The sequence below is a fragment of the Amblyraja radiata genome, chromosome 12 (assembly GCF_010909765.2).
Source record: "Amblyraja radiata isolate CabotCenter1 chromosome 12, sAmbRad1.1.pri, whole genome shotgun sequence".
In the NCBI taxonomy this organism is placed as follows: Eukaryota; Metazoa; Chordata; class Chondrichthyes; order Rajiformes; family Rajidae; genus Amblyraja; species Amblyraja radiata.
The window spans coordinates 61,697,374-61,769,462 of record NC_045967.1 but is presented as its reverse complement, the minus strand read 5'-3'; the positions used below and the strand labels follow the sequence as shown (position 1 = coordinate 61,769,462).

Below are 72,089 nucleotides of genomic sequence, written 5' to 3'. Positions count from 1 at the left end.
CTCCAGCTTCTTCCCCACCTTGGCTATCCGCTCCAGCCAATTCTTGTTACTCGTCTCAGCCCCCCCGAACCAGATCCCCAGCACCTTCAAGAAGTCAGGCTTGATGGTGAATGGGACGGAAGATTGGTCGGGCCAGTTGCCAAAGAGCATGGCCTCGCTCTTCCTGCGGTTCACCCTGGCTCCCGTGGCCAACTCAAACTGGTCGCAGATGCTGATCAATCTGCGGATCGACCCTGGAACCGAGCAGAAGACGGCAACATTGTCCATGTACAGGGAGGTTTTGACTTGAATGCCCCCACTGCCTGGCAATGTCACTCCTCTTATGCTCGCATCCTTCCTGATGGACTCGGCAAAAGGTTCAATACAGCAGACAAACAAGACAGGGGAGAGAGGGCAACCCTGCCTGGCGGTGAGGGGAGCCCTCCCCGGTCAGAAAATTCCTGCACCGTCGGAACCTCACTACCAGCGCACGCTGCCCCCGGGACGGCTGCTATGTAGAGGAGACAGCTGCCCACCTCTTTGCAGAGTGTGGATTTGCAAAAAGAGTCTGGAGAAGTATGCAAGGGTCCCTGGAACGATTTATCCCGAACAGCTCCGTCACAGAGGACTCTGTGATTTACGGACTGTTCCCAGGGACACATTCAGAGGCTGACATTGAGTGCTGCTGGAGAGTCATCAACTCGGTGAAAGACGCTCTTTGCACTGCCCGAGCGTTGCTCACCACCCAGCAGAGCGAGATTTCCATCAGGGAATGTTGCCCACTGGCCCGCTGCAGACTGCAGGAGTACTTGCTGAGGGACGCACTGAAGCTCGGTGCAGCCAACGCCAAGGCACTGTGGGGGAGGACCACAGTCTAGGGTCCTTCTGCTGCTGGACATGGGGGGCACGGTATGATCTATTTTCAAAAAAAAAATTCAAAGCAAGTTACTGTCACAGGATTTTATCCCAACACAACTAGAGAGCAGTCCTGAACTACTATCTACCTCTCCCGGGGCCCTCTGACTATCTTTGATCAGTCTTTACTGGCTTTACCTTGCACTAGACGTTATTCTCTTATCGTGTATCTGTACATTGTAAATGGTTCAATTACAATAATGGATTGTCTTCCCGCTGACTGGATAGCCACACAACAAAAGCTTTTCACTGTACCTCGCTACACGTGATGATAAACTAAACTGAACTGAACTGAATTAAGCTGGAAAGAGCGCAGAGAAGATTTACGGGAATGTTTCCAGGACTAGAAGACGAGCTCTAGGGAGAGGTTGGGCAGACTAAGACTTTATTCCTTGGAGCGCAGGAGGATGAGGGGTGATCTAAAAATGTGTATAATTGAAGGGTGAATCCACAGTCTCTTACCCGTGGTAGAGACTAATGCCCCTGTCCCACTTAGGAAACCTGAACGGAAACCTCTGGAGACTTTGCGCCCCACACAAGGTTTCCGTGCGGTTCCCGGAGTTTTTGTCAGTCTCCCTACCTGCTTCCACTACCTGCAACCTCTGGCAACCATCTGCAACCTCCCGGAACCACATGGAGACCTTGGGTGGGGTGCAAAGTCTCCAGAGGATTCCGTTCAGGTTTCCTAAGTGGGACAGGGGCATTAGGGTTAAAGTGCGAGAGGAGGGATTCCATTGGAACATGAGGGGCAACTTTTTTACTCAGAGGGTGGCGGGCATTTGTCAGAGGAAATAACGGAAGCTGATACTTTAGACAATAGACAATAGGTGCAGGAGTAGAGGCCATTTGGCCCTTCGAGCCAGCACCGCCATTCAATGTGATCATGGATGACCATCCCCAATTAATACCCTGTTGCTGCCTTCTCCATATATCCTCTGACTCCGCTATTTTTAAGAGCCCTATCTTGCTCTCTCTCGAAAGCATCCAGAGAATCGGCCTCCACCGCCTTCTGATGCAGAGATTTCCGCAGACTCACCACTCTCTGTGAGAATAAGTGTTTCCTCGTCCCCGTTCTAAATGGCTTACACCTTAATCTTAAACTGTGGCTCCTGGTTCTGGACTCACCCAACATCGGGAACATGTTTTCTGCCTCTAGTGTGTCCAAGCCCTTAACAATCTTTTATCTTTAAATAAAATACACTCTCATCCTTCTAAACTCCAAAGTGTACAAGCCCAGCTGCTTCATTCTCTCAGCATATGACAGTCCCGCCATCCCGGGAATTAACCTGTAAACCTACACTGCACTCCCTCAATAGCAAGAAAGTCTTTCCTCAAATTAGGGGACCAAAACTGCATACAATACTCCAGGTGCGGTCTCACTAGGGCTCTGTACAACTGGAGAAGGACCACTTTGCTCCTATACACAACTCCTCTTGTTATGAAGGCCAACATGCCATTCGTTTTCTTCACTGCCTGCTGTACCTGCATGCTTACTTTCATAGACTGATGTACAAGGACCCCCAGATCCCGTTGTACTTCCCCTTTTTCCAACTTGAAACCATTTAGATAATAATCTGCCTTCCTGTATTTGCTACCAAAGTGGATAACCTCACATTTATCCGCATTAAACTTCATCTGCCATGCATTTGCCCACAATCCCAACTGTAACAGCATCTAAAAGACATTTGGACAGTGGCATGGTGTGGGTGTGTGTGTGTGTGTGTGTGTGTGTGTGTGTGTGTGTGTGTGTGTGTGTGTGTGTGTGTGTTTGTTTGTGTGTGTGTGTGTGTGTGTGTGCGTGCGTGCGTGTGTGTGTGTGTGTGCGTGTGTGTGTGTGTGTGTGTGTGCGTGTGCGTGTGCGCGCGTGTGGGTGTGTGTGTGTACGTGTGGGTGTGTGTGTGTGTGTGGGTGTTTGGGTGTGTGTGTTGGTGTGTGTGTGTGGGTGTGTGCGTGTGCATGCGTACGTGCGTGTGCGTGTGTGCGCGTGTGTGCGTGTGTGTGTGCGTGCGTGTGTGTATGTGTGTGAGTGTGTGTGTGTGCGTGTGGGTGTGTGTGTGTGTGTGTGTGTGTGTGTGTGTGTGAGTGTGTGTGTGCGAGTGCGTGTGTGTGAGTGTGTGTGTGTGTGCGTGTGTGTGTGTGCGTGCGTGCGCGTGTGCGTGTGTGTGCGTGTGTGTGTGCGTGTGTGTGTGTGTGAGTGTGTGCGTGCATACGTGTGTGTGTGTGTGTGTGTGTGTGTGTGTGTGTGTGTGTGTGTGTGTGTGTGTGTGTGTGTGTGTGTGTGTGTGTGTGTGCACGTGTGCGCGTGTGTGTCTGTCCCTGGTTGTACTGGCTAGAATTTAGGAGATTGAGGGGGGATCTTATTTAACTTACAACATTTCTAAGCGGTTGGCCAGGCTAGATGCAGGAAGATTGTTCCCGATGTTGGGGAAGTCCAGAACAAGGGGTCACAGTTTAAGGATAAGGGGGAAATCTTTTAGGACCAAGATGAGAAAAATATTTTTCACACAGAAAGTGTTGAATCTATGGAACTCTCTGCCACAGAAGGTAGTTGAGGCCAGTTCATTGGCTATATTTAAGAGGGAGTTAGATGTGGCCCTTGTGGCTAAAGGGATTAGGGGGTATGGAGAGAAGGCAGGTGCAGGATACTGAGTTCGATGATCAGCCGTGATCATATTGAATGGCGGTGCAGGCTCGAAGGGCCGAATGGCCTACTCCTGAACCTATTTTCTATGTTTCTATGTGTCTGTGTCCGTGACCATGAGTGTGTGTGTGTGTGTTGTTATCTTGCAAACCTTGCTTGTTTATACAGGAAACACCCTCTCTCTGAAATATTTGTTTTCTCGGTTGCAGTTTCGTTTTCACTTCGAAGTCACAGTTTATATGAAACCAAAGATTTTTTAATTGTATTTTAATATTGCTTTTTTTTACCTGCACTTTTTAAAACTATTCGTACTGTTTTTTATCAGGAACTGGATTGTTTTTATTTATGTGTGAAATGTTTAAATTTTTAAGTGTGATGCCCCGGTATTCCCTGGGAAACGTCTCCTGATTTTGCACTGTACAATTTGTTGCTTTGCATGATGACAAGAAAGGATGATGATGAATATCGCGTAGACGCGTGTCCAAATTGTCGCCCCCCCCCGATGTATTCAGTCCATTGCTGGTGACCCCAAACACACACACACACACACACTCACATATAACCACAAACACAACACACACCAGACAACACACACACACTTCACAAAAACACCCACACACACACATCACACGCGCACGCACACACTTCACATTCGCACACCTCACACAAACAAACACACACACACACACACACACACACACACACACGCACACACACACGCACGCACGCACGCACGCACGCACGCACGCACGCACGCGCACGCGCACACACACACACACACACACACTTCACACACACACATACCGTTTCTTGATCACACCATCTCCATCACAGGAGATAGACCATCAACGGAGTTCAAGTTCAAGTGAGTTTATTGTCATGTGTCCCTGTATAGGACAATGAAATTCTTGCTTTGCTTAAGCACACAGAAAATAGTAGGTATTTACTACAAATCAGATAAATGTGTCCATATACCATGATATAAATATATACGCACATGAATAAATAAACTGGTAAAGTGCAAATAACAGAAAGTGGTTATTAATAATCAGAGTTTTGTCCGAGCCAGGTTTAATAGCCTGATGGCTGTGGGGAAGTAGCTATTCCTGAACCTGGTTGTTGCAGTCTTCAGGCTCCTGTACCTTCTACCTGAAGGTAGCAGGGAGATGAGTGTGTGGCCAGGATGGTGTGGGTCCTTGATGATACTGCCAGCCTTTTTGAGGCAGCGACTGCGATAAATCCCCTCGATCGAAGGAAGGTCAGAGCCGATGATGGACTGGGAAGTGTTTACTACTTTTTGTAGTCTTTTCCTCTCCAAGGCGCTCAAATTGCCAAACCAAGCCACGATGCAACTGGTCAGCATGCTCTCGACTGTGCAACTGTAGAAGTTAGAGAGAGTCCTCCTTGACAAACCGACTCTCCGTAATCTTCTCAGGAAGTAGAGGCGCTGATGAGCTTTTTTGATAATTGCGTTAGTGTTCTCGGACCAGGAAAGATCTTCAGAGATGTGCACGCCCAGGAATTTGAAGTTCTTGACCCTTTCAACCATTGATATAAATGTGACAGTTGGTCCCCCTCCTACTCCTTCCAAAGTCCACAATCACAGTTCCTTGGTTTTGCTGGTGTTGAGGGCCATTTATTATAATCCCACTGACCCCCACAACTATCTAGACTACACTTCACCCCTCACTGCTTCCTGTAAGGATTCTATCCCCTATTCCCAATTCCTTGGTCTACGCCACATCTTCGACCTTTCACCCCATCAGCCGTCGCATACAACACATAATCCTCCAACATTTTCACCATCTCCAACAGGATCCCACCACTGGCCACATCTTCCCATCTCCACCCCTTTCTGCTTTACGCAGAGACCGTTCCCTCCGCAATACCTTGCTCACCTCACCCTTTCCCATCCAAACCACCCCCTCCCCAGGTACTTTCCCCTGCAACCGCAGGAGATGCAACACCTGTCCCCTATACCTCCCTCCTCAACTCCGTCCAAGGTCCGTGACGGTCTTTTTAGGTGAGGCAGAGGTTCACTCTCACCTCCTCCAACCAAATCTACTGTATCTGCTGTTCCAGGTGCGGACACCTGTATATCGGTGAGACCAAGCGCAGGCTCGGCGATCGTTTTATTGAACACCTCCGCTGAGTCTGTCTAAACCTACCTGATCTCCAGGTGGCGAAACACTTCAACTTCCCCTCCCATTCCCACTTTGACCTTTCTCTCCTGGGCCTCCTCCATTGTCAGAGTGAGGCCCAGTGCAAATTGGAGGAACAGCAGCTCATATTTCGCTTGGGCAGCTTACACCCCAGCGGTATGAACATTGACTTCTCTAACTTCAAGTAACCCTTGCTTTATTTTACGGAGAATTGGTTTGTCAAGGAAGACTCTCTCTAACTTCTACAGGTGCACAGTAGAGAGCATGCTGACCGGTTGCATTGTGGCTTGGTTCGGCAATATGAGCAGCCTGGAGAGGAAAAGACTACAAAAAGTAGTAAACACTGCCCAGTCCATCATCGGCTCTGACCTTCCTTCCATCGAGGGGATTTATCGCAGTCGCTGCCTCAAAAAGGCTGGCAGTATCATCAAAGACCCACACCATCCTGGCCACACACTCATCTCCCTGCTACCTTCAGGTAGAAGGTACAGGAGCCTGAAGACTGCAACAACCAGGTTCAGGAATAGCTACTTCCCCACAGCCATCAGGCTATTAATACTGGCTCGGACAAAACTCTGATTACTAATAACCACTTTGTTATTTGCACTTTACCAGTTTATTTATTCATGTGTGTATATATTTATATCATGGTATATGGACATATTTATCTTTGTAGTAAATGCCTACTATTTTCTGTGTGCTTAAGCAAAGCAAGAATTTCATTGTCCTATACAGGGACACATGACAATAAACTCACTTGAACTTGAACTTTCCCCGTCTCTCCATCCTTTCCCTTCCCAGTTCTCCAACAAGTCTCTATCTCCGACTACATTTTATCTCTGTTTGCTTTGTTGTTCCCTTCTCCCAGCTAACAATGATCTATTCTACATTTTGCTTCATCTCCATCCCCTTGTCCCATTTTCACACCTTACACTTCCTTATCTATGTATCTCCCTCTCCCCTGACCTCAGTCTGAAGAAGGGTCTCAACCCGAATCCCCACCCATTCCTTCTCTCCAGAGATACTCCCTGTCCCGCTGAGTTACTCCAGCATTTTGTGTCTATCTTGTTTTCCCCCGTGATGTATTCAGTCCATTGCCGGTGACCCCAGACAGGGCGGCACGGTGGCGCAGGCAGCGGTAGAGTTACTGCCTTACATAGAAACATAGAAACATAGAAAATAGGTGCAGGAGTGGGCCATTCGGTCCTTCGAGCCTGCACCGTAATTCAATATGATCATGGCTGATCATCCAACTCAGTATCCTGTTCCTGCCTTCTCTCCATACCGCCTGATCCCTTTGGCCTCAAGGGCCACATCTAACTCCCTCTTAAATATAGCCAATGAACTGGCCTCAACTACCTTCTGCGGCAGAGAATTCCAGAGATTCACCACTCTCTATGTGAAAAAAAGTTTTCCTCATATCGGTCCTAAAAGATTTCCCCCTTATCCTTAAACTGTGACCCCTTGTTCTGGACTTCCCCAACATCGGGAACAATCTTCCCGCATCAAGCCTGTCCAACCCCTTAAGAATTTTGTAAGTTTCTATAAGATCCCCCCTCAATCTTCTAAATTCTAATGAGTACAAACCGAGTCTATCCAGTCTTTCTTCATATGAAAGTCCTGACATCCCAGGAATCAGTCTGGTGAACCTTCTCTGTACTCCCTCTATGGCAAGAATGTCTTTCCTCAGATTAGGAGATCAAAACTGGACGCAATACTCCAGGTGTGGACTCACCAAGACCCTGTACAACTGCAGTAGAACCTCCCTGCTCCTATACTCAAATCCTTTTGCTATGAATGCTAACATGCCATTCGCCTTCTTCACTGCCTGCTGCACCTGCATGCCTACTTTTAATGACTGGTGTACCATGACACCCAGGTCTCGTTGCATCTCCCCCTTTCCTAATCGGCCACCATTCAGATAATGAACTACTTTCCTGTTTTTGCCACCAAAGTGGATAACCTCACATTTTCCACAATATACTGCATCTGCCATGCATTTGCCCACTCACCCAGGCTATCCAAGTCAACTTGCAGCCTCCTAGCATCCTCCTCACAGCTAACACTGCCCCCCAGCTTTGTGTCATCCGCAAACTTGGAGATGTTGCATTCAATTCCCTCGTCCAAAACATTAATATATATCGTAAATAGCTGGGGTCCCAGAACTGAGCCTTGCGGTATCCACTAGTCACTGCCTGCCATTGTGAAAAGGACCCGTTTACTCCTACTCTTTGCTTCCTGTCTGCCAACCAGTTCTCTATCCACATCAATACTGAACCCCCAATACCGTGTGCTTTAAGTATGTATACTAATCTCTTATATGGGACCTTGTCGAAAGCCTTCTGAAAGTCCAGATATAACACATCCACTGGTTCACCCTTATCCACTCTACTAGTTACATCCTCGAAAAATGATATAAGATTCGTCAGACATGATTTACCCTTCATAAATCCATGCTGACTTTGTCCAATGATTTCACCTCTTTCCAAATGTGCTTCTATCCCATCTTTAATAACTGTTTCTAGCAGTTTCCCCACTACCGACGTTAGACTACCTGGTCTGTAATTCCCCTTTTTCTCTCTCCCTCCCTTTTTAAAAAGTGGTGTTACATTGGCTACCCTCCAATCCTCAGGAACTACTCCAGAATCTAAAGAGTTTTGAAAAATGATCACTAATGCATCCACTATTTCTGGGGCTACTTCCTTAAGTACTGTGTGATGCACCCTGGGGATTTATCGGCCTTTAATCCATTCAATTTACCTAACACCACTTCCCGGTTAACCTGGATTTCACTCAGTTCCTCCATCTCATTTGACCCCCGGTCCCCTGCTATTTCCGGCAGATTTTTTATGTCTTCCTTAGTGAAGACAGAACCAAAGTAGTTATTCAATTGGTCTGCCATGTCCTTGTTCCCCATGATCAATTCACCCGTTTCTGACTGCAAGGGGCCTACATTTGTTTTAACTAATCTTTTTCTCTTCACATATCTATAAAAGCTTTTGCAATCAGTTTTTATGTTCCCTGCCAGTTTTCTTTCATAATCTATTTTCCCTTTCCTAATTAAGCCCTTTGTCCTCCTCTGCTGGTCTCTGAATTTCTCCCAGTCCTCCGGTAGGCTGCTTTTTCTGGCTAATTTGTACGCTTCATCTTTTGTTTTGATATTATCCCTGATTTCCCATGTTATCCACAGATGCACTACCTTCCCTGATTTATTTTTTGCCAAACTGGGATGAACAATTGTTGTAATTCATCCATGCAGTCTTTAAATGCCTTCCATTGCATATCCACCGTAAACCCATTAAGAATCAATCGCCAGGCTATCTTGACCAATTCACGTCTCATCCCCTCAAAGGGGCCACGCACAACAAGACTGCTAACTAACCCTTCCTCGTTACTCAATACCCAGTCTAAAATAGCCTGCTCTCTCGTTGGTTCCTCTACATGTTGGTTTAGAAAACTATCCCGCATACATTCCAAGAAATCCTCTTCTTCAGCACCCTTGCCAATTTGATTCACCCAATCTATATGTAGATTGAAGTCACCCATTATAACTGTTTTACCTTTGTTGCACACATTTCTAATTTCCTGTTTGATGCCATCCCCAACTCCACTACTACTGTTAGGTGGCCTGTACACAACTCCCACTAGCGTTTTCTGCCCCTTAGTGTTTCGCAGCTCTACCCATATTGATTCCACATCCTCAAAGCTAATGTCCTTCCTTTCTATTGTGTTAATCTGCTCTCTAACCAGCAACGCTACCCCACCTCTTTTCCCTTTCTGTCTATCCCTCCTGAATATTGAATATCCCTGGATGTTCAGTTCCCAGCCTTGGTCACCCTGGAGCCATGTCTCCGTTATCCCAACTATATCATAGTCATTAATAGCTATCTGTACATTCAACTCGTCCACCTTATTATGAATGCTCCTTGCATTGAGACACAAAGGCTTGTTTTTACAACACTCTTACCCCTTATACTATTATGCTGAAAAGTGGCCCGTTTTGATTTTTGCCCCGTATTTGCTGGCCTGCCAATTTTACTTTTCACCTTACTACCTATTGCTTCTACCCTCATTTTACACCCTCTGTCTCTACGCTCACACATTTAAGAAACCCTTTCCCAGTAACTCCATCCTCCACTATCCCATTCGACACCCCACCCCCCTTATTAAGTTTAAAACCACCCGTGTAGCAGTGGCAAGCCTGCCTGCCAGAATGCTGGTCCCACACCTGTAAAGATGCATCCGTCCCTTTTGCAGAGTTCACTCTTACCCCAAAACAGATCCCAGTGATCTAAGAATCTAAACCCCTGCCCCGTGCACCAGTTCCTCAGCCACACGTTCACGTCCCGGTTCTCCCTGTTCCTGTTCTCGCCTGCACGAGGAACTGGAAGCAAACCGGAGATAACAACCCTGGAGGTCCTGCTTTTCGGCATTTTTCCGAGCTCTCTAAAGTCACGCTGCAGAATATTTATCCCCTTCTTTCCGACATCGTTTGTGCCGACATGCCCTACCACTTCCGGATGTTCACCTTCGCCCTTGAGGATTTTCTGCACTCTTAACACTTAACAAGTCGAATGTTTCAAAAAAAAAAAAATGTATTGAGAATCGCGAATTCGTATTTCCGTACCAAATACGGAAAATTAGCGCGGGGCCCCCCATTGGCGTGGGGCCCAATTGGGAGCAATCGGTCCAATCAGCTTAGGACCAGCCCTGGGGGGGGGGGGGTACAGTGAGACCGGGGCGTCCTTGTACACTGTCCGGTCACTGAATGTTGACGTGCAGGTACAGCAGGCAGTGAAGAAAGATAATGGAATTCGATTCAATTCAATTCAACTCAACTTTATTGTCATTGCACAAATACAAGTATAGGTACAATGAAATGCAGTTTAGCGTCTGGTCATAGTCATAGTGCAAGATAGTAGAAGTAAAAATAAAAATACAAAGTTGGCATACAATAAAAGTTTAAAAAAATACTGGTTAACAATGTGTGGATTGTGGATGAATTAAAACTGATACATAGGCAGATGACTGTAAACAAGTGGGAGAGTCTAAGGATGGCCTTCATAACAAGAGGATTTCAGTATAGGAGTAAAGAGGTTCTTCTGCAGTTGTATCGGGCTCTGGTGAGACCACATCTGGAGTATTGTGTACAGTTTTGGTCTCCTAATTTGAGGAAGGACATCCTTGTGATTGAGGTAGTGCAGCGTAGGTTCACGAGATTGATCCCTGGGATGACGGGACTGTCTTATGAGGAAAAATTGAAAAGACTAGGCTTGTATTCACTGGAGTTTAGAAGGATAAGGGGGGATCTTATAGAAACATATAAAATTATAAAAGGACTGGACAAGCTAGATGCAGGAAAAATGTTCCCAATCTTGGGCGACTCCAGACCAGGGGCCACAGTCTTAGAATAAAGGGGAGGTCATTTAAGACTGAGGTGAGAAAAAACGTTTTCACCCAGAGAGTTGTGAATTTATGGAATTCCCTGCCACAGAGGACAGTGGAGGTCAAATCACTGGATGGATTTAAGAGAGAGTTAGATAGAGCACTAGGGGCAAGTGGAGTCAAGGGATATGGGGAGAAGGCAGGCACGGGTTATTGATAGGGGACAATCAGCCATAATTACAATGAATTGCGGTGTTGGCTCGAAGGGCCGAATGTCCTCCTCCTGCAACTATTTTCTATGTTTCTATGTCTATCTTTCTATCTTCTGTCCCCGCCCCCCCACCCCCACTCCAAAGACATACAGGTGTGTATGTTAACTAGCTTGGTGTAAGTGTAAATTATGGGACAATGCTCATGTGTGGGGATCGCTGGTCGGTGCAGACTCGGTGGGCCGAAGGGCCTGTTTCCGCGCTGTATCTCTAAACTAAACGGGACACTCCGTTGAATGCAAAATAAACGTTACCCCTAAATACATGCAGCAGTGAACTGTTGAGAATGCGTCGCCCCTCTTACAGGGTAGTCACGCCCAGCTGATGTCAATGGCTGAAGCCACTGCCTAAAACGAACGCCGACAACCTGCACAGCTCAGATAGACATAAAATGCTGGAGTAACTCAGTAGGACAGGCAGCATCTCTGGGGTGACGTTTCAGGTCGGGACCCTTCTTCCTTCCGCAACTTCTGAGATTTCCGCATTCTTGGGGGACTGGGGTTCTCCTCTCCCATCATAGATGAGGCCCTCATTCGTATCTCCTCGGTACCCCGCAGCTCCGCCCTCGTCTTTACCTTGCACACATAATCCTCCGAAATTTCCACCACCCCCAATGGGATCCCAGCACTAGCCACATCTTCCCATCTCCACCCCTTTCCATCTTCCGCAGAGACCGTTCCCTCCACAACTCCCTGGTTACTTCATCAAAGGTTTGAGCTCTTGACCATGGTAGACTGGTACAGTCCCCCAAGTCCTCAACCTTCATCCCATCAGCTGTCGCATACAGCACATAATCTACTGACACTTTTGCCACCTCCAACGGGATCCCACTACTAGCCACATCTTCCCATCTGCACCCCTATCCGCTTTCCGCAGAGACTGTTCCCTCCACACTCCCTGGTCACCTCGTCCATTCCCACCCAAACCACCCGCTCCCCAGGTACTGTCCCCTTGCAACCGCAGGAGATGCAACACCTGACCCTATACCTCCCCCCTCGACTCCGTCCAAAGGCCCCGATTCTTCAGGTGAGGCAGACGATCACTTGCGCCTCCTCCAACCTCATTTACTGTATCTGCTGTTCCAGGTGTGGACTCCTGTATATCGGTGAGGGCAAGCACACGCTCTGTGATCATTTTGTTGAACATCTCTGCTCAGTCCGTCTAAATCTACCTGATCTCCGGTTGCTAAACACTTTAACTCCCCCTCCCATTCCTACACTGCCCTTCCTGTCCTGGGCCTCGATTATTGGAGTGAGGCCGAGCGAGGAAGAACAGCACTTCATATTTTGCTTGGGCAGCTTACATCCCAGTGGTATGAACAGTGGTATGAAGAAGGGTCTTGATCCAAATCTTCACCCATTCCTTCTCTCCAGAGATGCTGCCTGACCCGCTGTTGAACTCCAGTATTTCGGTATAAACATTGACTTCTCTAACTGTAAGTAACCCTTGCCTTCCTTCTCTCTGCATCCCTTCCCCTTCCCTGTTCACCTACCTGTCTGTATCACCGACTACATTGTATCTGTCTGCTTTGTTGTTCCCTTCCCCCAGCGAACAATGATCTATTCTACATTTTCCTTCATCTGCATCCCCTTTGTCCCGTTTTCACACCTTACACTTCCTTATCGTGAGAGACAGCCTCGCTTCTTCTTTATCGCCACTTTCTTCTTTATTGTTTCTACTCCATTTTATTTGTATGTTTTAGTTGATCTTTAGATTTTGTATTAGAGGGAGGGGAGGGGAGGGGAGGGGAGGGAAGGGAATGGGAGGGGAGGGGAGGGGAGGGGAGGGGAGGGGAGGGGAGGGGAGGGGAGGGGAGGGGAGGGGAGGGGGGTGGGGTGATTGACACTATTTAATCTCTTCCCCCAATGGAGATGCAACTTTTCCCGATCGTATCTCCGTCCACACTGCGGCCTACCACCGTGGAGCTGGCGGTCCCTTTGTTAGGGTCGACATCGGGAACTCGAGCTGCAGGTGAAGGGGCTTCGATCGCCCCGACTGCAGACATTTCGATCGCCCCGACCGCGGGAGAAAGGGCGAGGGAAGATCAAAGTTATCCGCGTTCCATCACAGTGGGGAGTGCGAGGTCAGTAAAATCAAGATGGCTGCTACCTACGCTGGTGGGGACTCGGGGGGATTGCCATGAGTGCGGTGGTCTCGGTGTTGTGGGGACATCGCGCCCACGGGAGCATCCTGGAGTCTGGTGCGGGTATGGACATCTCTGACTGTTCGAGCGGGCAGAGGCTGCAGAGAGAGCGACACGCGGTCAGTACAACTATGTTCACATCACAGTGAAGAGTGTGTGTGTGGCCCGGACATTGGACTGATGGCTGTGGGTCTCCACTTTTGCCTGTGCCCAGGGATTCTCACACGCTGCTGTGGGGTCTGTTTAGGTTGAATTTTGTGATTTGTGAATCTCTGGAACTCTCTGCTACAGAAAGTAGTTGAGACTAGTTCATTGGCTATATTTAAGAGGGAGTTAGATGTGGCCCTTGTGGCTAAAGGGATCAGGGGGTATGGAGAGAAGGCAGGTACAGGATACAGAGTTGGATGATCAGCCATGATCATATTAAATGGCGGTGCAGGCTCAAAGGGCCGAATGGCCTACTCCTGCACCTATTTTCTATGTTTCTATGTCCCGTTGAGTTACTCCAGCATTGTGTGTCTATTGTGGCGGCCCGAGCCACTTTGGTCTTGAACCGTCGTTGGTCGAGCGCAAGCACTCGCGTGGACCTGGCGTGATCTGGGCCGAACATTCAACGCCGACTTGACTGACCAGCGGGGGGGGGGGGGGGGGGGCGGTGGGGGGGTGCAGCGGACGACGGAGCTCAACACGTTAACACACACACCTTGTCCTTCTGTACTATTGGTCGAGATGTATCGTTTAAATATTAAACTGGGTGTTTACACAACACGTGAACCTGTTTATCCCCAGTGATGTGTTTAGTCCATTGCCGGTCACCCCAGTCTGGGCAGCAGGGTGGCGCAGCGGTTTACTGCCTTACAGCGTTTGTAGCGCAAGAGACCCGGGGTTGGTCCCGACTACGGGTGCTGTCTGTACGGAGTTCTCCCTGTGACCTGCGTGGGTTTTCTCATTGTAGGTATAACTGTCCCCCAGCGGTCTCTGATCCCGCACGATCTTTGCCTCACAGCTCCAGGGTCTGAGTGGCTGAGTCACGCGGGGACCTTTTCAGAATGGCAGCCAGTATGTCGTGAGGTGCCGCAAGGCTCGGTGTTGGGACGCCAGATATGTACAATATATATTTATGATTTAGACGAGGGAATTAAATGTGACATCTCCATGTTTGTGGATGAACTGGGTGGCATTGTGAGCTGCGATGAGGATGCTATGAGGCTGCAGGGTGACTTGGATAAGTTGGGTGAGTGGGCAGATACATGGCAGATGCAGTATAATAGTAAGATTAAACGAGAACTTACCAGTTTGAAGTTTGATCTGTATTTTATGAGGAGTTACGATGAGGGATTACGTGAAGAAGAACCCGCTCAGTGCGCAGGTGCGGCATACTTCCAAGCAGCGGTGTGGAATCACAGATAGACACAGTTATTTGAAGTATACATAGTAAAGATAAGGAGACATCAATTTATTAGTTTGATCCATATAATGAGGGTGGGAGCGGAGGGCACGTAATCCCTCATCGTAACATCCTCATAAAATACAGATCAAACTTCAAACTGGTAAATTCTCGTTTAATCTTACTATTTTACTTCGGAGTCACGTGAGTGACTACGTGAAGACTTCAAAGCTCTGTGATTTCAAACCGTGTAACAGTTCATACTTCACTCGCTGCCGAAGTCATTCGAGGGAGGAAGTATGTTATCGTAATCAACCATGAATCTGTTTGTAAAAACAATAATGGTGTTATTAACAACAACAAGACCAATTGCTCCCCCGGGCTTAAATTATATATTTTTTGCAGATTCTTTTTCTGCAAACGATACAGGTTCTGTCAGTGGTTTGTTATAAAAGTTTGGAACGTATACTCCCTAGACCACCCTGCAGTAGCCAGGATGTGGTCCATAGGCTCGTCCATCCTCTTAGTTACTGACGTGGAAGCTGTTCTGGTGGAATAAGATTTTATACACGTTAGTATTTACTCCAGAAACTCCCAGTACCTGCTTGAGCCACTAGAGATAGTTTAGCTCGTCACCCGACCATGAGGTTTCCTGTGGCTGACCCATAAGGCTTTTTCCTCTCCCTCGGTATTCCTTATTGTGTCGATCTCTAAGTGGGTCATGACACATAAAACGTGGTTCAGGTGGGTATGCCCGGAATTTCATGACTGGACCTGATGTTCCTGGTCTGTTCTGTTTGGCCAACCCTTGAATGGGCATGTGACACTATCTGGTGTTATAACCATGTTGTCCCATCGCAGTAGATGGGAGAGCTGGCTCTTTGTGTTGATGTAAGGCCACCAGCATGTCCATCTTCAGGGTAGGCTGTTCCAGGGTGAGTGACCTGGCTGGTGATCATCCCCTAAGGTATGTCAGGATTTCACTGACATCCCAATTTGGGTGTACCTATTTCTGGGGAATGGATTGATATACCTCTCCTGTATCTGATCACCAGTGAGCGGTACCCAAGTTGAGTAGGCTAACAGAACATGTCCTTCATTGTGGTGAAGACCTGCCAGGAGCTCCAGTACAGTTTTTTGTTATAGTTGAATGTGTAATTCCTGTTTTGGAAACAGTGTACCATTTCTTGATGCTCCTCAGGTATGTTCCCTAGGATATGCGACGGAATGCTGTCATCAGGTTGATAGTGCTCCTGATCCAAGCACAGCAATGGTCTTCCCAATTCTGCAATTCTTTTAATGACCATGTCGAGGATCACTGGGAACCATGCTTGTGGACTTGGTCCACTGTAATTTGCGTAGTACCCGACTGATGAAGCCGTAGTACCTATTGAAGAGGTAGAAGGAAAGGAAAACATAGAGATTAGGTTCCCCCCACCCCTCAATACGCGGGAATGTCTCCATTGCCGCTGCCTTGAGATTGGTTTCATGTGACGTAAGTTAGTACGTGGTGATTTAATTGGATATAAGGAATCGATATCTGGTGTCCATATTGCTTAGTGATTTCAGCAAATATTTTTGGTTTAAATGTATGTTTACAGTATTTAGCTCACCTGATAGGTGAGTTACTGATGGTCAAACATGTTTGACGACATACGGTTTCCAATTGTTAATAAATTGTCCCCTAATATCGATGTTCTCCGCCCAAGTGGTTTGGTATATGCCACCACTGATGTTGTTATCTTATAAACGAACATGCAAATTTGGTGGATTACTGAGCAAATGCGTCACTAGAATTAAGTAAGTTAATATATAACATGTTTAAGTCAATTCATATTGGCATTAAGTATTACAAGCTCAGTAACACATCAGGACACATAAGATGTTACTCAAAACAGGTGGAAGTGTACAACCATAATCCTTCCTGCCGATAAATTCCATGATAACACTACAGATTAATCCATTTGCCCCCATATTACAGGTATGGAGATAGTTTTGAACACTAGTATCTCAGCTCATAGGAAAGGTACAAAGTTCAATAGCTGGTAATGCTGCTATATCCCAATTACTTTGCCACGTAGTTGATTGGTGGTTAATGCACCATGACTGATAGTCTTAATAAATACCAGATAACAACGTTGTGGATGGTCAACGTAAATATCTGGATATATATTTTGTGCACCGTTCCCAGAGGCACTGCAATACTGGGTCGATGCGTGGAGTGGACGGAGCAAGCCCCTATTCCATCTCCCTGTTCCAAAATTCAATTGAATATATGGTCCCTAGATAAGGGACGTATCAGATTATTAAACTGATAAGAACAGATACTACACTTGATCTTAGCCAAAAGGCCGAGAAGCGATGCAGCTAAAGCTGTATCCAAGGATAGTTTGTCGTTAATATATAGACATGCCATGACGGAATGTTTCTAAGTGTCAGGGCTAGTTGATTCTGGATAACTTTGACTTAAATGCCGCAACGCTCATCATGGTTACTCCATCCAGGTAATTGCGGTATATCCGAAACTTATATGAGAAGGTACTGAATAGTGTGCATCTTCAAGGTCGATGTCTACCATAAAGTATCCTTGGATCCATGGTAGTAGTTACAAATCCCATGAATGGGTATACCTGGTGAAATACTCAAGTGGTTTATCATCGATGGTGCGACATTCACCATCGTGGGAGGGTAGACCACTTGGGGTGCTTGCTGAATTGGTGGCAAGATATTAATTCTATTCCCTTGTATTTATTTTTTGGTATATAACTACCAAGAGTGATAGCTTCCTAACCAGGCGTGATTCATCCACCCCTTGTTAGTACAACCCTTAACCTTTATGTGATGGTAGGACCCATACTTATCTGTCTTCATTGTTGTTTTCTTCGGTTTCTGGTTCTTTGTTCTTGTAGGGACGATGTTTGTTGGGGGGTGGCACATTTTCCCCTGGGGCCTGCTCTGGGCCGTGGCCTAAAATGCTACAGGTTTGGCATGCAGGCCCCGAGCTTTCACCAGTACCATGAGGTAGACGCCCCTGGTGGACACGTAGAGGTACTGCTGTCTGGTTTAGTGTGGTGCTCATTCCAGACTCTGCCCTCTTGTGCCGAATAGTTTGAACACTTCGTCCAGTTTTTTAGGACTGGTTTGGTAAGTGCCAGGTAGCAGGATATGTGCTTATGAGGTCGGCGTTCTCATAGTCCTGTTAATTTCATAGATTGAGGGCAGGTTTGTGAGTTCATTTCAGAAGTTATGAAGTATACCGTTGAACAGTAGGGTCAGGTGTTTTGCCATACTACCCTGCCCTTCTGGAATGAGCAGGTGGACATGATAGCCGACGTCAGGGTACCAAATGCATTTTTTAAATAGTTAGGTTAAACGCGCTGCTCAATGTATCCCCCAATAATGGCGGGCACTTTGAGTAAATGCAATTTAGGGGAGGCGTGATAAAACCAACGCCTCATGGCTACCTGTCTTGGAGAGGTTTTTTGGAAAAGACAGGTAGTAAGCTGGCCATCAGTTGAGACTGAAAAGCCATCTCGCTAGTGGTGGAGCCACATAGCGGCCACACCCAGCAGCTCTTCCTGATCCTGTACCTCAAGCATACTCCCGATATTGTTCAGCCAGTGACCCCTCTTCATGACCAGCCCAGCCACTGGTCACCCCAAAGCTAACCACACTAAGGAGGAAGCGATGGGCAGTGCCTAGGCACTGTGGAGGGTATGCCTGAACCCTCCAGCGAGACTGCCCCTCACGTAGCGTGTCTCGCAGGAGCTCCTGCTCCAGGAGCCGCTCCAGCGGCTCAGGCGGCTGTCTCTCTCCCTGCGGGTGGAGAGACGTCCCCTCCGACAAGTCGGAAGCCACCGGCTGGATGCCTCTTCGGATGGCTAGACATCCAGCCCGCAGCTCAGGCACTAGCGGGACTGGCTTCGGCGCGGTGTGGGGATAGCGGAACGCCCGGGTAAATGTTCCTACCGCCTTCTTCTGGAGCTTTTGTGCCTTGTAGTAGCGAGAGCGCCCCTCAAGCAGCGCGTCTCGCAGGCACCTGCTCCGAGAGCCGCTCCAGCGGCTCAGGCGGCTCTCTCTCCCCCCGTGCGGGTGGAGAGACGTCCCGTCCCAAATCGGGAACACCTGCCGGATGCCTCTTCGGGTGGCTATACATCCAGCCCGCTAGCGGGCTGGGCTCGGCACGGTGTCGGGGAACAGAGGAACACCGGGTTGCTCCTACCGCCTGTTGCTGCCCCCCTTCCACCGACGGGAAACGTTCCTCCTCGAACGGGGGACAGTTTTGTTCCAGAGCCTTTTTCTCTGCCTGTAAAACACAAGCAGAAAAAAAGGGGCTCCTCTGTAAAAGAAACCCGACCTCAGGATACTCACCTGACGGTCCGTTTCATCTGTTGCGGGAGTGCCTAGCTCCCGCTGCCGCTGTTGCACTGCTGGCGTAATGCCGCGCCTGCGCACTGAGCGGGTTCTTCTTCACGTAGTCACTCACGTGACTCCGAAGTAAAATGTGGATACATGTGAAGTTATCGAACAGGAAGGCAAATTATTTCCTGAATGGTGTCAGATTAGGCAAAGGGGTGGTGCAACAAGACCTGGATGTGCTTGAACATCAGTCACTGAAAATAAGCATGCAGGTACAGCAGTCGGTGAAGAAAGCAAATGGCATGTTGGCCTTCATTGCGAGAGGATTTGAGTTTAAGAGAAAGGAAGTCCTACTGCAGTTTTACAGCCGCCTGGTGAGGCGGCACCTGGAGTATTGTGTGCAATTTTGTTCTCCTAATTTGAGGAAGGACATTATTGCTATTGAGGGAGTGCAGCGTAGGTTCGCCGGGTTAATTCCTGGGATGGCTGGTCTGACATATGATGAAAGAATAGGTTGAATGGACTTTAGTCACTGGAATTTAGAAGGATGAGTGGAGATCTTATAGGAACATATTAAATTCTTAAAGGATTGGACAGATTAGATGCAGGAAAAAATATTCCCGATGTTGGGGGAGTCAGGAACCAGGGGTCACAGTTTAAGAATAAGAGGTAGCCATTTAGGACTGAGATTATGATTTTTTTTTCCACCCAGAGAGTTGTGAATCTGTGGAATTCTCTGCCACAGAAGGCAGTGGAAGTCAATTCACTGGATGTTTTCAAGAGAGAGTTCGATCTAGCTCTTGATTGAAGGAATCAAGGCATATGGGGGGAAATCAGGAACCGGGGACTGGTTTTAGATGATCAGCCACGATCATATTAAATTGCCACTGACTAATTTAGTCAGTAGTTAAGAGTAAAGTCACCCGGCAACAAGTGAACTCACACACATCTTGAACCTTATTGGACAACGTGCAGCAACCCATCCAAGTACTTGATGGGTTGACACGGGGAGAGGGAAAGTCCAGACACACAGCGGACTGGAGTAGCGATCACAGCGGACGTTCACTGACGGAGTCTCCTCCTGAACCGAAGTAGGTAAGGAGCAGAATCGGAGCAGCGACACTGGAAACTGTTCAAAACACTTAGTGAGACAGGCAGCAGCCGCGGAGAGAATCAGTTATCAGTTTCCGAGTTATCTCTCTCCAGAGATGCTGCCTGTCCCGCTGAGTTACTCCAGCTTTTTGTGTCTATCTCTAATTTATCAAATGTGAGTGAAGTGTTTCAGCTCGAGGATCCATTGGCTGCCTGGGCTGCTGAACGTTTCCAGCGTTTGATGTGATTTTCATTTCAGATCTCCAGTGCACTTGGTTTTCATTAACGGGATAAATTGAAGTGAGAGTTGGAAAAAGTGTTCACTGGGTTTGATCGACCAGGGCAGCAGTTGTGTGTGTGTGTGTGTGTATGGTCAACGACAGAGGATGGGGGGAGCGAAGGTGAGAGGAATGTTCGTAGGTTAATTTTAAAGTCTAATTCCTTTATTCTGCAGATGCAACTTGTTCCTGAGAATCACTGGGAGATTCAAAGCAAGTTATTGTCACGGGGTTTTATCCCAACACAACTAGAGAGCAGTCCTGAACTACTATCTACATCTCCCGGGGCCCTCTGACTATCTTTGATCAGACTTTACTGGCTTTATCTTGCACTAGACGTTATTCCCTTATCGTGTATCTGTAAAGGTAAATGGTTCAATTACAATAACGGATTGTCGTCCCGCTGACTGGATAGCCACACAACAAAAGCGTTCCACTGTACCGCGGTACACGTGATAATAAACTAAACTAAACTGAACTGAAATAAGCTGGAAAGAGCGCAGAGACGATTTACGGGCTCTAGGGAGAGGTTGGGCAGACTAAGACTTTATTCCTTGGAGCGCAGGAAGGTGAGGGGTGATCTGAAAGATGCGTATAACATCTTGAGGAAAAATGAGGGTGAATCCACAGTCTCTTACCCGTGGTAGAGGCTTAGGGTTAAAGTGAGGGAGGAAAGATTCCATTGGAACATGAGGGGCCGCTTTTTTACTCAGAGGGTGGCGGGTCTGTGCAACGAGCTACCAGAGGAACTAATTGAAGCAGGTACTATATCAACATCTAAAATACATGTGGACAGTGGCATGGATGGAAAAGGTTTATAAAGGTATGGGCCAATTGTGAGCAAGTGGGACTAGCATAGATGGGGCATTGTGTTGGCACGGACCAGTTGGGCCAAATGACGTATATTGATTAAGAGGGATATACTTTGCAGTCTTACCTACACCTCTGCTACAGAAAGAACCACCAGCAACCTCTCTGCTTTCCTCTAGGAGAACACACACAACTGAAGACAAGGAGGAGCCCCGGTGCCCAGATCTCTCCCCCACCCCCCGGCAGTACTGGATCATCACACAGGCGAGACAAGGACAGACAGAGAAGGAGAATGGAAAATGCCAGCTCCAGGTATGTCCGGATACATCACACAATGTTACTTCTCCACCTCTCCTCCCTCACCTCAAGCACAGCGCTGGAGTAACTCAGCGGGTCAGGCAGCATCTCTGGGGGACAGGGGGCGTTTCGGTTCGGGACCCTTCTTCACTTTGATTGTGATTGGAGGGAGGTGACTGGATGAGGATTGGGGGCAGGACTAAGTCAGGCAAGTGATAGGTTGATAGATGTTGGGGGGTGGGGGAGGGGGGTGATGATTGAAGGAAGGCCAGCGATGAAAAGATTGAGATAAGGAGAACTCGTGGGGTAGATGGGCCGAATGGCCTAATTCCGTTCCTAGGCCAAGAGAAGAGGTGTGAGATGGGAAGCTGGAGTAATGGATATAGGTGAAGGTGATGGGGGAAGGGGGAAAGGGCGGGATTGTGGGATAAATGGTGTGTCTCCAGGTGGAGCAATGGGAACAGAAGAGGGAAAGGGAGAGAAGGTGCTTGTCCTTTATTTCAGTTGGTTTCATTTCAACTGGAATCTTTCACCAAACATGTTTCCTTTCAGCCAACAGGCGGCTCTGTCTGAGACCCCCACACTCTTCACACAGGAAGAGCTCAGCAAACTGAATTCTGAGTTCGAAACGGGAGGTGTGGAAAAGGTTCAACCTCTGCTGGAGAAGAAGGTGAAAGAACTGGACAACACGGAGCTGAACATCGCCGTGACGGGAGACACGGGTGCAGGAAAATCCACCTTCATCAACGCCATGAGAGGGCTTCGTAAACAAAATGTGGGAGCGGCTGCGGTTGGGACCACGGAAACTACAATGGAGCCAAACGGATACCCACATCCCAATCTGCCCAATGTCCGCTACTGGGACCTGCCGGGGATCGGAACTACACGATTCACCGCGGGTTCTTACCTGAAGGAAATGCAATTTGAAAAATATGATTTCTTCATCATAGTGTCAGCTGGTCGATTCAGAGAGAATGATGCAAAACTTGCCAAGGAGATTAAGCGGCTGGGGAAGGAGTTCTATTTTGTCCTGTGAAGCTGGAAGGGGCGGGGGGGGGGGGGGGGGGGGGGGGGGGATGAAGCTGGAAGGGGGGGAATCTGTTGAAGAAGAAGAAATGGGAAAGAACCGGAGCGACTGCGTCAGTAAATTGGGAAAGGCCGGGATCCCTGATCCCACAGTGTTCCTGATATCCAGTTTCAAGAAGAATATGTATGATTTCCCTCGGTTTATGGAAGCACTTGCAGATGGTTTACCAAATATAAAGGAATCTATCTTTGTCCTGGCCCTTCCCAACATCAGTGTGCAGATTATTTGGAAGAAACGTGAGGTGTTGGAGAAACGTATCTGGATGTTGGCGATCATGTCGGCCGGAGTGGGAGCGATCCCAGTCACGGGTCTCTCTGCCGCCTGTGACATGGATGATGTCAATGCCCGTAAATGCCTGTGTCTGGATGATGCTGCTCTCCGCAGAGTGGCCGAGAGAACAGGCAAGTCCGTGGAAGATCTGAAAGCCGCAGCACAATCACCCCTACTGGGAGAAATAACTACACCCGTTATAGTCAGGATGGGTTTAGGTGCAGTCGTCGTCGCTGTTTCAGTCGTGGAAACCGCTCTTTACTTAGTCCCAGGAATTGGTTCAGTTATTGGAGGCGGGACATCATTTCTGATGACCTACTCGACCCTGAGTAAGGCGCTGCAGCTTCTGGTCGAGTGCGCAGAGAAGGTGCTCGCTGTTGCCAAAGGCGCTGAGTAACCGCTCTGCACCAATATCCATCCCGTCATTTCACGTTGAGCTGGGCTTCATACTTTGAAGAAAGCTAACGCCAAAGCGTGCGCTAATTCTTACTGATTGCTGTTTGCTTGGAGCTCTCTGTTAGACTGTCTAGGCCCACGTGAACTCCCGTTTGCTAAACACTTTAACTCCCCTCCCTTTCCCACACTGACCTTTCTGTCCACTGTCAGAGTGAGGCTTCATGAAAATTAGAGGAACAGCATCTCATATTTCGCTCGGGCAGCTCACAACCCAGCGATATGAATATTAATTAGTCCAATGTCAAGGACCCCTTGCTTTCCCTCTCCCTCCCCCATTCTAGTTTTCGGATTGGTTTTACTGTCCTCCCGAATGAATGTTACTGGTTGAATGCCTCCTTGGCACCTTCCCCTCAGCTAACAATGATCCATTCTACATTTTCCTTCAGCAGCGTCCCTTTTGATCTCTCGTTTTCACACCTCACCCTCCCATATCTCTATGTCTCCCTCTCGATTGACTATCACTGAGAAAGGTCACGACACGAAACGTCACCCATTCCTTCTTTCTGAAATGTTGCCTGTCCCTCTGAATTACTCCAGCATTTTGTGCCTATCTTCATGTTCTCCTGAGATGCTGCCAGGTCAACTGAGTTCCTCTAGCACTTTGTGACTTTTTTTTGTAAACCAGCATCTGCAGTTCCCTGTTCCTGCTGTTTGCTTTAATCATTTTTGGAAATATTCCTCGTCCATTTTGAAATTTCTGACACAGTCGTACATTACTGAGGGAGGGGCACTCAGTTGAACAGGCGGCCATAAAGGATCTGCGCCCTATGTTAAACAAGTACAGAGATATTATTCCCAGCATCCTGGTCAATGTTCACCTGTGAAGCATCAACACTGTGCTGGGTGATCTGGTCATGTTCAGCTTGCTGTCCATCGGGTCATGCCGTTTCCATGTTTCACACACCACAACTACAAACACTTCAGAAGCCCCCTAAAGATGTAAAGCGCTGACCCTGAAGTAGTCACAAACGGGGCATATTATAGTGGGAACCTTTGCCCCAGTGGGACATGTCCTGTGTTGATATGGCCAGCAACTCACTTGGGCAGTTTACAACCCAGTGGAATGAATATTGATTTCTCTAACTTCAAGTAACACTTGCATCCCCTCTCTCTCCGTCCCCCCACCACCCTCGTCATCATACTAGTCTCACTATCGTCCTGTTGATTACCACAGTCTGTTGAACTCTTTACCGCCTTCCCCATAGCCAACAATGCACTATTGTGGGCTCTATCTGTCCTTCATCATCGCGCCTTGTTTTGATTTGTCCTTTTACATATATTTCATCCATTTGTTCTCTGTACCATTCCATATCTCGCGTTTCCATCTCCCCTGACTCTCAATCCGAAGAAGGGTGTCGACATGAAATGCCACCTATTCCTTTTCTCCAGAGATGCTGCCTGTCCCGCTGAGTTACTGCAGCGTTGTGTGTCTGTCTATGATTCTACCAGCCCGTTTGTGTCCCTCAGAACCACCCGACAAGCAGCAATAAACCAGTTCTCATTCAGCAGCAACACATTCCAATGCATCTACTTTGGTATCAATGTGAACTGGAAAGTCAGCGCCTCCATTAGAGTGAGCCTGGCAGCGAGTGTCTGGGAAGGACGTTTCTCTCCAGGACGGGAAACTTCCAGTGTGGGGGAAAGTGGGAACGTGTCTGAGAACCTGTCACTTGTCTTATTCCCAGTAATCTTCACCAAGGTGAAGGAGCGGAGATACATCTGCAAGAAGACCAACTCTCTATGAGGGAACTGGGACCATGTCTATCATCTACAGCTCCAGACAAAGATATATGGAGAATGTTTAGAACTGATGAGAATGACCCGCCTGAAATACATCCCACTGAAATGTGGGCGGCACAGTGGCGCAGCGGTAGAGCTGCTGCCTCACAGCGCCAGTGACACGGGTTCAATCCTGACTACGGGTGCTGTCTGTTTGTGCATGGGTTTCCACCGGGTGCGACGGTTTCCTCCCACACTCCAAAGACATACAGGTGTGTATGTTGATTGGCTTCTGTCAACATTGTAAATTGACCCTAGTGTGTAGGACAGTGCTAGTGTACGGGATGATCAATGGGCCACATGCAATCAGTGGGCCGAAGGGCCTGTTTCCGCGCTGTATCTCTAAACTAAACTAAACTGTAACCACGACTGTTTTGGTATTATTTTGCATTCTGTTATTATATGAAAACGTTGTTTCTAATGTAACCGACAATTACGATTGCAGCTTTGATCATACAGCTCGTTGATTGAGCAGGAAATGCTGATGTAAAATAAGCCACATTGGGGGGTTTAATATGTACGTGTGTAGTAATGTGGACCCTGTTCCCTTCAACTGACTTGTTGATGGGGAATGTGTGTAATCAGATTAGTCTCGCACTGCAACAGGTGACTCTTTGAAATGATATGTAACACTGTTGCTGTTGATGGGTCAACACATGTGAACTGTTTAGACAAGTAGAGTTGTATCTATTGTTAATTAACAAGCTTGCTTCAGTACAAATATACACAATAAAAGTTCTATATAAAGCCGAACTCTTAGTATTCGTCCGTTAATTAAAATGACTGCAGCTGACCCGTGTTAGTGAAACTTGTGAGATCCGGTTGTGTTTCAACATGCTGAATATAGAGACAGATATTTCCCCTGGAGGAACGGGTTACATATCACTGCCAGGTCGTGCGGCACTGTGGTCAACCCAGTTCTATAACCCGGGCATTGATGTTGAGAATGGGGCAGCACAGTGGCGCAGCGGGTAGAGCTGCTGATTCACGGCGCGGGTGATCCAAGTTCCATCCTGACATCGGTTCTTGTCCGTGTGGAGTTAGCACAGTCTTCCCGTGACCGTGTGGGTTCCCTCTGGGTGTTCCGGTCTCCTCCCACATCCCAAAGACGTGCGGGTTTGTAGGTTGATTGGTCTCTGTAAATTACCCCTAGTACGTAGGGAGTGGGCGAGAAAGTGGGATAACTTAGAACTAGTGTGAAGGTGAGATCGATGGTCGCCCTCGACTAGTTGGGCCGAATGGCCCGTTTCGATGCTGTATCTCTAAATAACTATTCTGTGTCACGTCAAGGGGGTTAATATCTGCTGCCGTCGCCATGAAGTGGAAGACCACACACGGGCCTTGTCTTTGGTTTGTACTGAAGCAGTAAGGTGGGAAATGGGGTTCCCAGATGTTTGGGGAATCTGGCCGCGATGACATTTATTGAGGATTTGATCATTAAAGTGTTGTGTTTACAAAACCCAATCTGATGTGGGGGATGTTAGATATAGCTCATGGGGCTAATGGAATCAAGGGATATGGGGAGAAAGCAGGAACTGGGTACTGATTCTGAATGATCAGCTATGGTCATATTGAATGGTGGAGCTGGCTGGGGTGATCTGCCTCCAGCCCCAAACACCTTGCTAGAGTTAACATACTGTTAATGCAAGAAAACAAGCTGTGAGAAATCAAGCACAGGGAAAGGAAGATGCTCATGTCAACAGCATTCTGAGCCATGTACAGATTTATGTCAGTGTGTTGACTGCAGAAACTCTATTACTGCAAAAGACGTGGAATCTGATGAAGAATATTCAGATGAAGATCACATGTAATGTAAACAAATTAATTGGGGAAATAAATGATTGTGTAAAGTTTTATTTTCATGTCGACCGTTTCACTGTTTATTTGGTCAAATTATTTAAACAATGAGTGAATTACTTATGATAATGGCGTGCTGGTGAATGACAGTGCGACAGTCCATCCACACACATCCACACACACATCCATCCATACACACACTTCCATGCATGCACACACACACATACATGCCCACATACATCCACACATCCGCACACACATCGATCCGCACGCAGACGTACATGCACACATCCACACACACACACACATACATGCACACATCCATCCATCCATACACACATACATACACATTTCCATCCACACATCGACAGATATACGTTTGACAGGTATACACAGACACACACACACAAACTACAGGTACTCAAACACTTTTAGGGTTATTTTAGGTTAAAGGTAATAGCCCTCATTTGCAAAGGCACCGCGGGGGTCTCTAACATAAATATAGGCTCATTGTAGCTTAAAATGAATACTCATCGAGTAAACATCAGAGCATTCGATTCTTGGTCAGGATGTGACATTTACATCAGAAATAAGACTTTACTCTTACAGGTCTGTCCCCCAGCCTGACACTGCCCCAGTCCCACTATGGCCGTGAACCCCACTCTCCCCAATATGGCAGTTAGTGGGGTTCAGTAAATGGGGGAACGCAGAGGATCTGTCCTGAACCTTTAATTAGGCAGGTTCACGAGCCCTTAAAACATGGGACCTCTGCGGCACTCTCATTCATTTTCCTATTAAAGTGACTGGAATATGCCTTGCAGGACTGTCCCCCAGCCTGGGACTGCCCCAGTCCCTCTATGGTCGTGACCCCACTCTGCACACTGGCAGCCAGTGGGGTTCAGTAAAGGGAGGAACCCACAAGAGCTACCCTCGCCCATTAATTAGGCTGGTTCAGGAGCAGGACCTCTGCAACAGTCTAATTCAAAATACACACTCACAATTGATTTAAATCTTTTTATTTGAATTTCACAGCAACTTGCATACATACAATGATAACAGACAGTGACAGTCAAGGCATAATTGTGCAACAGTATGTAAGCGACCCTCAAAGCCCTTATCCATACCCACCTTCAACCCACCCGAATCAGGTCGGAACCAAACGGGGACAAACAACACTTACATACGTACACATCCACATAAATATGGTAAGATAAACAAAACAAAAAGTACTAAAAAACAAAAACAAAATTAAAAAAAGTGGTCACTAATAACAGTAAATAAGTAAGTAATTAAATAAATAAGTGTGGGAAGGGGGGGGGGGGAGAAGGTTAAGGGGAGAGCAGCTGCAGTAGAGCAGAACAATGGTGGAGAGCACTCAGTCCTCTTCCGAGTCCGGGGTCAAGTTGAGAGAGTTAACAAGTTCCAGGAAAGGGTTCCATGTATCTAGGAATGTCTTGGTAGAGCCTTTGAGAGAGAACCTAAGTTTTTCAAGCTTTAAATTGTAAAGCACCTCCTTAATCCAGCGGGCAAGTGTCGGGGGACAGGTGAGCCTCCAGTTAAGCAAGATCAGTCTCCGGGCTAACAAGGTTGTAAAAGCTAGGACCCGTTTCGCCGCAACACAGAGGTTGGTGTTGGGAGGGGTACCGAAAATGGCTGACAGTGGGTTTGGAGGAATAGTCTGGCCGTAGGCTCTGCTTATCGAGTCGAAAGCACTCCTCCAAAAGGCTGCTAGCTTAGGGCAAGACCAAAACATATGGATATGGTTGGCAGGAGATTGATTACATCTGTTGCAGGTGTCCCTAACAGCGGGGTAAATTCTAGATAATCTTGCATTTGTGTAGTGGACTTTGTGAAGGACTTTGCATTGGATTAGGCCATGACGGGCACATATGGAGGAAGAATGCATCAAATCCAAGGCAGCGTCCCATTGCTGGTCTGTTAGTTTCGTATTCAGCTCACTCTCCCACGGAGCTTTTAATGAGGTATGAGGTTTCAATATAACCGACCCTAACAAGTTATACAAAACAGAGATGCATTTCTTCCGGTTGGGATCTAGAGCTAAGATGGTATCGGTCAGGGTTTCAGGGGGGCGATTTGGGAAATGGGGGAATGTCTTCTTCACAAAATCCCTAATCTGGAAAAAACGAAAAAGGTGGGAGTTTGGGAGGCTATAGTTGGACGAGAGCTCCGCAAAAGACGAAAAGATGCCATCCTTGTATAGGTTTTTGATACTACTGATACTGTTGCTATGCCAGGTTTTGAATGCGTGGTCTGTACTTGAAGGTTTAAAGATGTGGTTTTTAAGCAGTGGGGTCAAGATGGAAGGGCCTTGTAAACCGAAGTTTTTCCTGAGTTGACTCCATATCTTGAGCCAGAGGGACGCAATTGGGCCTGCACCCACAGATGTTATAGGAAGGGGGAGTTGGGAGCATAGGACAGACCGCAACGGGAGATGTGAACTGGCCTTTTCCATGTGTACCCAGGTCGGTAGGTGGTCGCAATCATCATTCATCCAATACAGGAGTTTTTGCAAGTTAGCTGCCCAATAGTATCGCCTAAAGTCAGGAAGTGCCAAACCACCGTCACTCTTAGGAGACTGCAGTATCGCCTTTCGGATTCTAGCCGGTTTGCTACCCCATAGAAATTTAGATATTGTCCTTTCTAATTCATCAAAAAAAGATTTAGTGATAAGTATAGGGACGTGCTGGAAAAGATACAGGAATTTGGGTAGGACGACCATCTTGACCAGATTTATCCGGCCCACGAGGGATAGCGGTAAAACTGACCAGCGGTCAAAATCTCTTTTAGCTTTCTCAGCCAGAGGCAGAAAGTTTGTGTGGAACATATCAGATAAGGGTGTTGTGATAAAAACGCCGAGGTAGCGAAACCCGTCCTCTGCCCATTTGAATGAGGTTAAAGAGCGAGGGAGCAGCTTAGCCAATGAGTTAATCGGTAATAGCTCACTCTTTTGGTAGTTAAGTTTATAACCAGAATACGCACCAAACCGTTCTAAAATATTCGTAATCACAGGGAGAGAGCTGACTGGGTTTGAGATGTACAGGAGCAGGTCATCCGCATACAATGAGACGTTATGAGTTGTGTCGAACCGTGTAATACCTTTAAAGCCCTTCTCTGAGCGTAACCAGACCGCCAAGGGTTCTATCGCGACAGCAAACAGGAGTGGTGATAACGGGCAACCCTGTCTGGTACCTCTCTGTAGGGGGAAGTGGGGCGACAGTGTGCCGTTTGTTTGTACTGAGGCAACCGGGGACGAGTATAATAGACTGACCCAAAGAATGAAACTATTACCGAGGCCAAACCTGTCCATCGCCTCATATAGGTACCTCCACTTGACCCTGTCGAAAGCTTTTTCGGCGTCGAGGGAGACCACTATCTCCGGGGTCTCACTACTCGGTGAATGGATGATGTTAAGGAGATGCCTAGTATTGTGGGAAGACTGTCGGCCTGGTATGAACCCTGTTTGGTCTAACGAGATAATCGAAGGCATCACTCGTTGAAGACGGAGAGCAAGGGCTTTAGAGAGGATTTTGAGGTCCACATTCAGGAGTGAAATTGGTCTATAGCTACTACAAAGCAGGGGATCTTTCTCCTTTTTAAGAATTAGGGAGATAGTAGCCCACGACAAGGTGGGCGGTAGGCGACGATGTAAAAACGCTTCATTGTACATAGAAACATAGAAAGTAGGTGCGAGAGTAGACCACCAGGTCCGTCGAGCCCGCACCGCCATTCGCTCATGGCTGAACACTAAACAGACACACTTACCCACAAACAGTAGACACAAGACACAGAACACAAGACACTACCCTCCCCTTTATACCGCTATCACCCCTCTCCACCCCAAGAACCTTGTGATCTCCTGGGGGAGGCAAAAAACCGGATAAAAACCCAGGTCCAATTCGGGAAAAAAATCCGGGAAATTCCTCTCCGACCCCAATCCAGGCGATCGACACTTGTCCAGGAGATCACTCAGGTCTTACTATACTAACCATACCTAGGTCCATATCCCTGCCCTCTCCCCGTAGCCCCTTATCCCCTTGGCAGCTAAAAAAACATCTATTTTAGTCTTAAATATATTTAAAGTTTCTGCTTCCACTGCTCCCTGGGGCAGTGAATTCCATAAATTAACCACCCTCTGGGTGAAGAAGTTCTTCCTCATCTCAGTTTTAAAAGAGCCCCCCCTTATTCTGCAACTATGTCCCCTAGTTCTAGTTTCCCCGATCATTGGGAACATCCTCGGTGCATCCACCCGATCAAGGCCCCTCACGATCTTATATGTTTCAATGAGATCGCCTCTCATTCTTCTAAACTCCAAAGAGTAGAGTTCCAGCCTACTTAACCTTTCCTCATATGTCAATCCCCTCATTGCAGGAATTAATCTTGTAAACCTTCGCTGCACTGCCTCCAGGGCTAGTACATCCTTTCTTAAGTATGGACCCCAGAACTGTACACAGTATTCCAAATGTGGTCTCACTAATACTGTGTACAGCTGCAGCAAGACCTCCGTGTTTTTATACTCAATCCCCCTAGCAATAAAGGCCAAAACTCCATTGGCCTTCCTGATTGCTTGCTGCACCTGCATACTAACTTTTAGTGATTCATGTACTAATACCCCTAGATCCCTTTGCGTTGCATTACAACGCAGCTCCTCCTCATTTAGAAAATAACTTGCCCTATCATTTTTTTCCCAAAGTGAATGACTTCACATTTATTAGTATTAAATTTCATCTGCCAAGTTGTTGCCCACTCACCTAGCTTATCTATATCCTTTTGCAGACTCTTCCTATCCTCCTCATCCCCTACTTTTCCTCCCATTTTTGTATCGTCCGCAAATTTTGATATATTACACTTGGTTCCCTCCTCCAAATCATTTATATAAATTGTGAACAACTGAGGTCCCAGCACCGACCCTTGTGGAACCCCGCTAGTTACCGGTTGCCATCCCGAGTATGAACCATTTATCCCCACTCTCTGCTTCCTATTTGTTAGCCAATCCTCTACCCATGCTAATATATTACCCCCAATCCCATAATTTTTTATTTTTAGCAATAGTCTCTTATGTGGCACCTTGTCAAAGCCTTTTGGAAGTCCAAGTATACCACATCCACCGGTTCCCCTTTATCCACCCGGGTTGTTACTTCCTCAAAGAATTCGAGCAGATTCGTTAAACAGGACTTCCCCTTCACAAAACCATGCTGGTTCTGTCCGATGAAGTCATGTTTATCCAAGTGCCCCGTTAGTGTTTCTTTAATAATTGTCTCTAACATTTTACCCACCACCGATGTTAGACTAACCGGTCTATAGTTACCCGCCTTCTGTTTACTTCCTTTTTTAAATATAGGTGTTACATTGGCCATTTTCCAATCCACTGGGACCGTTCCTGCCTCCAGGGAGTTTTGGAAAATTATCACCAATGCATCCACAATCCCCACCGCTATCTCCCTCAAGACCCTTGGATGTAATCCATCAGGCCCAGGGGATTTATCCTCCTTCAGTCTCATTAATTTCCCTAATACCACCTCCTTGGTGATCTTAATAGTATTTAGCTCCTCCATTCCTACCGCCCCCTGTTTATCCAGCATTGGAATATTTTTTGTGTCTTCTATGGTGAAGACTGATACAAAATACTCGTTTAATGCCTTTGCCATTTCCATGTTCCCCACCAACAACTCTCCAGTCTCACCCTCCAATGGACCAACGTTCACCTTAGCCACCCTTTTTCTTTTTATATAGCTATAAAAACTCTTACTATTAGTTTTTATGTTGTTCGCTAAATTCCTTTCATAGTCTATTTTCCCCGTCTTAATTAATCTCTTAGTTATTTTTTGCTGACCTTTAAATGCTTCCCAATCCTCTACCCTCCCACTATCTCTGGCTACCTTATATGCCCTTGCCTTCAGCCGAATACTGTCCTTTATAGTTTTACTGAGCCATGGCTGACTGTTCTTACCCTTACCCCTTTTTTTCTTCATAGGAATAAATTTTTCTTGAAGGTTATACAGTAGACCCTTAAACGTACACCACTGCTCATGTACCGTCTTATTCTTGAGTCTGCTATCCCAGTCAACTTTGATCAGCTCAGTCCCCATACCTTCATAATCCCCCTTATTTAGACTAAGCACCCTAGCCTGAGTTTCAACCTGCTCCCCTTCTATTTGAATATGGAATTCGACCATATTGTGGTCACTTGTTCCCAACGAGTCCCTAACTATGACATTTTTAATTAATCCTGCTTCATTACACAGGACCAGATCCAAGATTGCCTCCCCCATTGTACATATCTCTCAGGACTGGTGCGAGGAGAGCAGAGAAAGCTTTGTAATATTCTACAGTGAAGCCGTCAGGGCCGGGTGACTTTCCGCTTTGCAGCGATGTGATGGCTGCTTGGACCTCAGCAACAGTTATGGGACCACCCAATACTCTCGTGGCTTCATCGTCAATTCGGGGAAACGTCATACTACGGAGCATGTCACCTGCAGTGGGAGGACAATCGGAAGCGTATAGTTCTGCGTAAAATTTAGCAAATGCTTCATTAATTCTAAAATGATCAATATGAATCTCCCCTAAGCTGGATCTAATGGCTGGAATTAGCCGTGAAGTCGCCTTGGTTCTGGCCTGATGGGCCAAAAGCTTCCCAGCTTTAACCCCAGATTCAAAAAGGTGTTGCCTAGATTTAAGCAGTCGTAGCTTGGCTTTATTAGTAGACGTGAGGTCAAAGTCTGTTTGTAACCTAAGGCGTTCTCTATAAAGGTTAGGGTCTGGGTCAGATGCATATTTGTCATCAATGTCCTTTATTTTTTGTAACAGGTCTGCCATTTGGGACGTCTCGGTTCTTTTCAGGTTGGAGACAAAAGAGATAAGTTGGCCCCTAATATAGGCTTTTGAAGCTTCTCAGAGTATACCTCTTTCTATGTCCAGCGAGTCATTCAGCTCAAATTATAAGGTGATTTGGGAGGGCAAGAATTGCATGTAGTGAGCCTCTGCTAATAATGAGGAGTTGAACCTCCACTGTTTAAAGGGGTTAGTTAGTTTACGAAAGTGGAGATCGAGGGAGGTTGCAGCGTGATCTGATATAATGATGCTATGATACTCGCTGGATTTGATTTTGGAGAGCAGTCTGTTATCTAAGAGAAAGAAGTCTATACGGGTATAGGTACGGTGCACGTGGGAAAAAATGAAAATAATTTAGTCGTGGGAAATGTATGTCTCCATGGGTCTGTGAGCCCAAGTTGTTTGGCGAAAGCATGCAGAGTCTTACCTGATTTAGTTAAAGTAGAGGCTTTGTTCGAAGATCTGTCCAGTATAGGGTCTTGGACCAGATTAAAATCTCCACCCACAATGACGTGGTGATTTTCAATATTTGGGAGAGATGTAAAAAATGTGGTTACAAATTAGCTGTCATCCCAGTTGGGACCGTAAATGCTGGCCAATATGACAGGTGTGTCTTGCAGTTTGCCAGACACCATGACAAAGCGGCCAGCAGGATCCTCCACAGTTTTCTGTGGTTCGAACATAACGTTCTTACCAATCAGGATAGCAGTACCCCTAGCCCTATCATTAAATTTCGAGTGAAATAAGTGGCTAATCCAGCCTCTCTTAAGCCGTGTTACCTCTCTGTTGCGAAGGTGGGTCTCTTGAATAAAAAATATATCGCCTTTGAGCTGTTGCAAGTGGGCCAAGTTCCTGTCAGTCTTGGTAGGACTTCCCACCCCCCTCACGTTCCACGAGACAAATCTAAGAGTGTCGTTTGTGTTGGTCATACTTAGCTATATCCAAGCCAGTGGGCAGAGCGCTGTAGTACTGCAAGTCGAAATGGAAGTGCGCATCGAAGCCAGCTGCCGAGAGTGGGGATGGTACACAAAATTGCTGGAGGAACTCAGCGGGTGCAGCAGCATCTATGGAGCGAAGGAAATAGGTGACGTTTCGGGCCGAAACCCTTCTTCAGACTGATGGGGGGTGGGGAAAGAAAGAAGGAAAAAGGGGAAGAGGAGGAGCCCGAGGGCGGGCGGATGGGAGGGTGGGAGGAGACAGCTAGAGGGTGAAGGAAGGGGAGGGGACAGCACAGGCTAGCCAAATTGGGGGAATTCAATGTTGATGCCATAGGGGCGCAAGGACCCCAGACGGAATATGAGGTGCTGTTCCTCCAATTTCCGCTGTTGCTCACTCTGGCAATGGAGGAGACCCAGGACAGAGAGGTCGGATTGGGAATGGGAGGGGGAGTTGAAGTGCTGAGCCACCGGGAGGTCATGTAGGTTAAGGCGGACCGAGCGGAGGTGTTCGGCGAAACGGTCGCCCAACCTACGCTTGGTCTCACCGATGTAAATTAGCTGACATCTAGAGCAGCGGATGCAGTAGATGAGGTTGGAGGAGATACAGGTGAACCTTTGTCGCACCTGGAACGACTGCTTGGGACCTTGAATGGAGTCGAGGGGGGAGGTGAAGGGACAGGTGTTGCATTTCTTGCGGTTGCAACGGAAAGTGCCCGGGGAGGGGGTGGTGCGGGAGGGAAGGGAAGAATTGACGAGGGAGTTGCGGAGGGAGCGGTCTTTGCGGAAGGCAGACATGGGGGGAGATGGGAAGATGTGGCGAGTGGTGGGGTCACGTTGGAGGTGGCGGAAATGGCGGAGGATTATGTGTTGTATTTGCCGGCTGGTGGGGTGAAAGGTGAGGACCAGAGGGACTCTGCCCTTGTTGCGTGTGCGGGGATGGGGAGAGAGAGCAGTGTTGCGGGGTATGGATGAGACCCTGGTGTGAGCCTCATCTATGGTGGCGGAGGGGAATCCCCGTTCCCTGAAGAACGAGGACATTTCCGATGCCCTGGTATGAAATGTCTCATCCTGGGAACAGATGCGGCGTAGGCGGAGGAATTGGGAGTAAGGGATGGAGTCTTTACAGGGGGCAGGGTGGGAAGACGTGTAGTCCAGATAGCCATGTGAGTCAGTGGGTTTATAATGTATGTCGGTCAGGAGTCTGTCCCCTGCGATGGAGATGGTGAGGTCAAGGAATGGTAGGGAAGTGTCGGAAATCGTCCAGGTGTATTGGAGTGCCGGATGGAAGTTGGTGGTGAAGTGGATGAAGTCAGAGAGTGGGGATGTGTGTGTGGGTGGGGGGGGGGGGGGATTGTGGGGGGGGGGGGGGGAGAAGGGGTGATACATACACACGTATACACACAACAAACAAGTGGGACACATATCACGTAACCATCTTTCAAACCTGAGTCCCCGGACCTGAGATCCCCCATGTCCCAACTGAACCTTGAGTGCCCATTGCTCCAAGGTGCGTTGTCCTCGCATCCGCATGGAGATATCCGATCTTAACTCCCAATATTTCCACCTCCCAAAGCAACAAAATCGCTCAATTTCAGTAAAGTAACATAAAGTGAAATGAGTGTAGTAATAATAATAATAATTATAACAATGATAATAATAATTTGAAAAATAGAAAATAGAAATAAAGTAAAATAAACATAAATAAATAAATACAAAGTTGAAATAATTGCCATAGTAGTTGCACTGCCAATGTCATTGCTAACACTAATAGTAAGATTAAACGAGAACTTACCTGTTCGAAGTTTGATCTGTATTTTATGAGGAGTAACGTTGAGGGAATACATGAAGAACCCGCCACTAAGCACGTGTGTCATTCTTCAAAGCAGCGGAGTGAATCACATATACCTGTAATGACTTAAGCATAGTAAGATTAGAGAAAAGATACCAGTTGTGTTTATGATCAAGGATGGGAGCGGAGGGCATGTATTCCCTCAACGTTACTCCTCATAAAATACAGATCAAACTTCGAACTGGTAAGTTCTCGTTTAATCTTACTATTTTACTTCGGAGTCACGTGAGTGACTACATGAAGATTTCAAAGCTCTGTGCTTCAAGCCGTGGAACGAGTCCATCATCACGTCTGCCTTGGTTTTGGGGAGAATAGTGATAACATATTAAACATCAATGTGATATATATAAATAACCATAAAGTTAATAATAATTGATAGCCCCTGTTTTTTGGGGTAAATTATGGTACAGAAACTTAACAATGTTTCTGAAAAATTCCAGTTTCCATTACTGGTTAGTTATAATCCTTAGAATGTTCTTTCCGATGGCCATCCTGCAGTCCTGAGGATTTTATCCATAGGAACCTCCAATTTAAATGCTGCCGACTTTGCTGCAGCCTGGTGGAGTGAGATGTTAACCCAGTTAGTGTTTACACCAACTTATGTCAATACTATGTTAGCCATTTAGCTGGCCTGGCCTGTTATTCTTTAATGAGGCTGTCTGTCGTTGATGAGAAGTTCCTCTTCTGTGCCACTTATGGTCTGGGTTTGTTCCATGTATATTTGTAGATGTCTCACAACACAGTCAATCATCTGTAGGGTAGGCTCTAAAAAATGTTATTTTAAGGCCTGCTGACCCCTGTCTGTTTAGTTCCCTAATTCCTGAATATAGAAGTGTAAGTTGCCAGGTGAACTGGTCAAGGTATCCAGCCTTAATTTGGTAGGGACTGAGTCCTTAGTGCCGTGACCTAAGCCATCAGCATGACAGTTTTGTAAAATGTCAAAAACTGTAATGACAGCGCCATGGCTGGAGCCCAGTTCTTTAACAACGTTAAGACGATGCTGATGTCCCATATTTGGGAATACCTGGTCTTTGGGGAATTCTCATAAAAAGTGTCCCTCATAAGCTGTTGTTCCGTTCTCTTGCCATAGGTAAGTAGATGGGCCACTTCTGGCACAGTTGATGTCACTAATACTAAGCCCCTGTAGGTTAACAAAGCTTCCAAACAGACTGGATGATGTATTATGGTTGCAACACATCTCCCATTAGTTTATGTATTTTAGACATTGTCTTTAGGTTGATTGTCTGTGGCCCGCTGTGATCATGTCCATTGCTCTGGCCGTCTGTTTTGGATGGTGCTGCATGGTTCTAATCTCATTCCCTAATACCACCTAGAACCATGGTTGGGTAGGTCAGTCGGGTACTATTAAAAACACCAGACGCAGAGTCTCGCCCCTTTCACCCATGTGGTTGATATGAGCTACCACAGTAGTGTTGTTAATTTATAATCTAATAACCTGTTTAATATATTCCAGAGCAACATGACTTTAGGCCATGAAAAAAAACACCCAACATTTCCAGGTAGTTATGCCCAGTGTTAGTAATAATGATGCTTGCTGTGTATTCCATCTTCCTCCACAGCTGGAGATGGAATTGGTAACACACCATCCTAGTGCATAGTATCCATATGTAGGACCATAGACTGGTTGCTGACAATGATAGGATTGGAGCAATGCCCAATGTTATCTTTCCACCATTTAGTTCCAATATGGCTTCTGTATGGCTTCATCATTCTATTGAAATGATCACCATTAATTTTAAGAGCTCATATTTTGGCCCTCTGTAAATCTTTATAATGTAAGGGTCTGAATTATGTGGCTGGAAACCATATGTTGCCAATATTCTTGCTACCAGTCTGATGGATGGTTTATCCTCATGTCAATGATTTTGCTGTATGCCTCTATTAAGGTTGTAACCTCTGTTGGCAAAGTTACTGACATGAGGAACTGAGTTAATGGTGAACCCCAAATAATCCCTTTAGTTTGAAGGCTTTAATTTTGATTTAATTGGATGGATAATGATCCTAGTTTCCAAATAATTGTTAAGTGGCTGTTACCGTTTGTTCAGCCCGTCCTAAGTTTCCACACAATTAGTATGTCATCCAAAGAAGCCATTACCATTGTGTGGCTGGTTGTCATATTTTGTAAATAACCTAGGTGCTAATGTAAACACATTAGGTAGTGCTCTATACTGCTAGAGCTGAGCCATCCAATTAGATAAAAATAACGTCCGTGGTCACCTGTTATGGGTACTGAAATTGTAAGCATCCTTTGAATCAATGCTTGCCAATTTCGTTCTTAAAACGAATATACTTAACAATAGAAAATGTTTCTGTTCTTAAACCGAATATATCGTTTTATTTATTTTTCACTTTTATTTTATTTTATTTATTTATTTATTTTCAAATCTTTTCTATTTATTTATTTATTTATTTAATTTTATGATATATGGTCCCTAGATAAGGGACATATCAGGCATTTAAACTGATAAGAACAGATTTTATACTTGATCTTAGCAAAAAAGCCGAGATCTGATCTATGATTGATGCGTCAAGCGCCATATCCTATTTTGTTAGGAAGGGAAAGCGTAGATAATAATAATTCCCTTGCAATGCAGCTAAAACCCCATCTGTTGCTGATGTCCAGTGTCTGTATCCCATATGACATATTTGGTAATTGGTGATTATGTCTGGATACGAGTAGATCGGCATCTGGTGTTCCATATCGTGTAGAAACATCAGCAAATACTATAGCCCAACTTGGTGTTCTCCTCCAAATTCCTCTCTCGATATATCAGCTGGACTAGAAGATTATGTGTTGTAAAATTCTATTGTGTATCCCCGGATACTGTTTAAGATATGAGTGTCAAAAAGTTATTTATTCGATGTCTTCTCGCACCAACCTCCTTGCTTCCTTCTGGTTTTACTGTTTTCTTCTGGATCCCCGAGGCCGTGTGTTGTGGGTATACACATCTTCCAGCATAGGGGCGATACCTTTGAGGATGATGTTTGGACGTTTAGATGAGCTCCAGTTTGGCTTCATTGTCCAACTCCTTGACCTTCTAGATAGGTCACCCCCAAATAAAAAGATTTTGCTAGGAGGTTTCGGGTTTACACAGGCCCGCGTCCATCCCGGTTGGATGTAACCAGATGCATAAATTGATTAGTTTAGTACATTCAGGGATTTACAATCCCCGGTGGCAAGTGACAGCTATGGTGTCAGCTAATGTTTGCCCCTGCAGTAGATAGAAAACATATGGTCTATGCTGGCTTCTAACCTGGTTTGTAGATCTTTCCCAGTTAGCTTTACTCACAGCTGTACTGTTGTTCCCCCTGAAACATAGACAGACATTCCGTGTGACTTCCCAGATGGGAATGGAATTTGTCAGTAAATTTTTGGACTGCTAAATCCTTCAGTCACAACATAAGTATTCCTGTATTTCTATCAGGAAAGGACCAATAATGCACTCTATGTACTTTGTGACTTAGAAGAGGCATCACCTCATTGTTACAGCTCTTACATCTGTTTACCTGTCCAGGGTTTGCCCTAGACTTGACCCCAGCACTCTTCTGACAGAAGAGTCTACTGGGGAGAGAGAAGCATGATTATAGCCCTATAGAAAAGATGCTGCTTCCTTCTCCCTGAGTCTGTCTTTCCCTCAACCACTTCCCTGTAATAGTAGAAGTGAAATACAGCCCTGTATAAGGTGCTGCTATGGGACTTACCCACTGGAGGATTTCTTCTTGGACCTGCATCGCTGCAAAACGGTATGTTCTCGCAGGGTGCAGGCCCCGCAGTGCCAATGCGGTGCAGTGTACACGGCCACTGTGCCGCCGGTATCCCCGTTGGCCTGCGGTGCTCCAAAGCGCGGTGCAGTGCTCACAGCACTGAGCCGCCCGTACTGCCGTTAGCCTGCGGTGCTCCAACGCGGTTCAGTCCCTCGAGGAGCTGGCCGCTCGCAACCCGCAGGTATGGCAGTTTTAACGCGGTGCAGTGCTCCCCGCACTGTGCCGCTCCTTCTCCTTGGGCCTGCGGTGCTCCAACCGGGTGCAGCCCTCTCGGGGAGCTGGCCGCTCGCAGCCGCTGGTCTGGTAGTTTAAACAACGCGGTGCAGTGCTTCCCGCACTGTGCCGCTTCTCCACTTGGGCCTGGGGTGCTCCAACGCGGTCCAGTCCTCTCGGGGAACTGGCCGCTCGCGACCCAAGCCCAGCGGCTCCAACGCGTACTCAGTGCTCTCGGGCACTGACCGCTTGCCTCTATTTTTAGTGCTGTGGAAAAAACCCAGCACCTTCCAGCCCCTCGGACCCATGTAGTATAGGTCCGTGGGGCTGTTGTCCGAGCCGTCGGAATGACGGCTCCAGAATGCTCCACCGCTGTCGGCGTCCTGCTGGAGCTGAGGTCGGCTCCGGCTCCCGTTTAGAGGGGATAGTGGTGCCCCCGGCCGTTGCTGGCTGCCTGCAGTTCTGCAGACTCTCCCCAGCCAGTTTTCATCAGCCTGCCTGTAAAAAAGGTAAGTCAAGAAACTAAGTTCTCCTACCTTACTTGTTGCAGGTTCAACCCTGCCGTTTGGGAGGAACGTCCTCCCCTCGTAATGACTTGTTCACAATGCGTGTAGCGATAATGACACACGTGCTTAGTGGCGGGTTCTTCATGTAGTCACTCACGTGACTCCGAAGTAAAATGGTAATGGTAGTAATGATGATAGTAATAATAAGACAAAGCAAATTAACAAAATGGTGATACTGAATAAGCAAGCCAACGTATAAGTGGAGCAAGAATAGCTTCCTTTGGTATTACATAGTATATCTTAAAATCGACAAGGTATAAAGAAAGAGTTAGCGTTAGAAAAGTTAGCAAGTTGCAAACTGGGCTCTTGGATTAAAGCGCAGGGCAAAAGAACATCAATTAAATATTGTTAAACAAAAACGCTGTAGGAGCAGATTGGTATAACACAGCTGTAAAGGAGTGATTGCTGACACACTGTAACCTTTACTGGTAGTTTATTATAGCACATGGCACACACGTCCCAGCACTGACTGCATCCAGCCTTCAGGCGTACTGGGACCTAGTGGGAGGAACAAAGGGAGGATACTACAGTTATACTAATATGATGGGGCGTGGTTAGTGGTGATGAGGTAACTACAATATAGGTTGCATGCATAACCCATCTACATCCTTTCCCTTACAATTCAAACAAGTTACTACAGTAGCAGGTTTATTATACAGTACCTGCAAAGCTAAGCATACTCTCCGTAGCGAGCCGGAGGTTTTACAATCCGACCCGAGCGAGTGCGCACAACACCTTCACCCTCCCCGCCCGAAAGAATAGGAGGAGGGACAGGAGCAGAAACAGGAGGGGGAGAGAAGATGGGTGGGGAACCCATCTTGAAGGGGGAACGGAGAGGTACAGGAGAGCCAGGTGAGAATGAAGGGGTAGAACGAGCTGAAGTTGGAGAGAGAGAAGACCTTGCAGGGGACAACAGAGCCTGGGGTGCAAACCCGGGAGGAGCATGGGGGGCTATCCGAGGCAAAAGGACCGACCGTGGCGTGCAGGGAGCAGATGGTACGTTAGTGGAGGAAGGCTCGACACGCGATGGAGGGGTATACGGAATCGCAGGAGGTGGTTTGGGCTCGTTAACCGCCAACAGGTGCTGGCGGCTGCGTCGGTATACAGTCCCTTCGAAATCCACGAGGTAGGACCGTGGCGCGCTGTCAAACCCGACGACGGTGGCAAGTCGGGAATAGCCGGTGGGCGTCTGCAAACGGACGACCTGTCCAGGCATCAGTGGAGAAAGAGGGCGGCAGGATTTATCATGCGATCGTCGCTGGATCTCGTGCTTCTGGGCAATACGTTTCTGGACATCAGCAGGCTTCAGGACTTTAGGCATCAGGGACTGCTGGGCAATAGGCATCGGAGGGCGGACAACACGGGACATGAGTCGCTGGGCAGGGGATCCCATGGTACTGTCTCTGGAAATGTTGCGAAGGTTCAGGAGACCCTGATAGAAATCCCCGTTCGAGAGGCGGGTTTGTTCAAGCAGGTGCTTAGCGCTGCGGACCGCCCGTTCAGCCAGACCATTGCTTTGCGGGTACTCCGGGCTGCTAGTGAAATGATTAAAGTTCCACTTTGTGGCAAATGCTCGAAACTCGGCGCTGGTGAACTGGCGACCGTTGTCTGTCTGCAGCCGGACAGGGGAACCAAACGTGGCAAAGTGGCGGCGAAGCTTGCTGATCACCATCTCGGAGGTGATGGCAGGGAGGAGGTCCACCTCGAACCAATTCGAGTAAGAGTCTACTAGCACAAGGTATTGCCTCCCACGCCAGTCGAAGATATCGGCCGCCAGAGAAGACCAGGGCATGTCAGGGGCAGGCTGCTGCAAAAGTGGCTGTCTTTGCTGATGCGGGGCAAGCGAGTGACAGTCCGGACAGGAATCCACCCTGGCCTGGATGTATTTAGCCATGGCCGGCCAGTAGTACTGTTCCTGGGCATGTGAGATGGTGGCATCAGCCCCGGGATGACCCATGTGGGCGGCATCAAAATACAAGCCACGCAGCGATTCCGGGATGACAACTTTGTGTCCTTTGATAATAATACCGTCACGGAGGACTAACTCATCGCGGACCAAAAAATAGGGGTGGACGCTGGCAGGCAACGAATTCCGTTTGGTGGGCCACCCCCGCTTGATGACAGCAGCAAGCTGCTGCAGGTCGGGGTCGTTTGCGGTGTGTTCAACCAAGCACTGCAGCTGGTGAGAAGGGACGAAGTTGACGTTCAGTACCTGTAAGTCCGACTGCTCGAAGGGGTGCTGGTCGCAGGAGGCACGGGGGGCCCGGGACAGTGCATCAGCCACATGCATCTCGGTGCCCCTCTTATATACGATTTTAAAGTCAAAGCGCTGTAGCTGCAGCATCATCCGCTGTAGCCTGGCAGGAGCGCAGTGTATTGGTTTGTTAAGAATCGTTACCAGTGGCTGGTGATCCGTCTCAACGGTGAACCTGGTGCCAAATAAGAAGTCCTTAAACTTTGAACACGCGAAAACCACCGCCAGCAGCTCCTTCTCTATCTGGGCATAGCGCTGCTCTGTGTCCGTCATGGTCCTGGAGGCATAGGAAATGGGCAGCAGCGAGTCACCAGCGTGGGGTTGCAGGCAGGCAGCACCCAGACCAAATCGAGAGGCATCGCAAGTGACCACGATCGGACGCAGCAGATCAAAAAACTTCAGTGTAGGTGTGCTGACCAGCCTCGTCTTTAGCAGCTCAAATGCCTGCTGGTGGTGCGGAAACCATGCCCAGGCAATGTCCTTCTTTGTGAGCTGTCTCAGGGGTGCGCTCAACTCGCTGAGGTCGGGGATAAACTTCCCCAGGTAATTCACCATACCCAGGAAGCGCTGCAGACTGACAGCGTCTGTCGGGGCGGGCAGCTCAGAGATTGCGCTGGTCTTTTGCGGGTCTGGCTTCAACCCTTGGGCCGTGAAAATGTGGCCGACATATGTGACCTCAGGCACCCGGAACTTGCACTTTGACCGATTGAGCTTCAAATTAATCTGCCGAGCACGGTCCAAAATCCGCCGGAGGTTGTGGTCATGTTCGGCCACATCCCTCCCATAGACCAGAATGTCATCCACAATAATCGCGCAGGGCAGACCTGCGAATAATTGTTCCATAGAACGCTGAAATACCTCGCTGGCAGAGTTGATGCCGAACGGCATCCGTAAAAACTTAAACCTGCCGAAGGGCGTGCTGAACGTGGTCAGGTCCGTGGAGCGTTTGTCCAGTGGTATCTGCCAAAACGAACTTCTTGCATCGAGGACGGAGAACACAGTAGCTTGTCCCACCTGGGCGGCAACATCTTCGACAGTCCTCATGGGGTAGTGGGGCCGTTTAATCGCCATATTTAAGTCCTTAGGGTTGATGCATACCCTTATCTAATTTTTTCCTTTCTTCAACGTGGCGACCATGGTGGAGACCCATACGGTTGGATCGCTGACAGCCTCCAGCACTCCCATGTTGACCATGTCCTTCAGCATATTCTCCACCTTGCCCTTCATGGCAAAAGACACTCTGTGGGGTGGACGGATCACAGGCTCCACAGATGGGTCAGTCGCGATCTTGTACACCACCGGCAGCTTCTCCAACTTGTCGTCAAACAGGTCTGGGTACTCACATAGTGGATCCATCACAGGTTGCACCTCGTGGACCGTACGGTCAAACGACACCAGCCCAAGATCCTGGCAGGCCTGGTTGCTAAGCAACGTCACACAGTCACTGTCCAGAATGAAGAAAGACAGGTCCTGGGAAGATTTCTGCAGCACGCAGTGGAAAGTTGCCCTCCCCACAGGTGTTAGTTCCTCTCCCCCATAGGCACGCAAAACAGAGCGGTCTGCAATCAGCAGCTCATTATTCCTTATCTGGTGGAACAGCTTTGTTGACATTACGTTCACTTTCGCCCCCGTGTCAAGTTTAGCAGAGAAAGACTTATTGTTTACAGTTATGTTCACAGAAGGATCGGGGAGGCGAGATCGGCTGTGGAGGAGAGTGTAAATACTTACATCTCCCGTGGAAAAGCTGAGCTCAGAGTCGGGGGCAGCGTCAACAGAGGGCTGAGAGTCCATCTCGCTATCAACTTGCAGAAGGTTGTTTAGGAGTTGTCTGGGAGCTGAGGGCACTTTCCCACGGGATCGGCAGGCAGCTGCAAAATGGTTTCTTCTCCCGCAGAAATTGCAGGTCTTCCCAAGGGCTGGGCACTGTGATTCTGAGGAGTGCACGTAGTTGCAGTTAGGACACTTTTTAGGTCTTGGGTCCCGGGGTGTACGAACGGGCCGCGGTGGAGGGCGAAAGTTGTCCTTCATCCGTCGTTGTCCAGCAACACCAGTTAAGTTTATGGCTCGGTTGTCAGACCCCCTCTGTCCATGAGGAGGGGTGACCACTTCGGCAATGCGGCACGCATGCATTGCCTGAGTCAGGGTTAGGTCAGGCCGTTGCAGCAGGTCGGCGCGCAGCTTCTGATCGATCATACCGGTAACGAGAATGTCTCTGGTAAGCTGGTCGCGCATGGTTTCGAATCGGCACCGCTGGGCAAGGTGCCGCAGGTCGGCAATGAAGCATTCAACAGGTTCATCCGGCTGTTGCTTGCGTGAGAAGAACCTGGCCCGCTCCAGTATACGGTTGGAGGGCAGGTCACATATCTCCGCGAATTTGCGCAAAAGACATACCGGGTCGTCGGCCGATTCAGCTGGCTCGACCGGTTGGTCGTTGTCATCCAGGACCGCTGGTTCGTAGACAAAGGCTTGAGCTCTCTTCATTGCGTCAGGACCGGCCAGGTTGAGCAAGAGTGATGCTTTGACCGCGGCTGGGTCGTTCCGGTGCGCAATATTGACGTAGTGAGTGTAGTCCATCACAAAAGTCGACCATCGTTCCGCAATGTCAGCGTCGAAGACAAGGGGAGATGGCTTTCGGCATGAGGATGCCATGTCAAGGGAAACCCAAAACTGGGCACTAACGGGGACAAAATAAATGAAAACCGGTAAACGGGAAACGCGAGTTTTAAACTTCTGACGCCATGTAAAGGACTGATTGCTGACACACTGTAACCTTTACTGGTAGTTTATTATAGCACATGGCACACACGTCCCAGCACTGACTGCACCAGCCTTCAGGCGTACTGGGACCTAGTGGGAGGAACAAAGGGAGGATACTACAGTTATACTAATATGATGGGGCGTGGTTAGTGGTGATGAGGTAACTACATTATAGGTTGCATGCATAACCCATCTACAACAGCCTTGGCTGTAATGAGCGCTTGTCAGCCTCAGACAGTCCGTTCGGAAGACTAGTGTAAACAAACTAGCCGAATGCTGGCAGCGTTAGCAGCCAGCTGCTAAAAACAAGAAGGCAGAGACCAGATCACGAACCACAAAGTGGGTCCCTTAAGCCCAATTTTATAGCATGTGCAGGTGAAGAACCTTTCAAGTATGATTACACATAAACATTATAAGGAAAAGTTGGTATAAGATAGTCACGAATCGCGGTGAATTCTTACCAGCCTCATATATTTCAAGACAGGGGTCTAGTATAATCAGCAAGGCCGAGCGCTAGCAATGGCTAGTTGCTAAGAGCAGTCAAGCTAAAGTTAGTCCATAGTGTAACCGTAGATTAACCGGACCCCTGTGCCACTCGGATATAGATGTACCGAGCGAAGTCAGTCGTCTGTGGGTCCCGGTCTGCGTCGAAGGTAAGATGAGATGAAATCCTGAGCATCCTCGGGAGATATTAGTCGTCGCCTCTTTCCTTCCCCGGCCATGATGAACAGCTTGGCCGGATAATGAAGGCAGGGTTTCAGACCCAGGTTGTACAGCTCCTTCATAACGTCTCGGTATGCGGAGCGTTGTTCAACTATCTCGGGACAGTAGTCTTCGAAAATGTGGATCGGAATATCCTTGTACTTCAGCTGACCCCTCTGCCTCCGAGCCTCACGCACCACCAACCCGCGGGTCTGGAATCTATGGAAGCAGATCACAACTGCTCTGGGTTTCTCACCAGGGCTTGGCTTGGCTGTTAGCGTACGGTGGGCTCGGTCTAGCTCCGGGGCTGATTCCAGTGTGTGTTCACCAAGAGTCTTCCAGGCCGATAAGCTTAGACTTTAGCTTGGCGTTCTCTTCGGTCACCGTGTCGCTATAGCTCGTATGTCTTGGTTGGTGGTATCGGCAAAAGACTCTAATGACGAAAGACGGTGTTGGTGATTTAAAATTGTGGTCTGGATATTGTCCAGCTTCGTTTCCAGTTTGGTGAACGCTGTGTTGAATTCTGCCAGTAGCGATACCTTGTGCTCTGTTAACATGGCTGCTAGCGTGGCCATGATGGTGCTGGTCGTCGGTCTTCCGTCTTTTGCACCTCTTTCTTTCCTCTGCCTGGCATCTTTACGGCGTGGAGAGGTGCTGTCAATGGTGTTTAAATATTTATGGGTAATTATAAAACATAGGCTGAGCTATAATAAAAGTTGGAGGTGAACAGGTCGGGAGCGTGGAAAAGTGCGACTACTCCAACATGTCGCCCCTCCCACCTTCCAACAACCAGGGTGGAGGATGGGGGGAGCGAAGGTGAGAGGAATGTTCGTAGGTTAATTTTAATTCCTTTATTCTGCAGATGCAACTTGTTCCTGAGAATCACTGGGAGATTCAAAGCAAGTTATTGTTACGGGGTTTTATCCCAACACAACTAGAGAGCAGTCCTGAACTACTATCTACCTCTCCCGGGGCCCTCTGACTATGTTTGATCAGACTTTACTGGCTTTACCTTGCACTAGACGTTATTCCCTTATCGTGTATCTGTACATTGTAAATGGTTCAATTACAATAATGGATTGTCTTCCCGCTGACTGGATAGCCACACAACAAAAGCGTTTCACAGTACCTCGCTACACGTGATAATGAACTGAACTGAACTGAACTGAATTAAGCTGGAAAGAGCGCAGAGACGATTTACGGGAATGTTTCAAGGACTCGAAGACTTGAGCTCTAGGGAGAGGTTGGGCAGACTAAGACTTTATTCCTTGGAGCGCAGGAGGATGAGGGGTGATCTGAAAGATGCGTGTAATATCATGAGGGAAATTGAGGGTGAATCACAGTCTCTTACCCGTGGTAGAGGCTTAGGGTTAAAGTGAGGGAGGAAAGATTCCATTGGAACATGAGGGGCAACTTTTTTACTCAGAGGGTGGCGGGTCTGTGCAACGAGCTACCTGAGGAACTAAATGAAGCAGGTACTATATCAACATCTAAAGTACATTTGGACAGTGGCATGGATGGAAAAGGTTTATAAAGGTATGGGCCAATTGTGAACGTGGGACTAGCATAGATGGGGCATTGTGTTGGCACGGACCAGTTGGGCCAAATGACGTACATTGATTAAGAGGGATATACTTTGCTGCCTTACATACACCTCTGCTACAGAAAGAACCACCAGCAACCTCTCTGCTTTCCTCTAGGTGAACACACACAACTGAAGACAAGGAGGAGCCCCGGTGCCCAGACCTCTCCCCCCCCCCCCCCCCGGGCAGTCCTGGGACCACTGGATCATCACACAGGCGAGACAAAGACAGTCAGAGAAGGAGAATGGGAAATGCCAGCTCCAGGTATGTCCGGACACATCACACAATGTTACTTCTCCACCTCTCCTCCCTCACCTCAAGCACATGACTGGACTAACTCAGTGGGTCAGGCAGCATCTCTGGGGGACAGGTGGCGTTTCGGGTCGGGACCCTTCTTCACTCTGATTGTGATTGGAGGGAGGCGGCTGGATGAGGATTGGGGGCAGGACTAAGTCAGGCAAGTGATCGCTTGATAGATGTTGGGGGGTGAGGGAAGGGGTGATGATTGAAGGAAGGCCGGTGATGAACAGATTGAGAGAAGGAGAACTCGTGGGTAAGATTTATTTATTTATTTATTTATTTATTTATTTATTTATTCCGAACAAGTAAAGACATTAACGACATTAATATTAACAAAATCGAAATTATCAAACAATTGGACATTACAATCAATATTTACAAAGCAATGAGAAGAACAAAATCAAAGTTCCAATGTCCAACTCTGTGTCTGTACAAGCTCGAAAAGGAGTGAGAAGAAGAATAACTTATTAAATCTCACCCCTTTTCCCCAACACTTCTACCATATTTAAAAATAAATTCATTACTAATAATAATACTACCCTAGGCAATTTCCCATAATACCTACAGACATATATATACATACAACTATTATGTACATACAAACTTCATAACTGAAGTACCCAAACATAAGTAAACAATAGTAAAGCAATAGATAAACACTAACCCCCACTTGTCAACCATCCCCTCCATCCCTGTACCCCTTGAGAATTATTTTTTTATATATCATTTTAAAATGATTCATGTTTGTGCATTGCTTCAATTCCCCGTTCAATTTATTCCACACTCCTACTCCACAAACCGAAATACAAAAGGTTTTTCTAGTCGTACGGACTTTTTGTTTCTTAAAGTTAAATATTCCTCTTAAATTGTAACCCCCCCACACGCTCGTTAAATAATTTTTGAATGTTTCCAGGTAAATTTTTATTTTTGGCCCTAAACATTATCTGAGCTGTTTTGAATGTAACCAAATCTTCTAAATTTAATAATTTTGACTCTAAAAATAATGGATTCGTATGACCCAGATACTTAGCATTATGGATAATACGGATTGCTCTTTTTTGCATCATGGTTAATGAGTGTATCGAATTTTTATAGTTATTACCCCAGACTTCTGCACAATAATTTAAGTAGGGTAAAATCAATGAACAATAAAGAATACGGAGTGATTTGTAATCCAGAGCTTGCTTGGCTTTGTATAATACAGAGATACTTTTTGACAATTTTAATTTTACATGTTTAATATGTGATTTCCAGCTTATTTTATCGTCAATTATAACCCCAAGAAATTTATTTTCATGCACTCTTTCAACTTCCACCCCATTTATCTTTATACTTACTAGTGTATTTATTCTACAATTACCAAATAACATTATTTTAGTTTTACTCAGATTTAATGAAATTTTATTCCTATCAAACCATATTTTCAATTTACCCATTTCTTTTATTATTTTATTATTGGGCCGAATGGCCGAATTCCGCTCCTAGGCAAGAGAAGAGGCGTGAGATGGGACGCTGGAGGAATGGATATAGGCGAAGGTGATCAATCTACAAATAGATTGGGTGATCAAATTGGCAAGGGTGCTGAGGAAGAAGATTTCTTGGAATGTATGCGCGATAGTTTTCTAAACCAACATGTAGAGGAACCAACGAGAGAGCAGGCTATTCTAGATTGGGTATTGAGGAATGAGGAAGGGTTAGTTAGCAGTCTTGTTGTGCGTGGCCCCTTGGGCAAGACTGACCATAATATGGTTGAGTTTTTCATTAGGATGGAGAGTGACATTGTTAATTCAGAAACAAGGGCCCTGAACTTAAAGAAAGGCAACTTTGAGGGTATGAGACGTGAATTGGCCAAGATAGACTGGCAATTGATTCTTAATGGCTTGACGGTGGATTCAAAGGTCAAAGGTTATTTATTGGTCACATACACCTAGGTGTAGTGAAATGCTTCTTGCCAATGCAGCACATAAAGAAAGAATACAGACATAACATTAATAAGAGATTTAAACATAAAGAACATCCCCCCACAGTGGCTCCCACCATGAGGGAAGGCACAAGTCCAGTCCCCAACCCCAGTTCACCCATAGTCGAGCCAATTGATGCCTCCACAGTTGCCTCTACGGAGGCCCGATGTTCCTGGCCGTTCTCGCCGGGTGATGGTGCCCCGGCGTCGGGAGAATCCTCACAGCGGCTTGGGACACCTGGAACGGCCGCTTCCGTACTGGAGGCCGCGGCTTCCAAAGCCAACAAGGCCGCGCCGGTTGGAGCTCCACTATTGGCGATCTCGTCGCGAGATCCCAGGCTCCCGGTGTACAGTTCGGCGCCGCCGCCCGCAGCTGGTCGCTCCTCAGACCCGCAGCTCCGCGATGTTGTTCCCGGCGGTCTCAGCTCACCGGAGCTCCAGCGCGGCGACCCGGACAAGGCATCGCCCGCGCCACGATAGCGCTCCAGCGCTGTGCCGCCGGCGAAGCAGTGGTTCTGGGCGGTCCCCGACAGGAAACGCCGCTCCAGGCCCGCTGGTAGGCCGCGAGGACGGGTCGAAGCTGCAGCCCGGAGAAAGTCTGCCTCTCCGACCAGGTAGGGACCCTGAAAGGTAGTTTCCCCCTCTCCCCCCCCCCCCACATAAAAAAGTCTAGACCTCCAGAAACAAAAACACTTTAACTAACTAAAAATAAAAAAAGATGAAAAAGACAGACAGCTGCTGGCTGGGCAGCCGCGCCCCCTAGGATATGCAATGGAAGGCATTTAAAGGCTGCATGGATGAACTACAACAATTGTTCATCCCAGTTTGACAAAAAATAAATTAGTGAAGGTAGTGCAACCGTGGACAACACGGGAAATCAGGGATAGTATTAAAACAAAAGACGAAGCGTACAAATTAGCCAGAAAAAGCAGCCTACCAGCGGACTGGGAGAAATTCAGAGTTCAGCAGAGGAGAACAAAGGGCTTAATTAGGAAACGGAAAATAGATTATGAAAGAAAACTGTCAGGGAACATAAAAGACTGATTGCAAAAGCTTTTAAAGATATGTGAAGAGAAAAAGATTAGTTAAAACAAATGTAGGTCCCTTGCAGTCAGAAACAGGTGAATTGATCATGGGGAACAAAGACATGGCAGACCAATTGAATAATTACTTTGTTTCTGTATTCACTAAGGAAGACATAAATAATCTGCCGGAAATTGCAGGGTACCGGGGGTCAAATGAAATGGAGGAACTGAGTGAAATCCAGGTTAGCCGGGAAGTGGTGTTAGGTAAATTGAATGGATTAAAGGCCGATAAATCCCCAGGGCCGGATAGGCTGCATCCCAGAGTACGTAAGGAAGTAGCCCCAGAAATAGTGGATGCATTAGTGATAATTTTTCAAAACACTTTAGATTCTGGAGTAGTTCCTGAGGATTGGAGGGTAGCTAATGTAACCACAATTTTAAAAAAGGGAGGGAGAGAGAAAAATGGGAATTACAGACCAGTTAGTCTAACGTCGGTAGTGGGGAAACTGCTAGAATCAGTTATTGAAGATGGGATAGCAGCACATTTGGAAAGTGGTGAAATCATTGGACAAAGTCAGCATGGATTTATGAAAGGTAAATCATGTCTGACGAATCTTATAGAATTTTTCGAGGATGTAACTAGTAGAGTGGATAAGGGAGAACCAGTGGATGTGTTATATCTGGACTTTCAGAAGGCTTTCGACAAGGTCCCACATAAGAGATTAGTATACAAACTTAAAGCACACGGTATTGGGGTTTCAGTATTGATGCGGATAGAGAACTGGCTGGCAGACAGGAAGCAAAGAGTAGGAGTAAACGGGTCCTTTTCACAATGGCAGGCAGTGACTAGTGGGGTACCACAAGGCTAAGTGCTGGGACCCCAGCTATTTACGATACATATTAATGATTTGGACGAGGGAATTGAATGCAACATCTCCAGGTTTGCGGATGACACGAAGCTGGGGGGCAGTGTTAACTGTGTGGAGGATGCTAGGAGGTTGCAAGGTGACTTGGATAGGCTGAGTGAGTAGGCAAATGCATGGCAGATGCAGTATAATGTGGATGGATGTGAGGTTATCCACTTTGGTGGCAAAAACAGGAAGGTAAACTGTTATCTGAATGGTGGCAGATTAGGAAAAGGGGAGATGCAACGAGACTTGGGTGTCATGGTACACCAATCGTTGAAAGTAGGCATGCAGGTGCAGCAGGCAGTAAAGAAAGCGAATGGTATGTTAGCATTCGTTGCGAAAGGATTTGAGTATAGGAGCAGGGAGGTTCTACTGCAGTTGTACAGGGTCTGGGTGAGACCACACCTGGAGAATTGCGTGTAGTTTTGGACTCCTAATCTGAGGAAATACATTCTTGCCATAGAGGAAGTACAGAGAACGTTCACCAGACTGATTCCTGGGATGTCAGGACTTTCATATGAAGAAAGACTGGATAGACTCGGTTTGTACTCGCAAGAATTTAGAAGATTGAGAGGGGTTCTTATAGAACCTTACAAAATTCTTAAGGGGTTGGACAGGCTAAATGCAGGAAGATTGTTCCCGATGTTGGGGATATCCAGAACAAGGGGTCACAGTTTAAGGATAAGAGGGAAATCTTTTAGGACCGAGCTGAGGAAAACATTTTTCACACAGAGAGTGGTGAATCTCTGGAATTCTCTGCAACAGAAGGTAGTTGATGTCCGTTCATTGGCTATATTTAAGAGGGAGTTAGATGTGGCCCTTGTGGCTAAAGGGATCAGGGGGTATGGAGAGAAGGCAGGTACAGGGTACTGAGTTGGATGATCAGCCATGATCATATTGAAAGGCGGTGCAGGCTCGAAGGGCCGAATGGCCTACTCCTGCACCTGTTTTCTATGTTTCTATGTGATGGGGAAGGGGGAAATGGTGGGATTGTGGGATAAATGGTGTGTATCCAGGTGGAACATTGGGAAGAGAAGAGGGAAAGGGAGAAAAGGTGCTTGTCCTTTATTTCATTTTAACTGGAAACTTTCATCGAACATGTTTCCTTTCAGCCAACAGGCGGCTCAGTCTGAGACCCCCACATTCTTCACACAGGAAGAGATCAAAACTGGAGGTGTGAAAAAGATTAAACATCTGCTACAGAAGAAGGTGAAAGAACTGGACAACACCGAGTTGAACATCGCCGTGACGGGAGACACGGGTGCAGGAAAATCCACCTTCATCAACGCCATGAGAGGGCTTCGTAGCGAAGATGAGGGAGCGGCTGCGGTTGGGACCACGGAAACTACAATGGAGCCAACCGGATACCCACATCCCAATCTGCCCAATGTCCGCTACTGGGACCTGCTGGGGATCGGATCTAGACGATTCACCGCGGATTCCTACCTGACGGAAATGCAGTTTAAAAAATACGATTTCTTCAACATTGTGTCAGCTTGTCGATTCACAGAGAATGATGCAAATCTTGCCAAGGAGATTAAGCGGCTGGGGAAGGAGTTCTATTTTGTCCGCTCTAAGATTGACGCTGACCTTGATTCAATGCAGCAGCAACGGGATGAATTTGATGAAGATGCAGAAATGGGAAAGACCCGGAGTGACTGCGTCAGTCAGTTGGGAAAGGCCGGGATCCCCGATCCCAATGTGTTCCTGATTTCCAGTTTCATGAAGAATATGCATGATTTCCCTCGGTTAATGGAAGCACTGGAATATGAAGAACCCTGTCTTTGTCCTGGCCCTTCACAAACTCAGTGTGGAGATTACACGGATGAAAGGTGAGATATTCAAGGAACGTATCTGGATGTTGGCGATCATGTCGGGAGGAGTGGGAGCGATCCTGGTCTCGTGTCTCTCTGCCGCCTGTGACACGGTAATATTGATTGGAGCGATAATCTATTTCCGTGAATGTCTGTGTCTGAATGATGCTGCTCTCCGCAGATTGGCCGAGAGAACAGGCACATCCGTGGAAAAGCTGAAAGGCACAGATTACTATCTGAATGGTGTCCAATTGGGAAAGGGGGAAGTGCAACGTGATCTAGGGGGTCCTTGTTCATCAGTCTATGAAAGTAAGCATGCAGGTACAGCAGGCAGTGAAGAAAGCGAATGGCAAGTTGGCATTTATAACAAGAGGAGTTCAGTATAGGAGCAAAGAGGTTCTTCTGCAGTTGTACGAGGCCCTAGTGAGACCACACCTGGAGTATTGTGTGCAGTTTTGGTCCCCTAATTTGAGGAAATACATTCTTGCTATTGAGGGAGTGCAGCTAGGTTTACAAGTTTAATTCCCGGGATGGCGGGACTGTCATATGTTGAGCGAATGGAGCGGCTGGGCTTGTAGATTTTGGAGTTTAGAAGGATGAGAGGGTATCTTATTGAAACATAAAAGATTGTTACGGGTTTGGACACGCTAGAGGCAGGAGACATGTTCCTGATGTTGGGGGAGTAAAGAACCAGGGGCCACAGTTTAAGAATAAGGGGTAAGCCATTTTTAGAACGGAGACGAGGAAACACTTTTTATCACAGAGAGTGGTGAGTCTAACTGCATTTACCTTGTCTGAACATCTGGATGCCCAAAGCGACGGCTGCGGAGGGTTGACGTCCCGACCACGGGGGGAAATGGAGAAGGACTGGCCAATGTTGTGCCTTCCACCACAGTGTTGAATGCTGTGGTGGATGTTTGTGTTCATTTTTATTGTGTTTGTGTGTGTTCTTTATCATTGTACCGCTGCTGGCAAATTCATTTCACTTGCACTTTATGTGCATTGTGACGAATAAAACCGTATTGTATTGTATTGTCTGTGGAATTCTCTGTCACAGAGGGCGGTGGAGGCCGGTTCTCTGGATGTTTTCAAGAGAGAGCTAGATAGGGCTCTTAAAGATAGCGGATTCAGGGGATATGGGGAGAAGGCAGGAACGGGGAAGTGATTGGGGATGATCAGCCATGATCAATTGAATGGCGGCGCTGGCTCGTAGGGCCGAATGGCCTCCTCCTGCACCTATTGTTTATTGTCTAAAATCAACCGCTGCCGTGAGAAATAACTGCACAAGTAGTAGGGATGGGTTCGGGTGCGGCTCTCTTTGCTGTTTCAGTCGTTGAAGTGGTTTAATGCAGTGGTTCTTAACCTTTTTGGCCCCACGACCCCATCAGACATTGTTGTTCAATATCGTTGCCATCAAGCGACCAAAACGATGACAAATGCTCGACAGGCAGCACCTCATGTCAGCGTCAATCACAAGCCTATTGCGTGCCTTCGGCTTCAGAGTTACCATGGTTGAGAATCCAGCCTCACAACGATAGGTTACGGGGGACTGGACCAATAGGGTCAGGGCCGTCTTCGAAAGAACAGGACATTCCTTCACTTGCAGCAAAAGCCTTGTCATTGTTTCCCATGATCAATTCACCTGTTTCTGACTGCAAGGGACCTACATTTGTTTTAACTAATCATTGTCTCTTCACATATCTATAAAAACTTTTGCAGTCAGTTTTTATGCTCCCTGCCAGTTTTCTTTCATAATCTATTTTCCCTTTCCTAATTAAGCCCTTTGTCCTCCTCTGCTGGAATTTGAATTTCTCCCAGTCCTCTGGTAGGCTGCTTTTTCAGGCTAATTTGTATGCTTCATCTTTTGTTTTGATACTATCCCTGATTTCCCTTGTTATCCACGGATGCACTACCTTCCCTGATTTATTCTTTTGCCAAACTGGGATGAACAATTGTTATAGTTCATCCATGCAGTCTTTAAATGCCTTCCATTGCATATTCACCGTCAACCCTTTAAGAATCAATTGGCAGTCTATCTTGGCCAATTCACGTCTCATACCCTCAAAGTTACCTTTCTTTAAGTTCAGAACCCTTGTTTCTGAATTAACAATGTCACTCTCCATCCTAATGAAGAACTCAACCATATTATGGTCACTCTTGCCCAAGGGGCCACGCTCAACAAGACTGCTAACTAACCTTTCCTCATTACTCAATACCCAGTCAAGAATAGCTTGCTCTCTCATTGGTTCCTCTACATGTTGGTTTAGAAAACTATCCCGCATACATTCCACGAAATCCTCTTCCTCAGCACCCGTCCCAATTCGATTCACCCAATCTATATGTAGATTGAAGTCACCCATTATAACGGTTTTATCTTTGTTGCACGCATTTCTAATTTCCTGTTTGATGCCATCCCCAACTCCACTACTACTGTTAGGTGGCCTGTACACAACTCCCACTAGCGTTTTATGCCCCTTAGTGTTTCGCAGCTCTACCCATATCGATTCCACATCCTCCAAGCTAATGTCCTTCCTTTCTATTGCGTTCATCTCCTCTCTAACCAGCAACGCTACCCCGCCTCCTTTTCCTTTCTGTCTATCCCTCCTGAATATTGAATATTGAATATCCCTGGATGTTCAGCTCCCAGCCTTGGTCACCCTGGAGCCATGAAGTCACTCTTGAGCTGCGCATCTTCACAAATTCGGTAAAATTCAACCTTTGCAGCCACGTCAGTTTCGCTGATGGCACCGGCTTCAATGGAAAAGGATGATCCACTCCTCACGAGAGTGGTCGTCCAGTCTGGGGAAGTAACATTCGATGGCTTCACTAATTGCCAGAAGGTGCGTTGAGATCTCCTCGTGGAAGTGGCATTCGGCATCTGGTGTAGCATGCAGGAGAGTCGTCATCTTGGGGAAGATAGTCGAGTCACCATCCTGGACTCTTCTCTGGGAAAGTTGAAACTACCTCCTGAACGCTGCCACTTTGCACGAGCCGTGTGTAGCATTGGTAGGTTTCCTTGAAGTGACAGGTTGAAGGAATTCACCTCGGCGAAGAAGTTAGCCAAGTAAGCAACCTTCATCACGAACAGTTCATCCTGCATCTTTTCATGAAGCTGATTCTCCTTCTCAGTACACCCTCTCTCCAAGAACAGCGCTATTTCCTCTCGAAGTTGATTCACACGATTGAGAACTTTACGGGGTGGAAGATTGCAACCTTCACGTGGTCCGCCCTGTATCGACTAATGCAATCAACTCGACGTGCACGAACAGAAGATCAAATAGAACAAGTTGTCCAACCACTTTAGGCTGTGCACGCCACACAAAAGAAGAGAACTTTACCACGCAAAAGCCAACGCACGTCTGTGTGGAATATCAGAGCTGTGAAATCGGCGCCCATTTCTTCACACTTCGCTTTGAAAATTCTTGAGTTTGTTGCGCTCCCTCGGATGTGGTGCCAAATCTTCACCACATCTGAAACCACTTCTAGAAGACCAAAAGGGAGAGTCTTCATCGCTAAAGCATGGCGATGTATCTTGCAGTGGGTGAAGGAGACATGGGGAGCGACATTCTTCAGGAAAGCTTTGAAGCCAGATCTGCATCCGACCATGGAAGGTGCCCCATCTGTTCACGCCCCAACAAGGTGTTCCCAGCCAAGCTCGTGTTTGATGAGGAAGGCTTCCTGCATTCTGAACGCATCTTCTCCGAGAGTGGTAGTGGCCAATGGCTCCGAATACAGGTACACCTCCTTCATGGCTTCTCCATCGAGGTAACGAACATAGACTAGCAGTTGGGAACATGAGGCAACTTTTGTTGACTCATCCTGTTGCAGTGAATACACGGGTCTCTTCACAGCGCTCACCACATGCAGCAGAATATCATTACTCATATCCGAGATTCGGCTTTTGACTGTCATTCGAAAGGGAAATCTGCCTGAACTTGTTTGACTGCTGTTCCCCCAGTACCAACGTCTCTGCTTCGAGAAGGCATGGCTTGATAAGCTGTTCATCGATGGTGTGAGGTTTCTTAGTCTGTGTGACTCGATAAGCAATCAGCATGAAGCCTCCAGGGCCGCTTCATTATGATGAGTGCAGTGACCCATCGAATCGATGCGGGAATCCTTGAGTTTGAAATAGATCACTCCCTTCCCCGCCAGGTCGCTGTGACAAGACTCCAAATGGATCTTCAGTTTGCCGGACCTCAAGCTCTCGTGGCTCAAAACCTTGGCACAGATAACACATTGCGGCTTGACCACGGATGATTGAACAATGTTAGTGAAGCCGAACTTGAGAAATGCTTCACTATACGTGGGCTTCTTGGCAGACATGGTTCACAACACACAGAGTGCGTGTGCGTATACGTACGCGCATACGTGAACAATGTACTGTGTGTGGTATGTACCTTTGTTAGGTTCCTAAAAATGGCCTCAACAAATTGATGTTATTTATGACCCCTTCATGACCCCCGGAAACCCCCCCAAATGACCCCCATGTGGGGTCACGACTCCCAGGTTAAGAACCACTGCTCTTAGTCACTGGTTCTGTTTCAGTTTTCAAGAGAAAGTTAGATTTAGCTCTTAGGGCTAAAGGAATCAAGGGATATGGGGAGAAAACAGGAACGGGGTACTGACTTTAGATGATCAGCCATGAACACATTGAATGGCTGTGCTGACTCGGAGGGCCGAATGGTCTACTCCTTCACCTATTTTTTTCTATGTTTCTAAGAGCTAAATCTAACTCTCTTGAAAACATCCAGTGAATTTGCCTCCACTGCCTCCTGTGGCAGAAAATTGCACAGATTCACACCTCTCTGAGTGAAGAGAGTTCTAGAACCAGGGGCCACAGTCTAAGAATTCCATACATGGGCGGCACGGTGGCGTAGTGGTGGAGCAACTGCCTTACAGCACCAGAGACCTGGGTTCAATCCTGACTACGGGTGCTGCCTGTACGGGGTTTGTATGTTCTCTTTGTGACTTTTTCTCCGAGATCTTCAGTTTCCTTCTATACTCAAAATACGTACACGTTTATAGGTTAATTTGCTTGGTATACATTTACAATAGTCCCCTGTGTGTGCAGGATAGTGTTAATGTGCGTGGATCACTGGTCGGTGCGGACTAGGTGGGCCGAAGGGCCAATTTCTGTGTCGTAAAATTAAACTTGATGGAAGCATTTAAAATCACGAGAGACATAGATGGGTAGGCGATCAAAACCTTCCGCCCTGGATGTAAAAATCATATAGTAGATGGCATAGCTTTGTGGGCCGAACAGCCTGTCCCTGTACTGTACCTGTTCTGTGCTGTTTGATGTTCAATTACATCAGTTTAAAGGAGACAGTAACTTGTCATTACAGACCGGGCAGAAAATGACTTCCTGTTTCAGACTCTGCCGACCTGTGGAGTTTTATATCTCTCGGCTTCACACTCTGCTTTATTCCTCTCCTTTGAAACACGTCAGGATTAAAGATTACTGAGTTCAGGAACTTCAATGTGGGAACCAATGTCTCTTCCACAGGAGCAACCGACTGGTGTTTGGGGAGTGTGTAAGGTGGCACACCCTTATCAACACACAGACAGGGCCATGCGTGACCCCGTGCATGGTCACCGGCGTTTACAATGTGGTCTCTAATGCCCCCCCCTCTCCGCTTTGAGCAGTCCTGGGCTAGTGATTCGCTGGTTTCTGAGAGAGTTGCATTTCTTCAAGAATGCTTTGAAACTTTTCCTCAATCCCCCTTGCAACTCTTCCCATGGTCACAGTTCAACAACCCACCAATTATTGATCAACACTTTGGTGGGTGGTGTTTACTGTGAGTCAGAACTTAATTCATTGATTGTTGTTTATATGTTCTAGCAAATCACGGACAAATAATATAGTTCTATAAATGTTCGCAGAAAATGAGACTCAGTTTCATTTCCACATTAATCACTTGCAGAAGTAATGAAAAATACGACACCGCTTTTGCTGCCCACACGGTCCTTAACTGAAGCGACTCTACACTTCGGGGTGAATCCCAACCCCAACATTTTGTTTCGGACAACACTGTCTTTCTGTCTCATCCTCAGAACAGAAATCCAGCCTCCCGTTTACCCGCAGTGTAAACACGCGTCAGCCTATTCGATCTCTGTGTGAAAACCTGCTGAAAAAACAATGAAATTGGCTAACTCTACATTAAATACCAACGCTAGCCTGCATGACCCTGTATACCTACCCTGATGATTCATATTCTTTATCCACAAAGCACAACAAAGTTCATGTTACACAAAGTGAACACAACTGAAAGTATGAATGGATGGGGAAAACGTGATCAGTAATCTTTCTTAGTGACTGTGAACTACAGATGCTGGTTTAAACCGAAGATAGACACAGAAAGCTGGAGTAACTCAGCGGGACAGGCAGCATCTCTGGATAGAAGGAATGGGTGACGTTTCGGGTCGAGACACTTCTTCCGACTACCCAGGGAAAAGTAAAAACGAGAGAAAAAGACGATGGTGTAGAGAAATAAAGAACAATGAATGAAAGATATGCAAAAAGTAACGCTGATAAAGGAAACGGGGCATTGTTAGCTGTTTGTTGAGTGAAAACGAGAAGCTGGTGCAACTTGGTGGAGGAGGGATAGAGAGAGGGAAATGCCGGCGTTACCTGGAATTAGCAAAATCAACATTCAAGCGAAATACGAGTTGCGGTTCCTCCAATTTGTGTTTAGCCTCACTCTGACAATGGAGGAGACCTAGGACAGAAAGGTCAGTGTGGGAGTGGGAAGGAGTGTTAATGAGTGACCGCAGCAGCATCTATGGAGCGAAGGAAATAGGCGACGTTTCGGGCCGAACCCCTTCTTCAGTTTCGGCCCGAAACGTCGCCTATTTCCTTCGCTCCATAGATGCTGCTGCACCCGCTGAGTTTCTCCAGCATTTTTGTGTACCTTCGAACTTCCAGCATCTGCAGTTCCTTCTTGAACACTTAATGAGTGACCGGTTCATTGAATCTTCAGCCCAGTGTATCCCGCTATCTCTGTGAAGTGGGACATTCAGGTCCAGTGATCTCTGCTTTGATCACAAACATGTGACTGCGTTTTACTTCTGTGTCTCATGAAATACACATTTAGAGATGTATTAAAAATACAATATGTTCATTTCTTTCCGCAGAGATACGATGGCTTCACCTTCACAATCTGCATACTTCAGTCAGCAGGAATTCAATGAACTGGAGACTACATATGATCAGGGTGGGTTGAGCAAGTGTGCGACACAGATCGTGAAGAAATCGAACGATATAGAAAATGCAAAGCTCAACATCGCTGTGACAGGAGAAGCAGGTGCAGGGAAATCCACTTTCATCAACGCCATGAGGGGGCTGTGGGGCTGCGATGAGGGTGCAGCTAAGATCCGGATCAGGGAAACCACAATGGAGCGAACTCCATACAAACATCCCAACTTCCCTAATGTTTGTTTCTGGGACCTGCCGGGATTTGGAACAACACAGTTTCCAATGAAGGATTACGTGAGCAAAATGGAATTTACTAGATACGATTTTTTCATAATAATCTCACAGAATCGATTCACTGAAATCGATGCAAAGGTCGCCAAGGAGATTCAAAACTTGGGGAAGAAGTTCTACTTCGTACGAAGTAAAATTGACAACGACATCCGTTCTTTAGAAATGGAGGGTGCAGATTTTGACAGAATGACAGAACTTCCTGAGCTGAAATAAGACATAAGTCACGGTTTGACGGAAGCGGGGATTTCAGACTCCATTATTTTCCTGATATCAAACTTTAACATAAATGAGTTTGATTTTCCTCAATTAAAGGAAACGCTTTTAAATAATCTCGACGGAATAAAAAATAATATTTTATTGATGTCACTTTCAAGCACAACAGTGAAGATTGTGGAGCGGAAACGAGCCCAGTTGAAGAAACGTATCTGGATGAGGGCAATATTCTCAGGAGCTGTGGGAGCGCTGCCTTTTCCCGGATTGTCTTTCACCGTTGACCATACTAATGAGATACTAGTCACTGCAATAATAGATTTCCGCAAAATTCTCGGCCTGGATGATGCCTGCCTTCAGAGACTGGCCAATGTTGCAAAGAAACCTGTGGAATTTCTGAAAGCAGAAGTGAGAACCCAGAAGCAGAAGCAGAAGCAGACCTCCCATTGGACTGAGCCTGTGAATTGATGCCTCCCATTGGAATGGGCCTCATTGGACCCAGGCCTCAGTGAATCCAGGCCTCTCTTTGGACCAAGCCTCAGTGAGCCTCAGAACTGCTGTAGTTTTGGGAGCAACAGCAGCAGGAGTTAAGCAAGAGATACGACTGATTGGCTCTAGCCCAAGTGGGAGGAGAGAAGTGAAAACAGTTAAAGTAGAGGCCAAAGGCAGGCAGACTTTAGGCTGACCTACCGGACGTGAGCACACAGTTAGCTGCAGACTCCGCCCAGGACAGGAAGGCTCTGCAGGAACGGAAGGGACGTCACGACCGCGGTGCCACAGGTGCTGTCGCCGAGGGAGGACGGACGGAGCCGCGGCTCGAGAGACTCGAGAGACTAACAGAGACTAACAGAGGCAAAGAGGTTTGCCACGCACTGCAAGGGAGCAGTGGACCAGATAGGAAGAGCGGAAGGAATTACCACTAGACAGCCAAACCAGTAGGTAATTTACGGCTGGGGTGAGTACTTTCCCATTTATAGGAGGTAGGATTATATAAATAAGGGGTGTATCAATACAGTAGGGGATTCTTAAATAGGACCAGTTAATTACTTATATAAGATGGGCGGTCAGGAGATGTGCCAATACTGCGAGATGTGGGAATTTGTCGACACCATTGATGTAGAAGATCCCTACAGCTGCAGTAAGTGTTTGAGGCTAGAGGAACTCCAGCTCCGCATTGATGAGCTGGAGACCCAACTTCATACGCTGCGGTACATCAGGGAGGGGGAGTATTACCTGGATGTTTTGTGCCAGGGGATGGTCACACCGACCAGTTTAACTAATTCAGTAGGTAGTGAGCAAGGAAAGGAAGGTGTGGCCATAAGCGAGGCAGGTAGGGGGAACCAGGAGGAGATGCGGCAGGAGCCACAGCCCTTGTCCCTGACGAGCATGACCGAGGCTCTTACTCAATGTAAGGACGGGATCAGGGGCTGTGGGAGGGATGAGCAACCTGGCTGCAGCACCGTGGATCAGGAGGCCATTCAAGAGGGGGGAGTTAGAAGAAATGCCGTAGTGATAGGGGATAGTATTATTCGGGGGGTAGATAAGGTTCTCTGCGGCCAGCAGAACATGTCCCGAAGGCTGTGTTGCCTACCCGGTGCTAGGGTTAAGGATATCTCTGCGATGCTGGAGAGAAATTTGCAGTGGGAGGGGGAGGATCCAGTGGTCGTGGTCCATGTGGGGACCAATGACATAGGAAGGACGAGGAAGGAGGATCTGCTGAAGGAGTTTGAGCAGTTAGGGAATAAATTAAAAAGCAGAACCTGAGGGTACCTGATTGCTACCTGAGCCACGGGCCAAATCGGCGAGGGTACGTAAAATTAAAAAGCTAAATGCGTGGCTCAAAGACTGGTGTGGGAATAATGGGTTTGGTTTCTTGGGCCACTGGCACCAGTACTGGGACAGGGGGGATCTGTTCTGTAAGGACGGACTTCACCTGAACGGTGCTGGGACTGGGGTCCTGGCAAATCATATAACTAGGGCAGTAGAGAGGTCTTTAAACTAAGTAGCGGGGGGGAGGTATCAAGGGGGGTAATAACGGCAGGGGTAGAGGAAATAGAGCAGGGTATCAGTGGGGAAGCGGTAAGTCAAAATGAGACAGGAGACAGAATGTGTGAAGATAAAGCTCTAGATGTAAAAGGGGCAAAAACGGAAAGGAAGGGTAGTAAAAATCATCTGAAAGTGCTTTATCTAAATGCACGGAGTATTCGTAATAAGATAAATGAATTAACGGTGCAATTAAGTATATATAGTTATGATATCGCGGCCATTACGGAGACATGGCTGCAAGGGGATCAGGACTGGGAGTTAAATATAGAGGGGTACTCGACAATTAGGAAAGATAGACAGGAAAGAAAGGGAGGAGGGGTGGCCCTTTTAATAAGGGAGGGAATAACGGCAATAGAGAGGAAGGATATTGCGTTGAAGGATCAGGATAGTGAAACAGCTTGGGTACAGATAGAGAATAATAAGGGGAAAAAAACACTAGTGGGTGTAATTTATAGACCTCCAAATAGCTGTGACGCTGTTAGTCAGAACATAAATCTGCAAATAGTTGACGCATGTAAAAAGGGAACTGCTGTAATCATGGGGGACTTCAATTTTCATATTAATTGGGCAAACCAAACTGGGCAGGGTAGACTAGAGGAAGAGTTTATAGAATGTATTAGAGACGGGTTCCTAGAACAGTATGTCACAGAACCGACAAGGGGGGAGGCAATCTTGGATCTCGTCCTGTGTAATGAAGCAGGATTAATTAAAAATGTCATAGTTAGGGACTCGTTGGGAACAAGTGACCACAATATGGTCGAATTCTATATTCAAATAGAAGGGGAGCAGGTTGAAACTCAGGCTAGGGTGCTTAGTCTAAATAAGGGGGATTATGAAGGTATGAGGACTGAGCTGATCAAAGTTGACTGGGATAGCAGACTCAAGAATAAGACGGTACATGAGCAGTGGTGTACGTTTAAGGGTATACTGTATAACCTTCAAGAAAAATTTATTCCTATGAAGAAAAAAAGGGGTAAGGGTAAGAACAGTCAGCCATGGCTCAGTAAAACTATAAAGGATAGTATTCGGCTGAAGGCAAGGGCATATAAGGTAGCCAGAGATAGTGGGAGGGTAGAGGATTGGGAAGCATTTAAAGGTCAGCAAAAAATAACTAAGAGATTAATTAAGACGGGGAAAATAGACTATGAAAGGAATTTAGCGAACAACATAAAAACTAATAGTAAGAGTTTTTATAGCTATATAAAAAGAAAAAGGGTGGCTAAGGTGAACGTTGGTCCATTGGAGGGTGAGACTGGAGAGTTGTTGGTGGGGAACATGGAAATGGCAAAGGCATTAAACGAGTATTTTGTATCAGTCTTCACCATAGAAGACACAAAAAATATTCCAACGCTGGATAAACAGGGGGCGGTAGGAATGGAGGAGCTAAATACTATTAAGATCACCAAGGAGGTGGTATTAGGGAAATTAATGAGACTGAAGGAGGATAAATCCCCTGGGCCTGATGGATTACATCCAAGGGTCTTGAGGGAGATAGCGGTGGGGATTGTGGATGCATTGGTGATAATTTTCCAAAACTCCCTGGAGGCAGGAACGGTCCCAGTGGATTGGAAAATGGCCAATGTAACACCTATATTTAAAAAAGGAAGTAAACAGAAGGCGGGTAACTATAGACCGGTTAGTCTAACATCGGTGGTGGGTAAAATGTTAGAGACAATTATTAAAGAAACACTAACGGGGCACTTGGATAAACATGACTTCATCGGACAGAACCAGCATGGTTTTGTGAAGGGGAAGTCCTGTTTAACGAATCTGCTCGAATTCTTTGAGGAAGTAACAACCCGGGTGGATAAAGGGGAACCGGTGGATGTGGTATACTTGGACTTCCAAAAGGCTTTTGACAAGGTGCCACATAAGAGACTATTGCTAAAAATAAAAAATTATGGGATTGGGGGTAATATATTAGCATGGGTAGAGGATTGGCTAACAAATAGGAAGCAGAGAGTGGGGATAAATGGTTCATACTCGGGATGGCAACCGGTAACTAGCGGGGTTCCGCAAGGGTCGGTGCTGGGACCCCAGTTGTTCACAATTTATACAAATGATTTGGAGGAGGGAACCAAGTGTAATATATCAAAATTTGCGGACGATACAAAAATGGGAGGAAAAGTAGGGGATGAGGAGGATAGGAAGAGTCTGCAAAAGGATATAGATAAGCTAGGTGAGTGGGCAACAACTTGGCAGATGAAATTTAATACTAATAAATGTGAAGTCATTCACTTTGGGAAAAAAAATGATAGGGCAAGTTATTTTCTAAATGAGGAGGAGCTGCGTTGTAATGCAACGCAAAGGGATCTAGGGGTATTAGTACATGAATCACTAAAAGTTAGTATGCAGGTGCAGCAAGCAATCAGGAAGGCCAATGGAGTTTTGGCCTTTATTGCTAGGGGGATTGAGTATAAAAACACGGAGGTCTTGCTGCAGCTGTACACAGTATTAGTGAGACCACATTTGGAATACTGTGTACAGTTCTGGGGTCCATACTTAAGAAAGGATGTACTAGCCCTGGAGGCAGTGCAGCGAAGGTTTACAAGATTAATTCCTGCAATGAGGGGATTGACATATGAGGAAAGGTTAAGTAGGCTGGAACTCTACTCTTTGGAGTTTAGAAGAATGAGAGGCGATCTCATTGAAACATATAAGATCGTGAGGGGCCTTGATCGGGTGGATGCACCGAGGATGTTCCCAATGATCGGGGAAACTAGAACTAGAGGACATAGTTGCAGAATAAGGGGGGGCTCTTTTAAAACTGAGATGAGGAAGAACTTCTTCACCCAGAGGGTGGTTAATTTATGGAATTCACTGCCCCAGGGAGCAGTGGAAGCAGAAACTTTAAATATATTTAAGACTAAAATAGATGTTTTTTTAGCTGCCAAGGGGATAAGGGGCTACGGGGAGAGGGCAGGGATATGGACCTAGGTATGGTTAGTATAGTAAGACCTGAGTGATCTCCTGGACAAGTGTCGATCGCCTGGATTGGGGTCGGAGAGAAATTTCCCGGATTTTTTTCCCGAATTGGACCTGGGTTTTTATCCGGTTTTTTGCCTCCCCCAGGAGATCACGAGGTTCTTGGGGTGGAGAGGGGTGATAGCGGTATAAAGGGGAGGGTAGTGTCTTGTGTTCTGTGTCTTGTGTCTACTGTTTGTGGGTAAGTGTGTCTGTTTAGTGTTCAGCCATGAGCGAATGGCGGTGCGGGCTCGACGGACCTGGTGGTCTACTCTCGCACCTACTTTCTATGTTTCTATGTTTCTAACCCCACTGGTGGGTGAAATAAATAAGGAGTTTGTGAAACAAATGTTGTTGCGTTCCAATATTGCTGCTGTTTCAGTGGTGGAAGCGGCCCTTGACTTCAAACCAATCATTGGCTCCGGCTTCGGGGCAATATCATTTGGAATGATTTACAAGCTGCTGACCAACGTACTGGATGAAATTGTGCAGAATGCCCAGAGAGTGGTGAAAGTTGCATTTCCCACTGATCCTAGTCATCGGCAATGAAGAATCGTGGATGCGCGAATGGAAAATAAATATCATCTTTCACATCTTCATTAGGTTCCAAATTATTTCACAGCTGATGAATTATATTAAAAGCTGTTGTCACTGCTGTAATCTTCACAACCAATTCACTGCAAACACCTTAAGCGCACCAACCCGCCGGGGAACAGAAGATAACTCTCCCGGGGAGACTCAGTGTGACGTTGCCACCTCGTTCAACAAGCTCTCACCAATGAAACCATATCAACATCTAGTCAAACCTCCAAGGGTCTCAAATGTTTCAAAAAGACGACCTCTTCTTCCAGTCTCCAACGAATATAGATCTAATTTCTTCAGTCTTACGTGAGAAGATGATCTTCTGATCCCAGTGGGCTGAGTGTATTGTCTTGTTCTGCACAATTGGCCAACTAAAACTATGCACAACATTCTAGATATTCTAGTTACAATTATGACAACATTTCCCTATTTCATAACTCCAACCCCATTGCAATAAAAGCCAACATGCCGTTAGCATTCTTAACCTCTTGTTTCACCGACCCACAAGTCACTTGTACCTCATGGATACAAACATCTACATATTAATGTGCCTCCTTTATCTACAGACTTTCTCCATTTAGATCACATCCGGCTTTAGATTTGAAGTGGCTTTGCTCACTCACTCAACCTATCTACATCATTTTACGGAGTCCAAATATCCCCATCACCCCCTGCCACCCCAGGTATCTCTCGTGCCCTTGACCAACATGGATACCTTGTACACTGCTCTCTCCTCCAGACCATTCATGAAAATAGAAAGTTACATTCAGCTCCTTCAGCTGCGTGGGTTTTCTCCGGTGCTCTGGGATCCTCCACACTCCAAATATGTGGTCATTTGGAGATTAATTGGCTTCGGTAAGTATTGTAACAATGTCCCCAGTGTGTGTAGGATAGTGGTCGTGTACGGGGTGATCGATGGTCTGCGCGGAATCAGTGGGCCGAAGGGCCTGTTTCCACGCTCTCTCTAAACTAAACTAAGCTAAACTAAACTATCATCTCCTGGAGTATTATATACAGTTTTGGTCTCCTAATCTGAGGAAAGGCATTCTTGCCATAGAGAAGGTTCACCAGACTGATTCCTGGGATGGCAGGACTTTCATATGAAGAAAGACTTGGCTTGTAATCGCTAGAATTTAGAAGATTGAGGGGGGTTCTTATAGAAACGTACAAAATTCTTAAGAGGTTGGACAGGCTAGATGCAGGAAGATTGTTCCCGATGTTGGAGAAGTCCAGGACAAGGGGTCACAATTTAAGGATAAGGGGGAAGTCTTTTAGGACCGAGATGAGAAAAACATTTTTCACACAGAGAGTGGTGAATCTGTGGAATTCTCTGCCACAGAAGGTAGTTGAGGCCAGTTCATTGGCTGTATTTAAGAGGGAGTTAGATGTGGCCCTTGTGACTAAAGGGATCAGGGGGTATGGAGAGAAGGCAGGTGGTACAGGATACTGAGTTGGATGATCAGCCATGATCATATTGAATGGCGGTGCAGGCTCGAAGGGCCGAATGGGCTCTACTCCTGCACCTATTTTCTATGTTTCTATCTAATCAGCCACCATGTAAACAACAGAACCCGAGAGGGAGCAATTTATTTTCCATCTCCAATGAAGGTTGCGCGTTAACCTCAGATCACCGAGCCTGTTCTACACACATTCTACAGGTTACTGGCAGTCCAGTTCACGTACAGATCCCTCCCAAATTATAACAGGCCGGGAGCAGTTCACTCAGCAAAAATACAATGAACGATGGTTGTTTTTTTAAACTGTTCAGTGACAGAATTGACATGAAATATTTATTATAACCCCACGGTGCCAGAGATTCGGTCACAGTCTGAGTTTTTCATCCGATGAACATCTAATTATGGATTGTAAATCTTTCACCGTTTCACAAGCAGCACAGCCCCTTTCAATGTTATTTTACCAGACATTAATTTCTTTAATTTCTGTGAAACTTCCTCCCATTTTCTCCACAAATGTTATTTCCCACTTGTGACCAGAGCTGGAGATCAACAATACAAAATAACAGGCAAAAATCCACTCAGGGCCGCCAGTCCCCGTGAAAGGGGAGCAGAGAGAATTTCCCCTCCACAGACGCTACATCACCTGATGAGCTTTTGCAACAACCCCTGTTATTAACTGCAGGTGACTTTATTGAACACAGTCCGGTCAGTTTACACTTACTGACAGAGAAGCTATGGACCAAAGATGGAGGGTGGTTAAAGGAGTTAACTAATGAAACCATTCAGCTTTGTGCAGTCGGGCGGGTTTGTACAGTCGAGTCGCTGACTGGACCTCAACGGCCACGGCGGAGTCTCCGGAGCGAGCGGGGAACGAACTTCTACTCGGCTGCTTCCGGCCCCCAGACCGCGTGTTTGGGAACATGTTAAACCGAGCTCAGCGGTGTGGAGGGAATTGTGTTGGCGTGACAGGGCAAATCTTACTGAGGTGTCATCTCTTGGATGACGAATCACCTTTGATCTAATCGCATAGAGATAACGGCAATAACATTCACACGGCGGAGCCAAGTGCAGTAAATTCTAATAGTATCAAGATATTCGAAGATTAATCCACGAATGTACGGAAATTCGAATCTGAAGGCAGATGCCAACCAGAATGTTACTTAATAGCAGTGAGCTGTTTGCAGCAGAACCCAGCAGCGTAAGGACAACATAAGAGATAGGCTGTGGGCCGAGCATCAAAAATGTGTCTAGAAATAGGATTTCGTGACCCAAGTCACCAAACTACATGACATTTTCACATATTGTGTAACAATATTTATATAAATCACCCGTGAAACTCGATATGAAGAAGACTTGCACATTTTAATTAAATTAGAGAAAAACCGGAAAAATGTCGGGTATTTTTTAGTCCAATCAAAGCACATTTAACATTGAGTTGTCTGCCAGTTGGCCAATCACGCGCTTTGTTTCAGGCTAGCACACAAAATGTCTGAGGGGGCTTCACAGATGCCTGTTTTACTGGAGATTCCGATGTGTTGTTCTGTGGAATAAATGTCGTGGAAACTTGCAGCAGGTTCATTGTATTTAGTGGGAAAAGCATTAAAAAGGCTGAAGAAAGTGCTGCGAAGTGGATGGGTGCAAGAAAGCCTTCAAAGTCCCTGCTGATGTGCTGGAACACAAAGAAGGCCCCCAGGGAGCAACTCTAACTGAAAGGTAAGACAGGTCTGTGAGTTCCCCCAATGATGTGGACCGCTCCAGCACAAAAAGCAACAAACCTGCTCACTGAGATGGACACAAGGACAGATATATATATATATATGTGGGAGAGAGAGAGACGGGGAAGGAAAAGACAGAAAAGTACAAACGAGCGCGAAGGAGATAGAGAGGGAGGGAGGCGAGGGAAAAGGAAAGAGAGAAAACATAGAAAATAGGTACAAGAGCAGGTCATTCGGCCCTTCGAGCCAGCACCCATAAATGCTCGAGGATCTAGTGGGAGAGAAATCCACATTAGACAGGAAATGGTGTTAGGTAAACTCTTGGGACTGAAGGCAGATAAATCCCCAGGGCCTGATGGTCGGCATCCCAGAGTACTCAAGAAGATGGCCCTTGAAATTGTGGACGCATTGGTGATCATTTTCCAATGTTCTTTCGACTTTGGATCAATTCCTGTGAGCACTTGTCTCCTAATTTGAGGAAGGACATTCTTGCTATTCAGGGAGTGCAGCGTGTGTTCATCAGGTTAATTCCCGGGATAGCGGAACAAATATTATGAAGGCATAGACCGACTGGGCTTATATTCACTGGAATTTAGAAGGATGAGAGGGTATCTTATAGAACCCAGATAGTTGTGAATCTGTGGAATTATCTGCCACAGAAGGCAGCGGAGGCCAATTCACTGGATGTTTTCAGGAGAGAGTTAGATTTAGCTTTTGGGGCTAACGGAATCGAGGGATATGGGGGGGAAAGCAGGAACAGTACTGATTTTGGATAATCAATCACGAATATATTGAATGGCGGGCTGGTTCGAAGGGCCGAATGGTCTACTCCTGCACCTGTCTTCCATGTTTCTGTGTTTAAAAGCTTGAAGCTGTTCGGAACACTGACACGTGGAGTTGTCTGTTAGGAGGCGACATTTCCCATCATTGAGGGTGAGGTAGCTCCAACAACTGAGTGGGTCATAGAGTCATCGAGTGATACAGTGTGGAAACAGGCCCTTCGGCCCATCGGCCCAACT

General features: G+C 46.9%; 1 protein-coding gene, 1 non-coding gene and 1 pseudogene across 2 annotated transcripts; 1 reads left to right on the top strand and 2 right to left on the bottom strand.

The window, feature by feature from the left end:
- Window positions 1–17,052: 17,052 nt before the first annotated feature.
- LOC116979427 lies at window positions 17,053–17,244 on the bottom strand. Its single transcript, XR_004413723.1, has one exon. It is a non-coding gene; the product is annotated as a U2 spliceosomal RNA (small nuclear RNA).
- A 4,429-nt stretch (window positions 17,245–21,673) lies between these two features.
- Window positions 21,674–58,379, top strand: LOC116979340 (interferon-inducible GTPase 5-like). The gene is made up of 6 exons (XM_033030946.1): window positions 21,674–21,732; window positions 22,270–22,749; window positions 22,913–23,467; window positions 24,998–25,229; window positions 53,952–54,628; window positions 58,097–58,379. The coding sequence occupies exons 1-6, from the start codon at window positions 21,713–21,715 to the stop codon at window positions 58,377–58,379; spliced, it is 2,247 nt and encodes a 748-aa protein (XP_032886837.1). The 5' UTR covers window positions 21,674–21,712.
- Window positions 39,168–39,276, bottom strand: LOC116979434 (annotated as a pseudogene).
- Window positions 58,380–72,089: the final 13,710 nt, after the last annotated feature.

What these genes read in the sequence shown, in the direction of transcription:
- LOC116979340 (XM_033030946.1), top strand. Translation starts at nt 21,713, where the DNA reads ATGGAAAATGCCAGCTCCAG. An exon ending in AAGGAGTTCTATTTTGTCCT is followed by an intron (nt 22,750 to 22,912) that starts GTGAAGCTGGAA and finishes CCTGATATCCAG; the next exon opens with TTTCAAGAAGAATATGTATG. An exon ending in TCCCAGTAATCTTCACCAAG is followed by an intron (nt 25,230 to 53,951) that starts GTGAAGGAGCGG and finishes TTCTTCACACAG; the next exon opens with GAAGAGATCAAAACTGGAGG.